Genomic DNA, 72,089 nt, shown 5'->3' on the forward strand with positions numbered 1-72,089 from the left:
GACCTGGTGTATCTATCTCTGAGGATAGGACGTGGATTGGGAAGGAGTGGCTAAACAATATAGTGACACCTGCTTTCCCTGAAGAGTATGAAGATATGCAGGCTGTTGGAAAATAACGTTGAGCAAATTTAAAAGAGCCACCCTTGCGGAAATGAGTTTCTTGTATCATTATTATATTTGCTTGAGATTTTCTAAATTCTTTTAAAGCCAATCATTTCTTCCGTACAGAATTTAAACCCTTAACATCACATGATAAAATACGTAGAGCCATAATGTCACTAATAAACAATTTTGCATAGGTGTGCAGATCATGTACACAGTTACATTTTCCCAAACTGGGAGAAAGCTACACATATAATATAACAGATATAAGTGGTCTAGGAAAGACCTGTATATCCAACAGTAAAAAAAACCTCTTGTTAAGAGCACCTGAGAAGAATAAATCTCTCAGCCGTCCACAGTATAAACCGTGGACTTGATAAGGAGCATGTGGGTGACGAAAATATGGCAAAGGCCATTCTCCTCCTCTCAAAATAAAAGAGCAACCATAATATCACCAGAAAATCAGCAGCTTAAGGGCAATCTGAGTGATCTTTATGAGAAAATTAACAGTACCCAAAAAATGCTTTTGTGGATTAACAACACTTGGGCTCAAGTGTCTGTGCAATATCAGGAAAAGAAATTGAGGCACTGATAAATAAAAGAGAAAATAATCGCAGGTTTTTCATGTTCCCAAATCTGGGTGAGGGCAAGCACTGGGGAACAGATAGCCTGGTTTTCAACTTGGTCTTGGATTTGGCAGGGGTCCAGATCTTTTTTGGAGTTGTTCCTGGACAAGATTTAGGTATAGAAGCTGTTAATGCTTCATCCAGCAAAAGAGGCAGTCCCAGGTTTTGGAGAAATGCTTCACCTTCCTGCAGGTCACAGATGTTATGTTGGATGCCCTCCTTAGTCACTGTAAGCTTAAAGGGGAATCTCCAATGATAAGTAATGTAATGCTTCTGAAAATGTAGAGTGATGGGTCTTAGTGAGCATTGCTTGGCTAGTGCAATAGGTGAAAAATTACTAAAAATTTGGATTTTCTCCCCTTTACAGTTGATTGATGTCTTGCTACAGGAAGAATTCAGAACAGATTCTTTACTGTCATAGTAGCGAAAACGAACTATAACATCGCGGGGTCGAGAACCTACAGGAGGTTTAGAAGCAAGAGAACGATGAGCTGCCAATTGATATCAGGGATATTAGGGGCCAAAGTTATAAATAGACCCCACAAATAGTCCTGGAATACAGAATCACCAACCGACTCTGGAATCCCTCTAATGCGCAAGTTTTGATGGCGTTCCCTGTTCTCTAGATCTTCCTGTTGTGACTGCAGCTGGGATACTTGTTGCCTCAATGTCAAATTGTCTTCCTCTAAGACATGGATGTATTAGACCAGATCATCAAATTTAGTGTCCAGATGATCTGTACATTCTCCAATTAATTTAATCTCCCCCCTAAGCTCCTATGCTACCTTCTCCACTTCAGTTTATATAGTGTGAGAGATGTTTATTAAAAGCGCATGGAGCTTGTCATCTAGAATATCTGCCATTAGGTAGGGAGCCATAGGAGAGGAATGAAAATCAGGAGAGTCTCTTACCGCTTCTGCTTGATCTCCTAACGTGGCTGTGTGAGCCACTAGGAGGGCCGCGTCACTATAGGCTGGGGATGCAGGATGGGTAATGAATCGCTCCATGTTAGTGGGCTGCACGTCTGAAGCTGGTGTGGAAGACAGCTTTTGATGTCCTATTTTGCCCATATGGATCTCTAGTGTGCACTGAGATCGGTGCCTGGGCTCCTGTGTTGATAGGAGCTAGCGTTAGCTAGTTAGGAGCAGTAGAAGGAGGCGGCATGGTAGAGCTGGGATTTTACTCGTCCATCTTCGGCATCCACGCATGTGCCCCAAAAAAAACAGACTATTTTTTAACAACAAAGGTAACTTAGTTGTTTTAGCATACAAAAGTTAGTAAGATGGGTAATAGAAAATATATATTGTACATGTACCTGATCAATAGTATTACCATAGGGAAGAGCAGAAACATTAGAGGGGAGTGAGGTTAGATATATTTTTGTAAATATATATCTTTTGATCTGTTCCTGAATATTAAAGAGTACTGTCATTTGTACTCTAAAATGCTAGCGTGAATCAGTAGGCTATGCTGTATTACATAAAATGTGAAACTCTACTGGCTTGTTAGATCTCTGATTTTATAAGAAAATATACATTTGTTCCCTGATGTCAGTCCCAATGAAGCTGAATAGTTTCAGCTTCTCTGTCCTGGAACTAGAATGTAGCTCAAAAATGGAGAATGGCTGCTATTTTCAGAAGATGAGACATTACTTTTTGTGTACTGCTTTGTATTGGTTACACCAGCATTCAGCATCAAAATAATTATATTATACTGGTAAATTTTCTCATAACCAGTTGAAATTGTGAGTCATTCATCAATGTCCTCCTGCTTTGTACATGATTCTTAGAACAATAGCTCCCTAATTTTGTGCCAGAATAACTTGTACACAAGAACACATTATGAAACTGTATTCTGATCAATCTTCTAAATACTTCCCAACAAGAGGCCCTCTGGATTACATTTGATGTTAATGTATTTATGTTCCCTTGTGTAACGCCTTATCCTAGAACTGAAAATGATTTATAATCAAAAGTATTTTCTTTTAATTTGATAGATCATTGTCTTTTTTTTTTTGCAATGCTACATTAAATTAAATGTGATGAATTGTTTGAAATTTACAAAAAGATATTGTTCCATGAAAGAACAAGAATAGCATGATAAATGTATTATGATCTATGAGTCACAATCATTTTCTGCAGCAGATATTATTTAAAGGACATTACAGTATATTAAAAGGGAACCTGCCAAGATGGCTGCTGCCTTGCATCACTCGAGCCTGCTATGTAGTTTTTGTGGGGCAGTTGTTTTTTTTGCAGGCAGAACTATTTCCAGGGAAGGTCACACTTCTGCTACTGGATCATACACTGTACATACACTGTATATATATATATATATGGATGTTCAGCTCTAGTGGTAGATGTGTTTTCCAAGTTAGTTCATGTCAGACCGTACTTTATTTAAAGGAGAAGTACAGCCTAAGCTCTCTTGTGGATCAAAGGAGTGCAGTTTGTTCTGCACACCTCTGACCCATTTTCAGCTGATAGCGGGCTGAAGCCTGCTGTCGGCTGATATCACATCCAGGCTAGGGAAAGACTTTGAAGTCGGGATCCACCCCAGAATCTTGAAAGGCACCTGAATCAGCCGGTCAGTGATCTGCTGAAAGCCTAAACCAACCACTCCCTCCCCTTCCACAGCCAGCGCTCCGGAGAATGTGAGAGGGGGCAGAGCATACAGCAGTGACTGTCAGTCACCACTCTCTGCTCACAGCACCAGTGAGAACTCAGCAATCAGCAGTCATGTGATCACTGCGTTCTCACACCTAGAGCAAGCCGGGGATAGATGCAGCATCGGACCTAGGTAAGTATAATTTGGGGAAAAAAAAACAAACTTCTCTTTTAAGGGCCTGGTAGCCCACTTTTTCTAAAATGCAAGAGTAAAGCAAAACTCCAACATGGATTGCCCATGCAGCAGTACATCTGCAGCAAAATAATTACTGACAATACCATGTGCAATGTGTCAGATTTGGCTTTTTTTTTTTTTTTTCAAAAAAAATAATGTTTATTGTGAAATACAGATTGACATAATAAGCTAAGATAAACATGAAATGTGAGAAAGACAATTAGCAACACACACATCCAGTCAAGAGTGCATGAAAACAAGTACAATTACAAAAACAAAGCAGTATGGGGTAACTAAACCACGACACGGTAGTGCCTGAAATACATTAGGACGCTTGTAATGAAACGCGTTAGGCCAGGAGGCCCCAGACCTCCTCTGATAACGTCACAAAGTGTGGATCTGCAGCGGGGAGAAGAACGCAAACGACGTCTAAGCCAGAGTCAGTGCTATAAGTTGAAAGTGGTGGAGGCGTCTGAGCGCGGGTGTCAGATTTGGCCTTTTGTTTCTTCACTATTTTGTGGAGAGGTGCCAATATTTTTTGCCATGACTGTGTATATACAGTTTAAGTTTAAAAACATACAACATACTTTTTGAAGACTATCCCACATCCCTGAATTCCATGACACATATTCACTATGCCCTGTGAGTAGGCACTGCTGTGTCACAAATTTCACAGAGCCTGCCTACTGAACTTCAGAGGTGCTGAGAGGAGGAGTTTCAAGAGATGGAGTCAGTACAGGAATAACTGCTTGCAGGCATCAATGTAGCATGGGATGTAGTCCTTAAACTGAATCAAAATTATATTCTTATAACATCCTCCATGAGCTTCCTAACCTATCCTTTTCCCCTTCACTTCACTTTGTTTGGAACAAGCAGTACACTCTAACATAGTAAGAGGTGGACGCAACTCAAAACATTTTTCTCTTTTTCACTTTATTTTTTTCTTTTTCTTTTTTTGTATATATTTTTCCTTTCTCCCATTTTCTCCTTTTTTATTTTACAAAAGGATTTATTTAGGTTTTCCTATTTGTATTAGTTTTTTCCTATTCACTGCTATGCATCCACTTGTTGCTTTTATAGATATACACACACCTGTTTATGTTTCACACTTATCCTTATCACGACCAATGATGTAGATATTTTCTCTGGATCTCTGTGTCCCTCTTGCCTCTGTGACCAAGCCCCTGGTCGGCGGGGTAAAACACATCAGTGGGAGTGGTCCAAGCGGCAGCTGAGGCCATCCTAAACATCCCACACACTGGACTCTCTGGAATGGTTTGAGTGGTGTCTGTCTCTTACTATATTGAAGTCACTGGAATTATCCTGGGACGCTGCTCCAAGTGGGGTGATCCTCTTTTAATTTTCCAGCTTGGAGTGGTGCCACAAGCCTTCTCTCTATAGTCTGCCAAGCAGTTCATGACCATATGCACCATTCTATACACACTATGAATTTCAAGGTCCATAGTCCCAAGTCCTTAGTCCATCTTGGGAGTGAGCAAGAGAAAGTGGCTACTTTCTTACTGTTACAATGGGATCATGAAGAATAGAAGAAAAAAGGAATTTGGGGATTCAGAGAAGGCTAAGAGCAACAGAAGGTACTTTTTAAGTTAAGAATACATACTTGAATAAAATGTATATTTTTTTATTTTATTCTTTTCAAAGAGTTTGGTGTCACTTTGAAAATCAAAAGTAAATCAAAAGAATGAGCAGAGGAGAAGCTGCAAAGCATACAGGAAATCAAAGAAGTTGTTGAAAGAGATGGCCAGAAGACAGATGGAACTCACAACGTGGAAGTAAGCTTGTATTGGAATTTCATAAATAACTATTGTTTGTATTGCTATTACAATGCTGATGTTGTAAAATGAAAGTTCATCCTGTGACTTTACTGTAGAACACCTTTAATATTTAGCTCTTTGTCAATAGATACCTAAGCTTTCATTTCCTGACATTTTCAATTAGATACAGTAGTATTACAACTAGTGTATCCTTGATAGTATATTTTGCTGGTATAATTTTATATTTATAGGACAGCATATATTTTTTTTCTGAAATGTAGGGTTAGTGTTAGTGGTTAGGTTTAATTTAGGAAATAAAGTTGAACTACAAGTAAAATTCTCCATACACAGATAAAAGAAAAGTACTGTATAAGGGAGCTGCTTTTTCCTGAAAACAGATTTGTATTGCCCCATCCCACAGCACAACCAGAAGTTACAGCTAAAGAAAAACATGAGGAGATCACAAAAGCCTCAGCATACTTATTGGACAGTGAAGGAGCAGCAGCAAACTAATGAGTAATCTTTCTGCTCACTACACTTTTTCATCGAGACAGCTTGTATTTTGTCAGGACGTCCATTTGCAGCATGATTTGCAATTAGAATCGTCTCTCTTTAGCCAACTCTGAGAGCTACTGTAAAGAATATTACAAGATGCTGATTGCAAGTCAAACTGTGTAAACCAACTGCACTAAAGATAAATGTTATATTTTATTAATGAATACATAACTTAATTTTAATTTCATCCCCCCACAGTTATTACCTTTTGTATCACTCAACCCTTCCTCCTAGATTGTTAGCTCTAACGAGCAGGGCCCTCTGTTTCCTCTTGTACCAAATCGTATTGTAACTGTAATGTCTACCTTCACTTTGTAAAGCAATGTGCAAACTGTTGGCGCTATATAAATCCTGTATAATAATAATAATAATAATAATAATAATTTACATAATTTATTGTACTACATAAATAATTTGTGACTTTTATATGTATCTGAGGTTCAGCTTGAAGTTAGGGGGTTAGGTTAAAGGATCAGATCACCTTTTGGACCAAAATAATAAATGCATATTTATTTGCAGGTAAAAAAATGCAAATTTATTATTTTTGTCCAAAGGAGCCTTGAAAGTGTTGCACCAGCAATCAGTAGATTACTGATGCCATGCAGGTCTCCTGCAGACCTGTCAGAATGTTTGCTTTCCATACAGGGATGTACGGCCAAGCAGATATTCTGACAGGAAGCTTCAGAGAACGACCAAGGCTGTAGGGACTTGTAGTTCATTCATTCATGGAAATCCATGAATGAGTGACGCGGCCACATGGGCAATCCATGTTTGGATGGCTCTTCAGAGAGCATTTGACAGGCAGTAAAAAGAAGTTGTATCACCTCCTCGCCATCTGCTTTAACCCCCTGGACCCCACACAAGTGTCCTCATTCACTTGAATGGGTCAAGATCGGTGAGTGTACAGGAGATATAATTCCTGCCACAGCTGCAAAGCATCATAACTGCAACATATGTACATCCCCTCCCCTGCTATAGGGAATCCTACACTAAGCTAGAGTTCCTGCCAACTGGTACAGAGGCTACCATTGTAGTTCATTGTTTTCTATACAGTGTTTGGTTGATGTTTGTGGTACATAAGGTAAAAAGTCTGGTATATAATCAGTCCAATTATTGAAAAAGTCTCACACATATGGTATCCCCATGCTCAGGAGGAGTAGAAGAATGTGTTTCAGGGTGAAATTCCAAGTATTCCCATGTTGTGTGAGAAATATATCATTAAACTGACAACTTTGTGTAAAAAAATAATTTTTAATTTTCTTTATGCATTTTCAAACTTCAACTTATGGCAAAAAAATAAGTTTTCAAAACACTCCTCATACCTATTAAAAATACCTTGGGATGTTTACTTACCAAAATGTGGTAATGTTATGGGTGTTTCTATTGTTCTGGTGCTCCAGGGCCTCCAAAAATGTGATAGGTAGTCAGAAAAGTAGAAGCATAATTTATGCCCCTAGGAGACCCCGAAGGTGCTAGTTAGATTTTGGGCCTCTCTATGTGGTCAGGCTGTGAAAAAGTCTCACACATGTGGTATCACCACACACAGAAGTAGTAGAATATGTTTTGGGATGCAGGTCTAAGCATGTCTATGTATGTTAGAAATATCTTATCAATTGGCAACTTTGTGTAAAAAAAGTACACTCTCATTTTCCAAAAACTTGTGGCAAAAAATGAAGTATTCAAAAGACTCACCATGCCTCTCATAAAACCCTGGGGAGGTCGTTTTGTCATTCAAAGTATGACAGTGCTGAAAGCTGAAAATATCCCAGATTGGAAGGGGATGAAAGTGTCCGAACTTGAGATGGTTAACTAGGCCTCCTCGCAAAGTTGCTATATCCTGCTGTGGACGTATTGCCCTGCTCATCTTCGTATTATCAACAAAAATACCTATGGAGTCAGCAGAGGATTAATGTTCCTCTCAGCCTTTGCTTCATCTGTCCAGTGGCACAGCAACACAGTGCCACCTACAGGATGGAGGACAAACTGCACCTGACTACACACAGGTTAATAAAGTACTAATACTCAATAAATTCAACCTCTCAAAAAACTTTAACTGTATAACTGTGGGAGAAATTCATCTATAGACTGCATTCAGGATTATTCTATATTTTGCAACTAATTTTGCTATCTGTGCTTTAAGCATCACCTGGTTTACCATAAAGACTGTCATTTAAATTTTGATGGCAAAATCATCTTTGGTGAAATCATCACAAAAAAAAGTGCAAAACAGGTATTGGATACATTGAGGAAAAGAAGTCTCATTTACAGTCGTCATACACATCTTTAGGCACAAGTTTTCTTAACCCCTTGATGCCGACCTCATAGAAATATTCGGCCTCACTGCACTGAGCTTTATGCCGTTGGGACACATATTTGCGTATCTCCCTTTGTGCTGGGAGTGCCCCGCATGGTGCATTCCCAGCACAGAGATTGGGGTCTCACCATGAGCCCCGGGTCCTATACTAATGATCAGGACCCAGAACTCCCGATTCAGGGTCACCTGATTGCTGTGATAGCCTCTGATTGGATATCACAGTGATCAGTCACTGTGAAGCTCGCCCCTATGTTTTCTGTCTCTGAATGGAGAAGAGAGATACTGTGGCATTGTATCTCTCTCTCTCCTTTCAGAGAGAGAAAAAAAAACAACAGTGTATAAAATGAATTAAGATATAAAAGAAAAAAAATTTTTCTCGCTTTTCTTTCCTTTTGTCTCATATTTTTCTCTTAAACAACTATTTCTACATACAAGCAGAAACTTAACTTAACCGGGTGCGGAATTACACGAGGCGTCCGCCTCAGACATCAATGCTGTCTTTTGCTCCACTACCCGATTACTTAAGCGCTTTTTACCCCCGACACTTGCATCCTCTATACCTCTATTGCTTACCATCCATATTTGCGAACCTGTTATTCTACTTTGTTTACTGGGTAGCGTGATCTCCTGTTTATGTTTACTGCATACTTCAATTACATGTCTGACTACCCGTCTGCGTTACGGGAGATTGCTTCAGTTATACGTGTGCAGAATGTGTTCCGTACATGTCTTCAATCTCAAATGTCTTGTATTTCAATAAAAAAAATTTTTGGGAAAAAAAAAAAAAAAAGAAAAAAAATAAAGAAAAAATACCTAGATCAAGACCAGGGTTAGTTTGTGTCAGTTATCAGTGTCAGTTAGTATCAGTGTGTTTTAGATAGGACAAAAAAAATAGCAAAATGCACACTATTGTTTCTGGACTGTACTACGGGTACAAACAACAAATAACATACACATACAGTATGTAGCATCACTGCAATTTCCAGGAGCAAATGAATTTATTTGGGGTTGTTCTTTAGTGGTAGGTTATGGTTGTTTTTACTTATTTATATTTATTTTACTATTTTTGGCCAGTATTTGTTTGTTAATAAAAAGAAAAAATCAGGAGATATCCATTACCCTTCACTACCAAATGAAAGCCCAATTTGTCCTTAAAAAAAGGTATAATTCATCTGGATGTACAAAGTAGTTGTGATGATATGTACGAATTTACTAACAAATGTCAAAGTTGCAAAATTTTGCTTAGGCATTAGAATTTGTTTTACCCTTAGGCATGAAGTGGTTAAATAGAAGTCTGCAGATAGATACATCTCTCCATGTTTTTTTCTTTCCAGTTCCTTCTGGACATACCACAACCTTCATCATTTACTCATAACTTTCATCTAAGTTTTCCATATACCCACTAGATAAATGTCAATTTGCTCATTTTGTTATTAAAACTTGTTTCATTTGCTGCATTGTTGAAATTGTATTTATTTATTTATGTATTTATTTATTGCCACCATGTTAATGCCTCCAGTACTCATCCTTCCTTAATCTGCTTTTCCTGAAACCCTTGCTATACTCCAATAACTAAATGACAAAGCAGAATCAAAATGTGCATAGATTAAGTGAATTCACAAGGTCACACTTAGAACATCCACGTTGCTTATGATTTAATTGGTTAGGCGATTAGCATATGAAAACAAGCCAAAAAAAGAGATATGAAAAATAATTTCACTATGACAATTTAATTCTTTGACAATTTAATTCCCTGAATGGACCAGTAATAACCCTGTCAAACACATCTGCATTCTTCAAAAGATTGGATGAAATTTGAAGACAACATTCTTTCTGATCTTCTGCCAAGATTTGGGGCACCATCTTTGTGGAAATCTATCTCATTCCCAAATTCTCTGTTAGAATCTGATGCAATGTCTCCCTGTTCAATTCCTCTGCCATCATTCACACACTCATTCTTCAATCTGAGTGTAGGAGGGTTCACAGTCTGTCAACATTTGCATCTGTCCTTTGCATTTTGGCACTTCACTTCTTGCATCATCATGGACATCTTCCCACCCCTCCTTAAACCATCTATGCCATTCAAAAACACTAGATTTCTTCATGGAATGTTCACCATAAGCCTGCTGTAGCAGAGCTAAAGTTTAACTTTCACTTTTGATCATTTTCATGCAAACTTTGATATTAAACCTCTGTTCCAGATTCCTGTCACTTATTGCAACCTCCAACAGTGCGACACACATGCCTTATTTCTTCTACTACTCCATAAAGACTGAGTCAACTGGTCTGCGACCAAGCAGAGTGCTAGTTAGAACACGTCAGAACACACAATGCTCTGGGCATTCTGGGAATTAAATTGTCACACCTCGTATACTGAATTGTCTATCTGGGGATGATTTGCACTTGTGTAGTGGGGTCACATTGTCAGTAGTTACAGTAAATATTGCAATGTACTTTTAAAGACAAAAAAGTTTTTCTAGAGTTGTCTAGAGTTCTTAAATGTTAAAAAAATGAATGTTTTTTGACATACATGTTATGCTCTATTGATTTTTCTTTTCACAGTGATTGCATATTTTGGAATACTGATCAGTATAACTTTGCATGAAATACTTTTATAAATGTACTATGAAAAAGGCACTGAAAGTTTATGATTAAAACAACAGAAACTTTACAAGGTTATTCGTCTCCTTCTTGATTATACGCCTACTTTTTGCATGACATCTCTGTAGAGGTGATTAGTCAGTCTCGCTGGATAATCAACTTCTATTATGTTGCTGTTAGACTTCAATCAAAAGTGAAGCACTCCCACCCTTTGGCCACCGAAAATGTAATAATTATGTTGAGGCTGCATACTTTAAAAGACAGTGAACTTTTTCAATACCTGTTGTTCAGCATATGAAACAAATTCCCCTAAATACATAATTAATACATAGATTGGGTTACTTCCAAAAGCAATACACCTTCACAATACAACAATCATTTATTTGTGACATTTTTTTCCAGCTAATTAATTAAAGAAGCATATTTTTTACTTAGTCCCTGTCGCTTAAAACACACAGCATGATAAAATATTCACTCAGCTTTGTGAATACCATATATTCACTTTGATCATCCAATTGTTCAAGTCAAAATTCTGTTTTTATCATTCCCCTTGCACATGATTGGATATTCTAAGCAAACATAGTTTCACTTTATTCACAAAAGTACAGTGATTTAGCAATATCGACTGCCTTTTTAAACCAATCTCCATGCTTCCAGGGAAGTTACAAAATAAAGAAATTATTTCTCCTAACCCCACCAAAAGGGATCTTGAGTAAACTGCACCAATGTAAAAACTACTCTGCAGTAAATTGATGTTGAAATTTGTATTTTGTTTTGGTTTCTTTTTTTAGAAAATCAGACATTTCCAAAATTCATCAGTCCATTTTTTGACCTGGACACAGAAAATAAAATAAAAATAATAAACAGGGAAAAGTATTGTTTGTTGTGGGCTTTCTGTGAATCGTTGAATTACATTTAAATTTTTTTTGGCAGAATCAACCATTGACATCTTGGTCTAGACAGAGAGGCTGACAATGAAAAAGAATTATCTTCTACAAGAAAAATAACATTACATCATAGAAAAGCATCAACATTTTCTTGCTGTCGAAAAAAAGCTTTAGTCCACCTTGGTTATCCCGCGGAGTGCTGTCAGTCATAAACACTCATAGGAAGCAGTCCCATAGGCATTTACTACATGCTCAAAGATATCAACAATGTAAAAGAGAAGAAAATGAACAATCTAGTTATAAATTGTAAAGTATAACTAAAGGCAAACCTTATTTTGTGGAGTAAAGAGGGATTACAACATCTATAAGATGTTTTATTTACAGTATGTCTGTGTCCCTATTAGGAAGAAACACATTCTCTATTTGTCCTGGTGACCTTTATCACCAAAAGTGAAAGTGGAACTCTCAAAATGAGGGTTGACTCCAGAACAGGAATAAGAAGGAGAAAGTTTCCAGTGGGAACCCCAGTGACAGCCAGGGTTTCCCTCACTCTGCAGGGATTTTCTATTAATTCCTGTTTGGGCTATGGGACAGGAGTGAAGGAAAATCTCCCCAATGGCAGGGAAAAAAACTGACAGGGGCTATAGGCCTCCTTTACTAAAAAAAAAAGCTTTGCCTTTAGTTCTATTCTAACTAGCTTGCTAGGAATATATATATATATATATATATATATATATATATATATATATGCACAGCAATAAGGATCCTACGACAGATAAAAAGAGATTTTTGGTCAATTTACAATTATTTTTTAACTGATGATTTTGACTGATGTAGAGAAACAAATGTTTCTGTTCTGCTCTATTCTTCCTGGTTCCCAGGGCCTAGAGGCTTTGTACAGCTTTGGATGGGATGCCATCTACATTCCATTGTAAACTGCACAGTTTAGTGTTGCAAATGTAAGCATGCTCCCCCCTCCTGTCAGGGATCATGGCGGCAAGCGGTTCCGCGCATGCGCAGAACGCCGATTCATTCTAGCCGGCGGGCACTAGGACCTGGGCAGCGGCGGCCACGCATGCTCACTCGTGATTGCGGACGCTCGCCTGACACCAATGACAGGGCAGGGCGCACTATTTAAACATGCCCTGCACAGACTCTCATTGCCATATGGTCTATTATCCTGTGTTCCTGTTCCTGTGTATTGCTGTTTGACTTGCTGCCGACCCTGCCTGATCCTGACCTCTGCTGACTTCTCCTGCTCCGACCCCTGGCTTGTTTGACTACTCTTTTGGATTCACTTATTTGATCTGAACTTCTGTTACTGACCCGGCGAGTGACCCGACTACCCTGTTCCTGCTGCCTTGTACCGCGCTGTGCCCACGGTTACCGACCCGGCCTGTCTGACCACGCTTCTACTCTGCCATCCATCCATCCGTCCTGCACGGATCTATCCGCCTCTTCACGTCAGGCTCTTCTCCAGTATATACCTCTGGCGGATCCCTCTACCACGATTGGGTGTACTCAGGGGCCACGACCTGGTCACTGTCTGCTCCAAGTCCATCCCCACCATCAGGGGCCCTGGTGAACAAGCACACTGGGACTTAGACTCCGCGCTCTGGGGAATCCTATCCTGTGGGTTGCTAGAGGTACCGCCAGGCGGTGCATTACACCTCCCTTCTATTTATAAACTATATATAAAATATCTAAAATATGCATGACATAGGACAAATACAAATATTTATGACACAAGACGCAGTAGCACTATTGGATTTTCTAAAGACCGGGAGCATACAGTAACAGAAGCTATTTTGTTTTTCTGACTCTCTGAAATGTGACTCATTGATGTGAGCAACTGAGCTCTGTAAACAGAAGATTTTTTTACAGTGGGAGGTAAGGAGAAACAAAATAATAGCATGCAATATCTCCTGATTAAAAGCAAGTAACAAATAATATTTCTTGGTCCTGGCCATGATAAAGAAAACATGTGCCAAGCTACTATACACTGCATTTTCATTCAGTACTCCACAGTGAAACTCGTTTAATCCAGGGGTTGGAGTGATGCAAACATTAAAGCACCCTACATACTGGAATAAAAAAAATGCTTTTAAGGATTTTATTTTGATGGCCTGAACCATGGCAGCTCAGTGATAGTATCAGCATCCTGAACCCAGGAATCAAGAGGTTTGGACAAATATGTAAACTAAAGAATATCCATGTTTCATTGCTAAGTAATCACTAATGGATTTGGCCTATAGGTCAGGCACAGTATCAGAGAAATTCTAATATATGTGTATATATATATATATATATATATATATATATATATATATATATATATAGAGTGAAGGAAATATTCAATGGATATTTTTCAGACCATTCAGACCCTAAAGATGGTTGTGAGTGAAAATCCCAGTAAATCAGCAGTTTGTGAAATACTCAGACCAGCCCATCTGCAACCAACAACAATGCCACGTTCAAAGTCACCTAAATCCCCTTTCTTCCCCATTCTGATGCTCAATTTGAACTCAATTTGAACTTCAGCAAGTAGTCTTCACCACATCTCGATGCCTAAATGCATTGAGTTGCTTCCATGTGATTGGCTGATTAGCAATTTGTGTTACCAAGAAATGGAACAGGTGTACCTAATTAAGCAGCCAGTGAGTGTGCAAATATTTACATACTGACAGTGCTTTCTCTGGATTTTGTAATCCTGGATCAGGGTCCAGTGTCCGAAGGCTTTAAAGAGTCTTGGGTGGGACAAAGCCATCAATCCTGTGTCCAGTTCTTATTGAAGACCTGCAGGCTGTGTGAGTGTGCAAGTTTGCACACTTATGAGCAAAGACCTGACTATAGTGTATTGTTCTCATGTGGAAACAGGTGTGTGCTTCTGTTAGGAGACAGAGGTTCTCTTCTCCATGGTGAAAGAGATTCTCTGTCCATTAGGGTGGGAGAGTCAAGGTGACTAAGAGAGTCTGGGAGATTGAAAGAATCAGGTCAGCTAGGTGATTCGAGGGGACTGAGGGATTCTGTAGGTCTCAGGCGAGTGAGAGAGCCCAGGGTGACAGGAACACCCTATAAAAAAATTGAAACATCAAGAGTGGGCATGAGGATGCTGTAATTACAGGCTGAGTGAGCCTTAAGAGCCCAGACAGCCAGGAGAACTGGGTATGACAGTCTGATAGACCAGTGAAAAGAGCAGTGGTGCTGCTAAAGAGGGAGCCAGGTGGTTCTGCATTTTCCATTACCTGTTTTCTGTTGAAAATCCCCTGCATGGGCAACTGTTCTGTTTTGACCTTTTCTTTAAAGTGTTACTAAACCCACAACAGTAAAATCAGTCTGTATATGCAGTAAAGCATGCTTGTTATACTCACTGTGGAACCCAAGGGGTTAATCCTCTGCATTGTGTAAAAAGGATGTTTGATCCTTTCTTCTCTGCCTCTCCTCTTGTTGAAATGACCACCTGATACAGACTGAATCCGTAGTCACATGCACATGCTCAGTTTGGTGTGTATTGCTAGAAAAGTTATTTTTTTTCTTGGAAGAGTACATGTGATCAGCAAAGGGTCAATCAGCACTGTCCAGACAGAGGGTCAAAGGTTTTACATCCTCCTAGAGCAGAAAGAAAACTCCTTCTACAAGCTTTAACCAGTGCTCTGCTGAAGTCACAAGACTGCTCTAACTGCTGATGAGAAAAAGTACCGTATTTGCCGGCGTATAAGACGACTGGGCGTATAAGACGACCCCCCTACTTTTCCTGCTAAAATTTAGTGTTTGAGCTATACTCGCCGTATAAGACTACCCCTCTTCCAATGCACACCAGTGGCAGGAATAGTGCCCCATCATTGGTATCAGTGGCAGGAATAGTGCCCCATCATTGGTATCAGTGGGAGGAATAGTGCCCCATCATTGGCATTAGTGGCAGGAATAGTGCCCCATCATTAGTATCAGTGGCAGGAATAGTGCCCCATCATTGGTATCAGTGGCAGGAATAGTGCCCCATCATTGGTATCAGTGGCAGAAATAGTGCCCCATCATTGGCATTAGTGGCAGGAATAGTGCCCCATCATTAGTATCAGTGGGAGGAATAGTGCCCCATCATTGGTGTCAGTGGGAGGAATAGTGCCCCATCATTAGTATCAGTGGGGGGAATAGTGCCCCATCATTGGTATCAGTGGCAGGAATAGTGCCCCATCATTAGTATCAGTGGGGGGAATAGTGCCCCATCATTGGTATCAGTGGGGGGAATAGTGCCCCATCATTGGTGTCAGTGGGAGGAATGGTGTCCCAACATTGATGTCAGTGGGAGGAATGGTGTCCCATCATTGGTGTCAGTGGGGGGTGGAATAGTGCCCCATCATTGGTGTCAGTGGGGGGGGGAATAGTGCCCCATCGTTGATGTCAGTGGGGGGGAGGAATAGTGCCCCATCGTTGGTGTCACTGGGGGGGGAATAGTGCCCCATCGTTGGTGTCAGTGGGGGGGAGGAATAGTGCCCCATCGTTGGTGTCAGTGGGAGGAATAGTGCCCCATCGTTGGTGTCAGTGGGAGGAATAGTGCCCCATCATTGGTATCAGTGGGAGGAATAGTGCTCCATCATTGGTATCAGTGACACCAATGATGGGGCACTATTCCTCCCACTGACACTTGCTGACCCTGTTCTCATATGTTGCTGCTGCAGCCAGCATATGTGGTTGCAGCAGCACCTCTACACTGACCACTTACCTGCTGGTCCTGCACTCGATTTTTGCGGGGCCGCTCGGCTCCACCCCCTCGCCGGTGATTGGCCGCCTGTGTGCCTTTCCTGAGCTACAGTTCTGGCGGTCAATCACTGGTGAGGAGGCGGAGCCGAGCAGCCGCACGAACATCCAGTGGCCGAACTGAAGGCGCAGCCGCGCTTCCTGGACCGGATCGTCGTGGGACCGGAACCAGGTAAGAAACAGCCGCTGCCCACCCCTGTACTTAGTGTCCCTTCCATTGGGGGAATGGGGGGCGGCGGCGGCAACGCGCCGCCCCCCTAAAAAGTGTCAGTATGCCGTATACCGGCGTATAAGACGACCCCCGACTTTTGAGAAGATTTTCAAGGGGTAAAAAGTCATCTTATACGCCGGCAAATACGGTATTTAGCAATTTATATTTACTAAAGTAATTACATTTCTATGTTGTGTGTATTGTGGGAGACCAGATAAAGTGAATGCAGGGTCCAGATTTTAGTAACACTTTAAGTTTGTTTAATAATTGTGGGCTGGTAAGTCTGAAAAACACAATCTGAATTGCCGTGGACGTATTACAAAATGCTTCTACCAGTTAGCTGAATTCACACACACACACACACACACACTCACACACACACACACACACACACACACACAATATTGCTTCATTAAAGAATAAACCAGCAACTGTTAAGGTACCAGATCACAGCATGAATATTTTAAAATGAATGCAGATTAGAAATGTGTAGTGAATGCATTATGAGTCCTTTCTATGACCACTGCTAATAAGTAACATATGTAAAATAAATGCTTTAATATACAAAATATGCTGTGAGCAACTTTTTGTTCACATTTATTCTGTAATTTTGACGTCAATAAAATCCTTGTGATTTTAAAATATTTATGCTGTGATTTGTTAACTTAAAAGTCCACCTTTCCTCAATGGTATACAGTACTTTTAATTTTTCACTTTATGGATGTTGTGCCTTTAGCATGATAGCCCATTTCATTTTTATATCACATATTAACCCTTACATTTTCATGACAAACGCCTTCTTTAAAAAATATCACACGGGGCGCATGCGCGGCCAGCTCTGAAGGTGGACATGCAGTGAGGCAGCTCTGTCCACCCGCCAGACATACAGCGGCACAAACCGGCCCTGGGACACGATCGTGACACCGCACCGCTCTCATAAGGTGCCCGATCCTCCGTAGCTATGCCTAGAAGGAAAAAAACGGCGGATCAGCCAGGTAAACTGACTCAATTCTTCCCGGCCGTCGGGCCGGGAATTCAAGATGGCGCCAGCGGCTGCAAGCAGGGAGATCAGAGCAGAAACCAACAGGAGGACTACAGGTCCCAACAAAGGGATTCCAGGCTGCAGCACCCGCTCTATCCCGGGGACCCTGGTGAGTTGTCACCCCCACTATCCCCTACATCACGAAGCCCGGCTAAGTCCAGGCCACGGCTAGAGCAGGACCCCAGCGCACTATTCCAGGCTGCAGACCCTGCCTCACATGTATCCCACCCAGCCATGTCTGATATAGACGCATTCCCTGCGTCAGATACACCGCTGACAGAGATATGCATGAGAAACATGCTCACGTCTTTGCGCCAATCGCTACATAATGATATCCTCACGTCACTTAACCAACTGTCAAATATAGTACAACAACAGGAATACAGAATAAACCACATTGAGAACAACATGGGAGACATCATTACGGCGCACAACAACTTAATTGATGCTCACGTAGATCACTCAGCTGACATAGAACAAATTAATCAAAAATTGGCCGATTTGGAAGACAGATCACGTCGCAACAATATTAAGTTCAGAGGAATACCTGAATCTGTTGCAAACGATGACCTACTCCCATACATACAGCAATTCGTTAAAATCCTTCTACCATCAATATCCGACTTAGAACTCGCAATTGACCGTGCGCACCGCCTACCTAAACCCTCCTTTTTACCAACATCTATACCGAGGGATGTCTTAGCACGTATTCATTTCTACCACGTGAAAGACAGAATCATGTCGGCGGCCCGAAACCCGCCATCACATACTAATCTCCGCCTATATGCGGATTTATCTAAGGCTACCCTCCTTAACAGGAAACGCATGCTAACAATCACCAAGGCCCTCAGAAACCACGGCATAGCCTACCAATGGGGGTTCCCCACCAAGTTAATGGTGCGACAAAATGGTAGGATCTTTACCATCAAAACATTGGAGGCAGGCCTGGATCTGCTAAAATCCTGGAATATCATCCCTGCGGAAACACAAGAACCTACGCATAGTTCTATGGAAGCGACATAGCCCCTACAGGTCGTACTTTTCTTTACTATTAAGCATACTCACACGCTCTCCCAGGAGCCACTCATTCATTTAATTTGTCTGGCGTTTGGCCTAAACCCTTGAACTTCGCTCAAAGTTTTTTTACAATTGGCCTGACCACCACCCGGCGGTCAAGCCCTCCTGAACCCCCCAGTTTAGAGGTAGCAATGTTGGCTACACGTGATATTTGCATTTTTCGCAAATGGTTTTTTATTGTTTACCGTATCCTCACCCCTTCCTTACCCTGGCACCACTGGACATCCACTCAATACCCCAATATCATCTACGACGACACATATTGGAATACTCCCTTTATCGCTTCGATTGAGCCACAGATCCATCACCTACACTCGAACACTCTCCTCTTGGAAAAATACATACTCTTACGATTCTCCCAAATAACACTCCAGTTAACGGAAAATCTTGGAATTATAAATACCAATGATTAACCTTACGTCCTTAAACGTCCGAGGCCTAAATTCACCCTATAAACGGTCACTACTATCTAAAGAAGCACGGAAGTCACGAGTGGACATACTATTCATACAGGAAACACACTTCGCTACCGATAAGTCACCCACATTACACCTTCCTCACTTCTCTCAAATATTCATGGCAACCAACACCAAAAAGAAGAATGGAGTGATCACAGCCATCAGCGACTCTCTTTCATTCCGTATTCTATCACAGACAGCGGACCCGCAAGGACGCTTTCACATATTAGTGTGCCAGATAAATGACAAGACCCACACTTTAGTGAATGTTTATGGCCCAAACTGCAAACAGTTACGTTTCTACCGTACGCTTTTCAAAACCATCTCCCTACATAAACAAGGGAAACTCATAGTTGGTGGCGATTTCAACATTTTGGGAAATTCGGACATGGACTTATCCTCCACTTCCAAATACACTAAACCTACCTTTAACCAATTTCTCCATGACAATGACCTTTATGACATCTGGAGATGTCAACATGGTTCTGAACGGGACTATACTTACTACTCCCCTCCGCATCTTTCTCACTCACGAATAGACATGTTTATAACGGACAAATGGACGCTGCAACAGGTGACGTCATCTAAAATAGGGACCATAACATGGTCCGACCATGCTCCGATCCAAATATCCTTGGCCGACGATCCAAAAACAGCATTACCACCTATCTGGAGACTCAACTCCGCACTTTTAACAGCACCGGAAAACCTGAAGCATATCCAAGAAGCTCACAAACTCTTTTTTGATATCAATTCCACCCCTGATATATCCATTACCATGCTCTGGCCGGCTTACAAGGCCTACATGAGAGGTATCCTCATCCAATTAAACTCCCGCATTAAGAGACAATGGTCCCAACAAATTGACCAACTTATGACTTCTATCCGCTTAAACGAAAAACTGAATAAACAGCACCCAAATCCAGCCACAACAGCGACCCTAAACTCTGATAGAAATAAATTACGAACCATTTTTCTACAAGCATATGACGCTAATCTGCAAAAAACAAAAGCCAGATTTTATGCGCTAGGCAACAAAGCAAATTCGCTCCTTAGCAAGACTATTAAACAAAAACGACTTAAAACCAAGATATCCACAATCAGACATCCTACTTTACATGACACCCTGACAAACCCACAAGACATTGCTAATGCTTTTGCAGCCTACTACCAGACACTATATAACCTAAAAGATGACGCTGATACAATCCAGCCAACAGCACAATCAATCGAACAGTTTTTGCTTAGCACTAATCTCCCCCATAACTCAATCTCAACTTGCATCTATCTCTGTACTGATTGACCCTCCTGAGATAGAGAGAATCATACGCACCCTGCCTTTGAACAAATCACCAGGGAACGATGGCTTCACCAATGAATATTACAAAACACTTGCCCCCAACCTCACTCTACACCTATCTCTCCTATACAACCACGCTGCTACTTGTGGAGAATTTCCCCAAGAAATGCTGCAATCGATAATTACCACCATTCCGAAACCTGGCAAAGACCCTCAATTGGTACAAAATTACAGGCCAATATCACTTCTCAACACAGACATAAAGATATACGCTAAGATAATAGCCCTGAGACTACTTCCCTACCTACTGACTTTAATTCACCCGGACCAAGTAGGATTTATTCCTGGTAGACAGGCCCCTGACGCCACAAGACGACTCATATCCCTGATACACCACCTTGAACTAAATCCCCAATCTTCACTCCTACTATCGCTCGATGCAGAAAAAGCGTTCGACTGCATCCATTGGCAATTTATGATACATACATTGCAAAAATTTGGAATATCAGATTGGATGTTATCAGCCATATTGTCCCTTTACTCTAGACCTTCAGCCAGAGTACTAACCAACGGCACACTTTCTCAACCTTTCTACATTTCTAACGGAACTAGACAAGGTTGCCCATTATCCCCTATAATTTTTGCTCTTCTTATTGAACCACTAGCAACCAACCTCAGAAACAACCCTAAATTCACAGGATTTAAATTCCTAAAATCCGAACACAAGATCAGCCTCTTTGCGGATGACATTATCCTAATGGTCACCATCCCATACAAATCCCTCAACACAATACGAATGCACATCCAAAACTATACGTCCGTATCTTACTATAAACTTAATGAACCGAAATCTTCCATACTGAATCTTCACACACCTCAAAATACCCAAAATCTGATTTCTAAACACTTCCCCTTTACTTGGGAAAAATTTAGCGTTCCGTATCTAGGAATTAAACTCACTCCCAGGACTAGCCAACTATACAATGCTAACTTTAAACCAATGCTTGAATCTATCCCACAAGAGATTAAAGGCCTACGCACCAATACCCTCTCGACGTTAGGCAGAATGGCGACAGTTAAAATGTGTATTTTACCCAAGATACTCTACATCTTTAGAACACTCCCTATCCCAGTTCCTTATATCTTTTTTACAAAACTTCAGACAACTCTGAATCAGTTCCTATGGAACTGGAAAAAATCTAGATGTGTCATGAATCTTCTAATCCGCCCTCCCTCCAGAGGCAGAGCGGGCCTCCCACATGTGAAGTCATATTACCTTGCTGCTCTACTTGATCAGCTTTTCTTCTGGAGACAGCCCACTATTAGCAAGACCTGGACCCTTATGGAAACTTCCCTATTCCTACCACACGCCTTGTCCAACTTACTATTCATATCCCGCGGAGTACATCCCACAAATTTGCACTATAACCCTTGTATACAAGCTTCCCTAGCAGCTTGGGAGGATTTTCTTACTCATACCCAATTACGCAAAGACAACCTCCAAACTCCCACTCCACTTTCGTCTCTGCACTTCCTCTCTCCTCATCTAAACCTAAACCTATGGGTAGACCATGGAATACTTCATATACAAGATCTATACGCTAACAATAAACTACATACCTTTCAAGCTATTCGGGACAAATACAACATTCCGGCTACTGAATACTTCACCTATATACGCTTAACTCATACCCTCCACAAGACGAAGGTACCACTTAGCATAAAATTCCCAGCGACAGCACACCACTTCATACAAAAAACTACTTACCCAAAAAAAGGTATATCGACTTTTTTACTCAATGCTGGTTGACTCACAGTTCACTACATATACATCATCCCTAGAAAACTGGGAATACACAATTCAACAACTGATATCTCCTTGCACCTGGGAGAGAACTTTCACCACTACGTTTAAAGCCTCCAGGTGTAGCTCACACTGGGAATCATACTTGAAAATACTCCATCAATGGTACTTAACACCTGTCAAGCTGTCCTTATTTTATCCTCAACATCCCCAAACTTGCTGGAGACGTTGTGGGGAGAGAGGCTCCCTTCTCCACTTGATGTGGGCGTGCAAATCCCTTACTTCCTACTGGAATCAGGTTTTCCAACTAATCTCCTTGATAGTGAAAACCCCAATTTCCCCAAACCCTGCTCTAGCGCTCCTCCATATTGGCATAGACAAAATTCCACTGTCCTCACGCACTGTTACCATACATGTCTTGTCAGCTGCGAAACTGAACATCACCAGGCTCTGGCGTTCTATTACCACTCCTACTCTGTCCCGACTATTGTCCGACCTTAACTTCTCATGCGAGATGGAGCGAAGAACAGCACTCCGCAATTCCTCGTATTATAAATTTGAGACCCAATGGACTCGATGGTTACAAAACCCCAATTGTTCAATAAAATGATTCTATAATATCCCTCTGCACTACATGACTCCGACAACTTCGGTGCCTTTACTTCCCCCCCTCCCCCCTTTCCCTCCCTCTTCTTCTTCCACTCCCCCTTAAATATACCTACTAACGCTCCAACTGGTTCACAAAAGGAGCATACCTCTCATGTAGCTAAAACAAAACTTTGCATGGTACCTTGGCCAGATGGCGAGGTGCCGTCAGTTCATTCTCTTTATACATATTTTGCTTGTATTAATGTGAACCTCTTTATACCACTGTTTTCAATTGTTTTGTATGTTTCAAATTTTCTAATAAAAAATATTGGAATATAAAAAATATCACACATATTAATACAGATAATTGCAGAATTAAAAATGTATTAGTATTTTCAGATACTTCACTGGCAAGGCAGAATTATTTTGACCAAGAAACAATAGCCCTTTAAGACATCTGTGGTCTTAAAAATGTCTTATGAGCCCATATGTTCTAAACAGTCAATAAATATAAATATTTAATTACAATTGCCCTTTGTACAAACATACAAACATTAGACCACCAGTATGGTCAATGAAGGTGACTAGCTTAAACAACTTTATTAGACTCTGATATACTGTAAATGTATGCCTAGGTAATCAAATAATGAAAACTATTTCATAATTGATATTGTTTATACACTGCAAACATCTGCAGTATCCAGTATAGTCAAATATTGATTATGTTCCAAATATCTTATATAAGTGAATTTTAACATGTACCGCTAACCCTTACAGTAAATTCTTTGCATGGAACCAGCATAGACAGCATATTGATACTGATTGACACACATACAAGCACTTTGAACAACGAGGAACTGCTACTTGGACTGAATCAAAAAAGCCTATTTATTTTAACATAATATTGTTTTGTTACTCAACTTTACCATGAGAAGAAAAGCAAGATTTAGTCAATTAAATATTGCTATTACATGGAGTGAAACTGGCAGTGCATTTTGCCTGAAAGCTATGTCTTAGGCTGCGAATTAAACATCAATCTCCTGGCTGGCAGCAGCTATTGGGCAAACAGCCAGATCCGCTGAGAGTATGTATAACAAATAGTAGTCTGCCTGATTCATTTTCACTCACTGGAGATAGCATTACATCAAGACACCATATAAATACTTTTCCACTTACCAACTTCTACATGTAGCAACACCTGAAATGATGTTGAGCATTGTAAGATTAGATACTTTGTTGTTAAAAAAGTAACATTGCAAATGCATTCAAACAATGTTATAACATGGAAAACATGACTATATAATGCTATCAGGAACTAAAACCCAGATTGCAACCACTGTGCTTTTACCTCCTTATTTAAAAGCTGATAATGAAATACAACAAAACCTACATATAATAAACAGCCTAGCTCTTAAAAAATACACTTATGATATAGATATAAAGCTACTGCTGATCTTAATTCTGACACAGCAGTTAAGTTCCATGTGTTCATTTAAAGCACAAAGTATATGTCACCCTGTGATTTACCATGGCTGGATTTATCAATCATTTAGGCAAGTCTGAACTGCCACTCTGATCACTTTGTTGGCGCTTATATATTTCAGAACTGGTAGGTAAATGTTAAAATCTTTTTGAAGCACAATTCACAGCAGTGTTTAACTGTTTTGGCATTTTAGGCATTCTAATTTTGTTCATTCAGTCTCCAAAATTGTATTGAGTCTGCTGTGTCAAAATTTCATAACTGATTATACCTATTTTGCTCCTATAGAGAACATCTTATTATAGACACGATAGACACAGCCAGTGACAGATCTCGCCGCAGCATGGCCCCGAAGAAAGCTCCCTCCTATTGCCATTTTACTATAGACCAGGCGGAAAGGGGTTAAAACACATATCACCATTTCCAGTTTAATTCTAGACAAACTATTGAGAAACTGTACATATTAATTCTGTAGTGATCAAGGATAGATAATGTTGACCTTGGTGAAAAAGGTGAAGCTGTGTTTGGTGCTGGGGCAAGGTCCTTTAACAAGTGAAGGAAAAGTGCCAATGTGCAAACTGCACATCACCACAGTTGAAGATCATCAGGTAATTACCCCCAAACCATTTTAAAACACATATCACCATTTCCAATTAAATCCTAGACGAGCTATTGAAAAATTCTACAAGTTAATTCTATAGTGATCAATGACAGATCGATAAGCAACATTCAGTTTTGATATGTAATTTTTTTTAACTCTTTATTTTGAAGAAATTGTATAACAACTTTTTCAACAAGATGACATTCAAATGGAATGTAGATAGGCATGGTACAGCAATAGATACACAGTTGTGTTTCCATACAAAATATGAAGTCCTGAAGTAAGCAATACAATTAGTACACGTTAAGCTGATCTATTTTAGCTACATCCACGGAACATACCATTTCCTCCTTCATTTTGTATGTTTACAATTGAAAAGGGGAAACAACATTCAACCCCAGAGAGAATAGATCAAAGATGGGGATGTGAATAAACACAAGGTTTAAAGAATTAAGAGGGAATGTGTAAGGAAGGGAAAAGGAGTAACAGATGAGCGAATAGAGGTAGCAGCAGTCAGAAAGGTAAGGTGGGGGAGGGGGGAGAGAGAAAGAGAAAGAGAGAAAGAAAAAGAAAAACCCACCTATCCTCCTGACTCTATGCTCAGGTAATCCAGCTATCTTAACAGCCAATGTGAGGAATTTAGCACATCATGATTGGAAGGCCAGCATGGTTTTGCATGGTAAAAGAAATAGGGGGTCCAGATTTTCCAGTATATTTCCCCTTGTTCCTTGAGCATCATGCTCATGTTTTCCATTTCTTGAATCTCATTGATTTGGGTGAGCCAGTGTGTTTTGGTAGGAGGCAGAGGATTTTTCCACAGTGCTGGGATGCAGGCTTTCACCGCATTGCGATATTTTAAGAGAGTTCATGTAACGTTTGTTTGAAAGGGGTGTGCCATGAAGGAGAAAAGCTGCAGGATTTCCTCCAAGGGAGACTCCCATTAATGTTTGTATCGACTGTTCCACCATGGTCCAGAAGTCTTGCAGCTTGCAACACTCCCAAAAAATGTGGAGTAGAGACCCCACAGAATTCTAACACCACCACCAACAAGAATTTGAGACCTGGGGGAACATATGATGAAGTGCCTCTGGTGTCCTGTACCATCTAGTGAGAAGTTTGTAACCTCCCTCCTGGTATCTACTGGCCAAAGAGGCCTTGTGGGCAAAGAGTAAGATTCTGTCTTTCTGCATTTGAGAAAAAGTAACGTTTAGGTCCCTTTCCCAATGCTGTAAAAATGGGAGGTCATGCAGAGCCTTGGAAGCTATCAATGAGGCCTACAAAGGAGAATGCGAGTGTGGCAGGGGTTCACCAGCCAAACATATACAGTCATGGCCGAAATTGTTGGCACCCTTGATATTTTTCCTGAAAATCAAGTATTTCACACAAAAAAGGTATTGCATTAACACATGTTTTGCTATACACATGTTTATTCCCTTTGTATGTATTGGAACAAATATAAAACAGAGGCAGAAAAGCAAATATGACATAATGTCACACAAAACCCCAAAAATGGGCTGGACAAAAGTATTGGCACCCTTAACTTAATATTTGGTTGCACACCCTTTGGAAAACATAACTGAAATCAGTCGCTTCCTATAACCATCAATAAGCTTCTGACACCTCTCACCCGGAATTTTGGACCACTCTTCCTTTGCAAACAGCTCCAGGTCTCTCTTATTGGAAGGACACCTTTTCCCAACAGCAATTTTAAGATCTCTCCACAGGTGTTCAATGGGATTTAGATCTGGGCTCATTGCTGGCCACTTCAGAACTCTCCAGCGCTTCTTTGCCATCCATTTCTGAGTGCTTTTTGACGTATGTTTGGGGTCATTGTCCTGCTGGAAGACCCAGGATCTTGGACGCAAACCCAGCTTTCTGACACTGGGCCCTACAGTGCGACCCAAAATCCTTTGGTAATCCTCAGATTTCATGATGCCTTGCACACAGTCAAGGCACCCAGTGCCAGAGGCAGCAAAACAACCCCAAAACATCATTGAACCTCCACCATATTTTACCGTAGGTACTGTGTTTTGTTCTTTGTAGGCCTCATTCCGTTTTCGGTAAACAGTAGAATGATGTGCTTTACCGAAAAGCTCTATCTTGGTCTCATCTGTCCACAAGACGTTTTCCCAGAAGGCTTTTGGCTTACTCAAGTACATTTTGGCAAACTGTAGTCTTGCTTTTTTATGTCTCTGTGTCAGCAGTGGGGTCCTCCTGGGTCTCCTGCCATAGCGTTTCATTTCATTTAAATGTCGACGGATAGTTCGCGCTGACACTGATGCTCCCTGAGCCTGCAGGACAGCTTGAATGTCTTTGGAACATGTTTGGGGCTGCTTATCCACCATCCGGACTATTCTGCGTTGCAATCTTTCATCAATTTTCCTCATCCGTCCACGACCAGGGAGATTAGCTACAGTGCCATGGGTTGCAAACTTCTTGATAATGTTGCGCACTGTGGACAAAGGCAAATCTAGTTCTCTGGAGATGGACTTGTAACCTTGAGATTGTTGATATTTTGCCACAATTTTGGTTCTCAGGTCCTCAGACAGTTCTCGTCTCCTCTTTCTGTTGTCCATGCTTAGTGTGGCACAGACAGACACACAATGCAAAGGTTAAGTGAACGTCTCTCCTTTTTATCTGCTTTCAGGTGTGATTTCTATATTGCCCACACCTGTTACTTGCCCCAGGTGAGTTTACAGGAGCATCACATGCTTGTAACATTCTTATTTATCCGCAGTTGTGAAAGGGTGCCAATACTTTTGTCCAGCCCATTTTTGGAGGTTTGTGTGACATTATGTCGAATTTGCTTTCTTTCCTCCCTTTTTTTGTTTTGTCCCAATACACACAAAGGGAATAAACATGTGTATAGCAAAACATGTGTTAATGCAATACGTTTCGTGAGAAATACATGATTTCCTGGAGAAATATCAAGGGTGCCAACAATTTCGGCCATGACTGTACTCTCGAAAGAGGACAGTTCCCGCAAAATGATATAGTGGCTAAAGAGTATAAGTATGTCCCTAATTGTGCCCTCCTGAGAAAATTCAAGGAAAAGGCTTGTCCTATCTCCTGGGTTGTCATGAGATGACAATTCCAAGAGAAATTTAATATGCGAAAAAGGCCTCACTTGGAAAGTGATGTGAAATGTGGGTCCTGAAGCCCAGGTAGGAATCCAGCAGCCCCTATTGTGGGCATCATAGGGCTTGGGTGCAGGGAGATATTAGTGGCTTTTAAAATGGCCTTGGACACCTGGAGTGTTGCTCCTACTAATGGATGCAGTTTGATTGATATTGGCAACAAAGCCAACGAATGCCACGGAAGACCAGCCAAGGGGAGGTCGACAGTAGTTTGTTCCAGATGTACCCACAATTTTGCATTGTGCGTAACATACCAGTAAACCACTCTTGCAAGATGTGCCACTTCATGGTACTTTACGGGGTATGGGAATCTCACTCCTCCCCTGGCCTTGGGCAAGGAGAGGATATTCCTCTGGAGTTATGCCGGTTTGCCAGCCCAGATGAATTTCAGGAACTTAGACCTCAATACGGGTAAAAAACCAGATGAGAGTTTCACCGAGAGGGCCTGAAGAAGATAATTAAGCCTTGGCATGATATTCATCTCAAGATATTTATGCGCCCAAACCAGGTGAAGACCTCTCTGTCCCTGTGTAGCAGGTCTGATTCAATTGACCTAGGCAGGGGGGCAAAGTTGAGTTCAAATGTCCTTCATAGACCCACAGGAATATTCATTCCTAGATATATGATATGAGGAGAAGTCCAATTAACGTGGAACTGGGATGCAATCTGTTGCTGAAGGAAGTAGTCTATTGAAATGCCCAGGGCCTCTGATTTGGAATAGTTTATCTTGAGGTTTTAGAGAGTTTCATAGCCTGGAAGTTCTTGCAACATGGACAGCAGAGAGATGACTGGTGAAGTAACAAAGAAGATTAAGTCATCCGTGGCCAGTTTGTGTTCGATTCCCTTGACAGGGATGCCCCTAATATCTGGATGGTTCGTGATGATCCTCAAAAAGGGTTCCATCATAAGAACAAAAATCAAGGGTATAAAGGGCATCCCTGCCGGGTCCCGTTACGAATAGGGAACGCATCAGAGAGCACCTCATTGACCCTGACCCATGCTGATGGGGTGTAATAGAGTGCGGAAATCCATTGTAACATTCCCTTCCCCATTCCGATATTGATATGTAAAATTACATCAGAGATGTTAATGCAGTTTTGTGAATCCCCGATTTCAATAATACTGCCAACACTAGCAAAAAAGAATTGTGAAGTTTCAAAGTGTCAAGTGGTTGACAACCCAATACATTGGCATATACATTGTCAGATCTTGCCAGAAAGCTTTACATTGAAACCAAGCTCAGCATAAATTTCCACAAATTAGTAGTGAAATTTTTCATAGATAAAGCAGAACATCTGAAGAACTGCTATATTCCTTTCCCCACTGATGCACTCAGTTTCCCATGCCTACCCCTAGTCCTAGCCCTAGCTGTGCTAATTTCAATCAGCCAAGCAAAAATCCCTTTTTTTCTTTAAAATTTTTTTTGCACATGATTGGGTAACCAAAGTAAATATAGATTTGCATGTATGCTTTATGTATAAGTGTACATTCAGTATACATCAGTGTGGTCAATGTATGTGACTAGTGAACATGCAGTCCCGTTATGTGTCAGAGTTACTGGCTTGAGGAAAGGATATAGATGACAGCCAAGAACAGTGCATTTTTTAATAATTGTTTATTTTATTATACAGACAGTAACCCAGAGGAAGTTGCAGTGACATAACATGTAGAGTGGAGTCTGTGGAGCCACAGGAAACTGGAAGGTGGGGACCAGCAGTGGGATGAGCCACAATCTGAGTTAGATATAGTGTCACTCACATTTCTGCTAACATGTGCTGAGTGAATTTCACTTTGTGCACAATTATAGTACAATGATTTTGTGTTTTTCTGTGTGTGCGTGTGTTTGTGTGTATTACTTTTTTTAAATGGAAATCCTTATGGACTTGTCTCGCGTATTTGCCTTATAGATGTCAGGATGAATATGGAGTTTCAAATGCAATCTGGACCATATGGTAATACATTCCTCTAAGTAATATATCACATTTTGACCTTATATAATATATCAGGTCCAACCCAGAGGCTAAGTCTTTGTCCAAAAAGAGTAAGCGTGACCACTAGAGGGTAAACTTCACAGACCAGCAGCACATAGTTTGCTATTGTAGAGCAATCCCCGTTGAAGAAACACATTTTTGCTCTGTGGAGAGAGACTTTATTTCAACAATTGTATGAAGAAAAATGGCTTCCTATGTTTACTCCCTGAGCGAAAAGTGTGACCATCAGTTATAGTTAACCTTAAAAGAGAAAATGCCCAACCAGAAACATGGGCAAAGTTGTGTAGGGGAGATTCATTGTGTTAAGGGCCAGTGTACAGGACCAAAATATGGGTTACCACCTACTGTAAAGTAGGTAGAGCAGTGAATCTTTGTAGGAGGGATGGGAGCAGATTGGAGGAGGCAGTTATCTCCAAGTTGCCTGTCAAGCATGATGGGATTATGGTGTTATTCAAAGCAGATAGTGGGAGTACTATGAGAGGGAGAGTTACAATCCACTAAACAAGAACTGGCTCAACTTCAGAATGGCACATGCCCTCAAGCCATGATAATGCGCAGTCTTCAATGTAAACATCTGGACAATTGGCGAAGAAGAAATAATATTCAGATACAGTATGTAGTCTGCCTAAGATGCCTTGTGGAAAAGACCTGAACCTCTCTTTTCAAACTAGCTTTAATAACATACTTGACCAACACACTGTGCAATGCAAAAAATTGGACCAGACTCACAGAGCTTTGCGACCTTGAAGCATACCCTCCATACATAGAAAAGTTACATCTATGGTTCAGAACTTCACACCAAAAGAATAAATTATGCAAAATGCATTTCACGTGAGAAGCTTGGAATTTGATGGCGCTGCAATGAAAATCTTCCCAGATGTTTCCTGGTTTACCCTCTAGCAAAGGCATCTACTACAAACCACGTCTGACAATACTGCCAAACAATAACCTACAGTAATGCTGGTAATGCTCCTTCACTCCAGGAAGGATGGCAGATCCATAACCCTAAGATATCAACGCCACCCCCAGCATTCTGCAGGGATCTAGACTTGCTTATGCCAAAACACTGGAGCATAGTGTCTGCATAGAAACACCCTTGTGCTCAACATCTACCAGCAATTACCTCCTATATCTATTTGACTTCATGAATGCTGTCCGCATAACTGTTCTTTACCTACCCATTTAGTGCCAGATCATGTTCCTTCCTTCTAAAGACTAAAGTCCCTTTGAACATATTGGTTACTGATACACCTGTGACCTCATTTCTTTCCATCCTGAGTTTTACATCAGTTTTTTTTTTTGTTCCTATCTAGTGCTTCTTACACTGTTTACAGTATTTGTTATTTTATATACTGTGAGGCAGATGATGCTACTGTTTTTATACTTGGAATAATTGTTTCCTATATTCCCTCACCTCCCCATCCCTGTCTGGTGCCAGACTCCCATTTCGGGTCTCATTATGAAGTGTTAGTTAAATAGCTAAATCATTTTCTTTGTCATTGACCCAGAACAAGTACGCTGAATAGTAAATTTAAGAAACCATAGACATGCTTGTCTGGTTATCATGTTAGTGCTTAGTGTACTGAAGTCATAAAACTGTTGTGTCCTGTAATGACATGGAGGCCAACTGAAAAAAAACTGAGCACAGTGGGGGGACCAGGAGATTGACACTACTAAAAGTATTAATTTCTAAACAGTCAGCAGCAAACGATTTTCATAAGAGGTCAGCATGAGCAGAGGGAGTTGTAAGATTTTACTCTATTCAGGGACATTTGACTGGGATTTCCTACTTTTGAAAAAGGATAACGTTAAAGGGTTAACATTTCATATGTACACATATTTAAGTAGAAGAAGGATAATGACAATACACTATTTCAACGATTCTCTGAATAATTTTTTTCTGCAAACATGATTTAGCAGTTCCAATGCATACACTTTGTTTTCTAAGCATACCATTTGTAAACTTGATTTAAACTGGAGCTTATGACTTGGCTGTACATCTTTGTAAGTTTTGTGGTACTTGAAAATATATGGTTTTGTATTTGGTGCCTTGGAAAATGCTGATAAGTACTCTCTGTCTTTTTAAAGTTATTAGATTTTCAAAGGCACTAAAACAATTTTGTCACAATCGACTCTTTTACCTTGCCTTCCACAGACCATAATATATCTCAACATGTTTCCTATATATTACAACAGATACAACCAAAACTGATTTATTATTTTTCTGTCTGTATTTCAGGAAAGCAATTAAGGGTGATACATTTTTTTTCATACCCATAACATTGTTATGTATATAACAAAAGAACAACAACTTTTTAAAGCACCTTAAAATATATCAGACTCTAAGATTACACTTGACTGCTGAGAAGAATACTGTATGTATTCAATGCGATCATAACGGTGTCCTGCCTCAAAGAAGACATAATGTCACAGCTTTATTGAGGTAGTGCAGTTTTGCATACGTGTGAACCACCAACAAACATAAAATGTGGCTAGTCACATATAGACTGTGAGCTTAAACCATATGGAACAATATCTTCATGCCTGCTGTTACCTTGAGTGCTGGAAAAGAAGTCAGTAAGAATCCCATCTAAAAGTGTATAAAAGTAAGCTGTTGAAGAGGCCTTTAAACAATTTCTATTTCAAAGCATTAGTGTCTCATATTGATTGGTGTCAACATGATAGAGGTTACATGATGATTGCACTATTGCCATGGGGCTACTAAACTATATAACTATGGATGCCTGGTATGTCACAAAAAAATAAATAAGTGAGTTTTGAGTAAGAATACAACAAACAAAATAGAAATCCAAAACAGAATTGGTGTAAATTGAATATACTGTATGATCACAGAGATATAATCAGTGCCTTACTGACACAAACAGGTACATGTTTACAGTGACAGAATCTGTGCCTTACTTACACATCTGGATATGTGTTTAGAGTGATGGATTCAATGTCTTACCGACACAGTTGGATATATGTTCAAAGAGACAGAATTGGTTTTGCAATGGCACAACTACTGTAGATACACATTTACAGAGACAGAATCAGTACTGTGCTCACAAAACCAGAACAAAAACAGATTCATAATTTTTGAATCTTGTTATCTCTCTGTTTCAAAACCCTGCTGAGGCTATTCCTTAACTGTTATTAACCCATACTTGTACTCTGCCCTGAACGTTATCTATAGATAAAATGAGTGTCAAGGGCAAAAATGTTACTCAGCAGTAAAATGAGGGGGTACTGCAAATAATTACCAGGGATGCTATGGTGGTCAACGGTAAGGCACAGCTTTGCTTCAAAATGGACCCAAACTCAAAAACTGAAGATATGTTTTGTTAAAGGCAACATCTAGAAATGGTAATTGTTCCTATGTAGTTTCCTGAAAAACTGATCTTTTGCCTTTTCCTCCTGAAAAAATAGCAGTGCATTTCCAGGCATGTAAGGATTTCTGAACATTGTTGTGCCTACATCCTCATAGCTGCATGTCTACTGCGGGGAAGGCACTGCTATCTGTCAATGCTAGTCTCATGAGAGTTGGAGTGAAATTTGGTGATATTACTGTTGTGCTGCTCACTTTTCTCCTTGTCGGAGAGTAAGATCTATCTGAGGAACTCCGTTGCATGCATAGCCTCTCTTCTATATTATTCATTATGTGGATCTTTGCTTCCTCTATCTTTGCTTCTGTTTCTCAAAGTGTATGTCAAAACAAAGCAAAAAATATATAAATATGCAACATATCTCTATAATACACATGCATATAACAACACACATTTGTGTGACTTGAGTGGTGCCAGCCTTGTCCAATTTTCTTTTGCTAAACTATTCAGACCCACCTACCATAACATAAAGGCTAATTATTTTGGAGTCCACTAGGAGAAATAAGTACTCTTTAAGGGAAAACACAGGAGGCATTCATAAGGCACTGGACAGATTTTCTGACATGATCAACAAGTTTGAACTTAATAAACAGATACAGTAAAATGATAATTGCAATGGTGCATCCATGAGATCAAAAGGTTGCAAACAGAGTTCATTGATAAGATTTTCATAAGCATTCTCACTAGTTATCAGATCACCTGTTATTAGAAAGGTGACAATGACATGAGGAAGAAAAGCTCTACTCCTCCACTAAGATGGCTGCCTACACAGAAATACACAGTGTGGAACAATGCATAGGAAGATAATAATGTGAAAAAGATCTGAACTCTAACAAGACCACCGACAATACTGGTGAATAGTCCTTTGCCCTTTTTTTTCTCCTTTATTTGGCACAGCTTCAGTCCCCTTTAAGACCTAATAATATTTGACTTCACACTTATAAATAAAAAGATCACATTAAAAGCTGTTTAAAAGGTACATTACAGCTCAACTAGATTTAGACTGTTATCTCAAGTAAATATTTTGGTATACATTTTGAGTTGTATTTGCTTCCCAACATATTTATAGCTGTATAATGTATGCCTTTCAAGTTCTTCAAAATGGACAGTAAAAAGCATATGTCATCTGCAGTCTAGGATCAAGAATATTGTTCTAGACAGCTATACTGAAAAGAAAGTCATGGAACTGTTATTTTCTTCATGATAGACTCTTGATGATACACACTATTTAACACATTACTCTAGTTTTTTTCTCCTACCAAAACTTTTCATCTAGATGTTCAAAGATTTCTGAAAGACAAATCAGTCTCCGTTTAGGATAAAAAAGTTTTACACTAATACAACTGAGAATTTCATGGCTCAACTGTTTTTTTTATAGTGGACATAATACTTACCTTCAGCTTCATTGTCAATAGATAAGCCATCTATTATTTATTATCATATTATGTTGACCTAGCACATGATTTAATATTATGAAAAATTGCTATTTTTTTCTTCTGCAGCCAGCTAGGATTTTATAGATCTACTTAAAAATGCTTTTTTTACCTGTGTCTACTCAGTTTATACAAATGCTTACTGCTTTTCCCATAGGTTTGCACAGTTTGATGTTAGTTTACAGGTAGCCCTTGAAATGTCCTTAAATTAGCCTCACCCTTTAGGGATGCCAGTAGCACAGGGTTATCTATTATAATAAAAAAACTATACAGTATATATAGTCACAAGAGTATAGCAAAGTAAACTGAGCAAGAGAATAATAAAGTACATTGAGGGAGGCAACAAGTGTGAATGGTTGTCAAATCACCAGCGTAGAAATGTTAACCTTTTCCCACCGACCATACGCATATATGCAGCCTCATGGAAGTGGGTCTTTATCTATTGGGCCGCATATGTGTGTACTCTCTCATCAAGAGCTCAGGGTCTCATACTAAGGATCTGGACCCAGAACTCCTGGTTACCGGATCGCTGTAATAGCCTGTGACTGGTTAGAATTTTTTCATAAAGCATTTTTTAAATTAGTATCAGTAGCAGTGTGTTTTACGTAGGATAAAAAAAAATGCAAAATGTGCAATTGTCTCTGAGCTGTACTATGGGTACAAAGTAACGTACACATGTGTGGTATCATTGAGATTGTAAGGAGCATGAAAATTTATTTTAAAGTGGAGTTCCACTCACTCTGTAAAAAAATTAAAGTCAGCAGCTACAAAATCTGTAGCTGCTGACTTTTAAAAAACAGCCACTCAGCTGTTCGCAGTGCCCCCGACGCAGTCCTTTTCACCGGCCATTCTGTATTCCAGGTGTTGGCATCTACAGTGTGGGCACCCGGCTGTGACAGCTTGTGGCTTCACAGCCGGGTGCCCACTGCGCATTTGTGAGTAGCGCTGCTCTTCCTAAATGGCCCCATCATCTTCTGGGACCTACAACAAGAGATACCTGTGCTCAAATCCCAACAGCTAGTGCATGCATTTATCCATCAGGTGCTAAAGGGGTGTAACCACATATTAACACTAGAAATTCTCTCCCCCATTGTGTCTTTTCCCCTATGTTAGCATTGTGTCCACAGTAGCATTTGCGTAGGCAGGGCAGAGTAGGACTGGCCATAGAGGGATTACTTTGATGCAGTTGGCCAGCTTAAGCATGTATTGCAATATGTGTGAACTAAATATCCCTATTTATTGCATAGTCTGCTTGAAAGGGTATATACCAGTGTGCAGAGGGTCCTTCAGAATCTTCTGGGACCTGTCACGTGTCCCACAAGACTACAGGGAGGGAGAGTAGTAGGACAGCTTAAGCTTCCAATCACCTAGGCGATCGCAGCAGAAGTGGGAGCGGGTACCTGTCAGTTTTGGGTACCACCTCCCCCCCACTCCCCAAAGGTGCCAATCCTTAATGGGGAGTGGGGGACCAATCTTTAAAGCAGAACTTCCCCTTTTGGGTGAAACTCCCCTTTAAGTTGTTCTTTGGTGGTTAATTATGGTAATAGCAAGGAACATACAGCTAAATGAAACAAAAACAATTTTTTTTTACTATTTGGCCCAGTTTATCTTTGATAATAAAGAAAAATCAGGAGCTATCCATTACCATTTACCACCAACAGATATCCCAACTTGTCCTGAAATACAATAATCTACCTGGATACACAAAGTGGTTGTGATAATATGTGCACATAATAAAATGCAGCGCTACAATAATTACAAAACATACACACAAATCACTCTGTGCTCTCTCAAATAAGTAAAAAACAAATAAAGTGCTTCCAGTGTCTGCTGTTCATTATGTCAACCAATTATGATGATAAGAAAAACAGTCCCAGTGTTCAAACACTGTTCAAAATAATGTCCACTATGTGATATACACTGTAAACACTTGATTATGTAGCTTCCACCTTTAGATAGAATGCAGACTAACCAGAACAATTTGCTTCTAGTTATAAAACAGCGATAAGTGCTTGGAACATAGTAGCTCTCTCTCTCCTTCAGGATACAATCCTCTCTGAAGCCAGGAATGGGGCATCTGTTCAACACTCAAGCTTTCCTGGGATCAAACACACTCACACCTCTTTAGATGCACCTCTTAAGTTATAGGAGGTCTTCACATGCATTTAAAATGCTTTTATGCAGAGGTTAATACTCCTTGGATATCTTGTCACTAAGCAGTTAATATTGCATTATATGTGCAAGAGAGATGGTGTTGAAGTTCCCCACCCCTGTTCGGTGATGGTAAATTGAGAAATTAAAGGATACGTTCACCTTTTGTAACATGTTACATCAATATTCAGGGTGTACCAGATAACATGTTGCTATTCCCTCCATCCTGATTCCCCATTGTGACAGCTAGAAGGGGATCTTCTCCCCCCTGCTAACTGTTACAGTTTAAAAAAATGTCAGCTGCCCATCCGGCTGCATCATTCATTCACAGAGTTCTTTGAACGGGAAACTGCAAATCCTGACAGCCTTTGCAGCTGTCAGCTTGTAGTTCTCAATGAACTACCATGGCACTGTAGTTCATTGATTTTACCTGTCAATGTAAAACTGCATACTCGTACGAGGTATGGGCAGACAGATTATACTAACAATCTAGTGATCGCTGGTACAATGCTTTCCTGGCTTCTAAAACAAAAAAATAGTAAATGCACATTTTTTACTTGCAAAAAAAATACGAATGTATTATTTCTTATTAAAAGGTGATCTTACCCTTTAACACCTATGCAACCTTCCTAACACCAAGTGTGGGATTAATTTACTAGACCCAAGTGTTTCCACAAATTTCACACCTCCCATCCTATATCTGGATAATCAACATCTACAAATTCTATGATGATTTGATTAAGGTTTCTATGCTACCAGAATGGATACAAATGCTAATTAATTTACAGACAGGGATTGTAACTGAAGAAATCACTTAGAGAAGCTATGAAATGTCTTCAACATTACAGAACAGGTTCAGTTGAATGCAATTAACTAATACTAGCTATATATGAAGCGGTTTGGGGGATGACCACAAAACCCAAAGATGATATATGATTAGGGATAAGCTAAAGGTTCATTCTGAATTCTGGGCTTTTAGCCTGTTCAGTGGCAGCTGAACATCATATATAGTAGTTGTATTTTTTCCACTACTACACTGTATATGACTTCTTTCTATCTGCCAATAGTTGCTAAGGATGCTGTGGGGCCTTGATGAGGCAGTGTGGCTTTCACATATATTTGTCAATGTGTGCAACTAAAACCTCTGTTTTTAATGCAAATTGTTAGTGCCTTTTTTTTTGCAGACTGGTGGGTGTGTTAGAAAAACTTTTGTTTGGTTGTGCTTTGCAAAGCTCTTCTATGTACAGCTTGATTTAATGGCTAGTTATAAATAGGGGTTATGAAATATTTTATAGCTTGCTTGCTGGAGTCGGTGCGATGACCCATTTGTTGCCTTCAGCCACAATCAAGCTCTTTCTGGGCTTCTAATGTGTCCCTGTGCCTATAAAGAGGAATTGTCTGCCTCTAAGCATATCTGCTCTTTATTTATACGTTTATTCTATATGCCCCAGTGTGAAGACTCTCAAATATAAGAGTTAGGAGGTCTCCTATTACCATCTGTACAGGACCCTTATCTAGGATCAGAGTTGAACTGAACTCATTATCTAGGATAAGGGTCTGGAATAGATGAAGGGAATCCAGTAAAATATGCCATCAATTTAAACTGCATTTTTTTTGTAAATGTCAGTTTTGCTGGAGTAGGCTGTATACATAATAACGATGTGCCACTTCACAGGTAAGTTAGAAAACTCTCCAGGTACATTATTTAAAGGAAATTTGCATTTAACATTTAGATTCTGTGGACTTTATTGGGGTCCAGATTTGGCACCCAAACTTTTGTTATGTTCGCCAAACCCACCTTGAACTGAACCCAAGTACGTTTGGCTCATCCCTACATACTCTATAATATGAATAATTGTGATATGCACACATTTTATGGGTCCACCATAAGATGAGAGTGGAATTTTTGTAACATGTTCATTTGGAGATCATCATGGACATAACAATCTGATCAGATTTAAAAAACAGTTACAGAAAGACACTGTTTAAATATGTTTGTCCTTTCCCAATGGATATGACACAACAGTGTTCCTTGTATTTCACTAAATGACCATAAACTTCACACAGTGCATATTGTGCAAAAAGGACAGAATGGACCTAGCCCAAAGGTGGGACATTTTAGTTTTTAAAATGTCTGAAGGATTGGGGTCTCTGTTAACACCAAATCACCATTGAGGTGGTTCTTTTCACCTTTAGCAGGAACTTTTGAATGATGCTTCGGTGCACATACTGGTACATGGGAATCCAAAGGAATAATAGTACTAGATTATCTGATTTTAACAGGGAGATTATTCCCCAGTGAAAGTGGACTAAGGTCATAGAATGTCATGGTGAGTAGCCCAAGGCTGCAGCCAAGGATAACCAAAGCCAAGCATTAAAACCAGAGCATATAGTAAAGACACAATGAGAAACTTAACTAAACTCAGGGCAGATGGAATACTGGTGAAGATAGGTAAAGCAAGCATTCAAATCAGGTTCTAGGAGATAGGTGGGATAAGGAATACCAGGCATAGACAGGTAAAGGTGTCTAGACAGACTAAGAACATACATGAACCACAAGTTAGACCATCCAGAAGATAGGATACAGGAACATGAACTTGGCAATACAAAGGTAACTAGGAGCACTTCAAGCACAGAATAATGGAAGCAACAACAACCACAAAAAATGAGAACATGATCACACAAAAAGAACACCCTATCAATGGCAATCCGAATGTCTACAAAAGCAACTTAATATGGACTAGTCAGGAGGCGTGCACCTGGCCTCACCTATGCAAGTGGAGAGTCCACCTGTCCATATACATATTTCAGGTATGCATGCACAAGAACATAGAAGACCAGCAGTGCATAAAAGATGAGAAAGAACTGCAGGAGAAGGATAGACCAGAGTTGCAGAAACAGGTGGATATCAAGGCCCAGGCACCAGCCAAGAGCCCGAATATCAAACAAACACAGCTGGGCACCTAGCTTGGCAAACCCACTATAGGTAGGTTCCTGACAATGGCTTTTCTGAAAATTGTAAGTATTATGGTTAAATATAGATATTACTGCATAAATACCCATTATGAAAATTTTAAAATAAATGTAAAACATTTTTAGAGAAAAATAAATCACACTTTTCAAATCTGTGTAGCTGTTTGTAGTTAAATGTTCTTTTCATCATTACCTACACATTATGCAGCAACTTTCATTTTTTTTAATAATATGAAAACTAACATTTTAAATGAGCTTTTTCAACTACTGCCAATGTATTCTCTCATTAGGACTTCAAAATGTATATGATTTGAATCATGAACTAATTCATTTTGACTATTATGTACTTTGACATTACACATGCAGATACAATCTGCAATCAGAATGGAATTTTGCAATGAAAATGTCATTTTGCAAATGAAGTAAACCTTTGTGTTTTGCAATGCAGAAGACCAGATGCTGGTGAACTGAAGCAAGCTAACCTTTAAAATCTAACCGTGCATACCAATTATAAAATACATATTTTATATATATTCTCACAGACGTTTATTATCTCACCTAAATTTTACAATATATAATAGCCATGTTTTGCTATTGTATATGCCTAAGGAATTATTGTTTTTTTTGCATGATTTGCATAGAATAGTTATGCTTTAAAAAAATGGTTGCAAAGTAAAGAAATGTTAATACCCACTTCATTTTGAACTTCATATATTTATTGGACCTATCTGTAAGAATAGAGAAAACTGCAGTAGAAGAAATTGGTATGAAGGGAAACAAAGAAAAGAATAAACAAAAGTATATCATCAACAATTATATATATATATATATATATATATACTGACAGAACAATATGAAAACAAGGTGCAAGCATGAAGTGGCTGGTGTGGTTTGAATTGCTCCACACACTTTTATGGGAGGCAAACAGAAGATGTAATTGGCGCAAGATAGGTAGTGATGGGTATAGAGTTCACACAGAAAGTCTTAGGAGATATATGAATAGTTCAGTTATTGGGGGGAGCAAGGGTTTTTTTTTTTCGCGAAATAAGAGGGGAAGGAGACCAAGTGCTATGATAGAGCAACATTTTTAGTGGTACAATCAATCTTATGCGACCTGCAATCAACCCTTCATCCAGCAGTAGTTGATAGAGACCATTGATGTAGATGATATGCGAGACACAGCTCACAAACTTACACGGCAGTTTCAAAATAAAGCCCCATTTGTCCCCAAAAAAGCACTAATGGAAATTTATGAAGAGTGTCTAAGAAACTTTTTAGAATTCCAATGGGCCTCCACATGGCAAATGCTGGTGCAGGTGAGAGATTCATGTACCTATTGTAGGCAGGTACATGAATCTGGGGTATGCACCATGTGTGGAGGTGCACTGGTGCCAGAATGTCCATACAGACACTCTGACCTCAGCTCAACTGTGGTTCCTCTAAGCTGCTGCAGCTGTCACACAGTCAGCACAGTGGTGGGGAGTTTTGCATCTAGGGGGCTGAGACTGAAAGGAATTCACAGACCCTAATTTCCCATAAGGTTAGCTTCCCTTGTGATTCACAGCAAGCAGTGGGTGTATCCTTATCAACAGATACCTTACTATTGGCTTTAAAATCTGCCCATTGCCTGGGAAAGAGGGGACCCAATTAGGAAGTAATATCTCAGCTTCCCAATCAGGCTCCACCCACTGCAGCATCATTGGTTTCTAGGAGGGTGTCAGCTGTGAAGCTGAAAGTTTGAGAGGGCAAGAAAACTGGACAAATCTGGCCATTACAGTGATACTAAAGCTAAAAAGTTTTTTTACCTTAATGGATTCCTTGCATTAAGGCAAAAAACATTTTCTATTTGTCTGTACTCCCCTTCCCTGTGTGAAGAGGAGGAGAGGGGAGAATAGATCTAGCACTGTGCATGGCTGCATCTATTCTCCCCTCTCTTCCTCTTCACACACCACTCAAGCAGCAGCAGGAGCAATTGTCTCTTGCTGAAGTCAATAAAATGCAGTGAGGAGGAAATGGGGGACTGAGATACGCCCCGTGTGTAAGTCTATGGAGCGTGGCTCCATAGACACAGCTCGGGAGCGAGCAGACACGGTGTGCCTCCATAGCATGCGGCTTGCTATGGGGACACACGAAGAAGAAGAGGAGCCAGGATTGCTACCTGAGAAGAGGAGCAGATGAGTATAATATGTTTGTTATTTTAACCACTTCAGTACTGGACACTTTCACCCCCTTCCTGTCCAGGCCAATTTTCAACTTTCAGTGCTGTCACACTTTGAATGACAATTGTATGCACTGTACAAAAATGAAAATTTTATCATCTTTTTGAGACAAATAGAGCTTTATTTTGGTGGCATGTAATCTCCACTGGGTTTTTTATTTTTTGCAATATAAGTTAAAAAATACAGAACATTTTGAAAAAAAACACTTCTCAGTTTCTGTTATAAAATTTGCCAATAAATAATCTTTCTTCCTAAATTTGGGCCAAAATGTATTCTGCTACATTTCTTTGGTTAAAAATAACCCAAATAAGTGTATATTGTTTAGTCTGTGTGAAAGGAGGGAAGTGATTGGTTTTTTTTTTGCATTATAATTGCTTATACAGCCATAATGGCTGTGTAATCAATAATTTCTGACAGTTCTCAGCTGCATTGCTGCAGCCAATGAGAACACTGTGATTAGCTGTGACTGGCTACAGCTGTCACATGGTACAGGGAAGTGGTGCCTGGCCCTGTACCATGTGATCTCTGTGACTAATCACAGAGCTCACTGAGGTTCTGAATGGCTGCACCAATAGCAGCCATCTTTACCACTGGACATGTGATCGCTTTGATTGGCCCCGCTGATCAGTACTGAGATTGGTGATCCTCTGTGTACACTGGACACAGCGGTCAAGTGATCATGACGATGTGTGCCCCCGGGGGCGTGCAAAAGGCATAGTTCTGAGGGACGTATAGGTAATGGCGCATGTCCCACCCAGCCACTCCACATACATGGTTAATTTAAAAAAATGTTTGCCTTCAGTAACACTTTAAGCTTGCCTATTGGGGGAACTGCTGATTTACTAAAGCAGTTTTGAATTCTAACACAATAATGTATGTGAATAATCACTTCAATTATCCACTCATGAGCAAATCAAATCCGTAAACAGGAATTTGATGTTCACATAGTTAGATTATCGAAGAGAATATTCACACAATTTATTGTGTGAGAATCTTCCACCTCTTTAGTAAATCAGCCTCACGATATCCACCACGGGGGGGGGGGGTGTTAATTGTTTACAGCTTGGCAACAGACCAGTGGAGGTTGATTTACCAAAGGAGTAGAGAATGCTTACTAATTATGGTAACATAGAATAGGTAGAATATGGTTTTCTCCAAAAAAAGTTACATTTTTAATGTGAATTTAATAAGTCTGTGTGAATGAAGCATGGAATATTATGGCAGTATTGCAATTAATTTACTGCAATTAGTAATTATTTTGTTCCATTTGTGTATGTGTACATGCTGTATTAAGATCTGTACCTAGTCCACAAACTTTCTCTGAGCACATTAAAATTGATTATACTGAGTACATTACTGTGGAGATTAATTTGTCAGTGGGTTACTGAAAATGTCAACAACAATTATGTTATACAGTATATTGAAAATGCCAACATAGAGCACAATTCCAACCCACAGTAAAATAATGGCAAACATACCTAATGTGTTCAGTTTCTTGCACATCTCTCAAGTCATCAACAAGGACAGGTTTTCATTATAATTTGTGAAAAGATCTTGATGGATTTCTCTAGCACTGGTTTTTATCATGTTTTTGGACAACTGTATACATTGTTTGCTGAAAAATTCATAAAGTTCAGAACAATAAATTACAAGACATCTATACAGATCTGTACCGACATCCATATACAGATACAATAGAGAATCAAGGGTTAAAACATCTGCCAAGAATACAGATGTGTGCAGGCACAAGGGAAAATGTAGACAGGGTTAAGCCAAGGGTCAATATTGTGAGCTCTGGAACTAACCAAATAAATATGATACAGAGGGACTGAAGATGTAGGGCAAAATAGAGCATGATGTTGTGTTGTCAGCTCGACTAATGAAGAAACATTCAATAGTTACATAGTTAGCCTGGCTTAAAAAAAGGCAAAAGTCCATCCAGTTCAACCAAAAAATGCAAGGAAAGACCTGGAAGTGACTCGTCTCTACAAGTGAATTTTCTGATGAGGATAGGCTTAAGATCCAATTTACAACAGAATTTAAATTATATTAAGGTCTATGTTTTTATTAAAATAAAAATGATATTTTATTTACCTGCTCTGTGCAATGATATTACAAAAAGTGGTCCCTTACTTCCACTTTGGAGGTCCCCCACTACCGCTGACTGCTCCCTCTTCTCCTGAGTGCCCTGGGGGGGCACCCGTGCATGTGAGATCCCAAGCCAGGCTTTTTGTGTTCATAAACACACACTGTGCTGGAAAGCCATGTCCCCGCTCCCTCCTCACAGAAGTATGACTGACAACAGCAGGTGCCAAGTTCTATCTACCTTCTCCATGCTTTAGGACAATCCCTGACTTCCTCCTCAGTCCACTGCCAATCTATTTGGGTTAGGATGACAACCACCCCCAGGGGTGCATCATCATACAGTCTTGGGTTGCAGAACTTCAGAACTTAGTGCCTACACTTTCTTCTGAGTGCCCTGAGGGGGCACTTATGCTGTGAGCTCCCAAGCTGGGCTGTGTGTGCCCATAGATGCACATAGCAGTGGAAAGCCATGCCCCACTCCCTCCTTACAAGAATTTGACTGACAGCAGCAGGCACCAAGCTCTATTTACCCTCTACATGCTTTAGCATTATCTTTGACTTCCACCTCAGTCCTTTGTCAGTCTATATGGGTTGGAATGACAGCCACTCCCCAGGGGTGCATCATTATCTTGGGCTGCAGAACTTCAGAACTGAGTGTCTGATCTTTCTTCCAAGTGCCCTGAGGGGGCACCATTTCTGCAAACTCACAATTTGGGCTGTGTGCAATACCCCACTCCTTACTTACCCTATCTATGCTTTAGCACTATCCCTGACTAACTCCTTGTCCAGTGCCAGTCTTTTTAGGTTTGAATGACAGCCATCCCCCAGGGGTGCACCATCATGCAGTCTTTGGTTACAAAGACTTCAGAACTGAGCAGCGGTCACATGTTATTACATACATCCACTCAGTCCAGAAGGAAGACAAGTTCCCACTATCAAGGAAGAAGAAGAGGAAGGGCTTGTGATATCACTAGAGTGGCCTGAAAATGACAGTAAAAAAAAAAATATTTTCTTACAGGTCAGGAGAGCAAAGAGAAGTTATCAGGACTGCTGATGTCTTTTAAGGGTCCCTCAGTTTGTGGAATGATTTCTGCAGTAGTATTGGCCAGTGTCGGAATTAAAAAATAGGGAGCACTATATATAAGATACACAGAAGCCCTGCCACAGACACATAGGAGGGACAAAAAAGTACAGACCCGCAGAGGGGGCAGCACAGAAGGGACCTGCAGTGGGGCAGAGCTGAAGACACACAGCATGGCAGTACATGCAAGAGAAATAGAAGGGCAGTTTAGAAGAAACATAGATCAAGGGCTGTGCTCAAAGATCAAAGGGGCACTGGAAGAGCATTCCTACAGCAACCTATTCTAAAGTCTTATGTGTAAGGGCATAAGACCAATCAGTTATTGCTCTACCTGCTTCCTCTACAAGTCTCTATAAGGACATTTGTTCTAAGGGTGGCAGCTGTTGTTCGGCTGTATCAGCATAGATCACTAGGGTGTAAGATCATAAGTTCATTGTGATGCTTCTCTCTGACTCTGATGCTAATGCAAAGTCAAATCCAAGTACTCACAATTCAAGTACTCAAATACCATTTACTGAAGTGTAAATTTGAAACTGTATCAATGTATGTTTTTTGCTGTCTGCTTTAACTCCATCTTTAATAGAAAAAAGTGTTAAGCTAGCCATAGATAAATAAAAATTCAGTGGGTTCAGAAGGGACCAGCTGAATTTTGATACATTTATGCAAATTCCTGTTCATGAGAAGTCAATCTAATGACTGTCTTTTAACAAATCGGCTTGTTGGAAGAATTGGCTGCAGGTCTGATTGCTGTATTCTCACAGTGAAGGAATCCCACTGTCAGAATACAATGGCACAACAAGGAGAATTCCTCTATCCACCTCACCTGTGTGGATGGGGAATCTATGCAGTTTTTTTCTCTGATGAGCCCCCTGGCTGAAACAAATTACCCATGTATGGCCAGTTTAAGAATTCAGTTAGGTTTTAAGCTACCAGATCATCCAATACTGTTGGCTTTATCCTCACTCATGAATTTTCCAACATTAAAAGATTTTAGAATCATCACAGTTGTATAGTGAGTTACACAGTGAACGGTAGTCCCCCTGGGACTGGTATCAGATTTGGAGACCAGTAGCTATAGTAGATAAGTACATAAGCAGGTCACTCTGGTGGATGACATGGGCTCACTTGAGGGGTGGATTCTTAGTAATGACTGGGTTTCACCAGAGCTCAGAGCTCCTGATGGTGGAGATGGGTTTTGCTGCGTGTTAGTACCAGGTCACGGTCCTCAGGATCGCCCCACCAGGAGGTGAGAAAGTCAGGGTCCAGTAGCAGATATAGCAATTAGGGATAAGCAGAATCAAAGTCAGTAAACAAGCAAAAGGTCAGTAACAAGTGATTGCAGGTTGGGATCAAGCAGAAGCTTAGTCAAGGAACAAGCAAACAAATGGCAATGAATGGTAGCAAAGGTGCGGATGGCAGCAGGAGTGACAAGAGAGAGATATTGGCTGAAGGGAGCACAATAATCTGGCAAACAGGAAGTGCAAAGGCATAGATTTAATAGAAAGTTCATGGGAGGATTTCAAGGTTTAAAACAAACAAGGTTCAAGGCAGAATCATTAAAGGAATTGTTCAGGGAGCTGTCCAGCATTGCAGGTGGCTCAACAAGATGAAACATTCACAGACACAACAGAGTTTGCAGGTTCAGATCCAAACCCTGGCACACCCTTCTTCTCTTTGACTTTGCATCATGTAACAGGTCATACCTGACATTACTGAGCATCTTTGCAGGCACTCCAATTTAATGTTGAAAGGAGAATGAACAGGGACACCAAGTAAGAAACCCAAGGCATGTGCAACAGGATTCAAGATCCTAATGATGACCCTGTATGTTCAAGGTCCTACCACAACCTTTAATTTAATTTGTTTCCAATTAAGTAGGTCATCAGATTGTACACTTACTGTATATTTTAACATGTGTGTTCATCTAAAGCTGGTCATAGATGGATATAAAGGTTGAATTCTGAACCATATGTGGCTTTCCCCCTTTGACAGAAGTCAATCATTAGACAGACTTCTGTCAAACTGGAAGGCTGAAAAACGTTTGTTGATCTGACAACAGGAGGAGTTCCACTGTCAGAATACAGTGTCATAGTGAGGAGGATTCTTCTATACACCTCACTTGCATGGATGGAGAAATCTGTTTTTTTTTTTCTTAGATTGAAAAAAAAACAAAAAAAAAACACAAACAAAAAAGTCAACTATGGTCAACATTAGGCACCAAAGCCATTTCATTATCTAGGATAGTGGAAGTGGTAATGGGAACTAACAGCACATACAGTAGATTGGTATTATACATTTACTAACATCACAAGTTTACTTCTGTCTGCAGTGGAGATTTGCAAGTTACATTCAGCAGTGCACAATGGCTGTTGTGCAACGTGAGACTGTGGGGGTTATTTACTAACATTGGAGCGTGCAAAATCTGGTGCAGCTTTGCATAGAAACCAATCAGCTTCCAGGTTTTATTGTCAAAGCTTAACTGAACAAGCTAAAGTTAGAAGCTGATTGGCTACCATGCACAGCTGCACCAGATTTTCCACTTTTAGTAAATATTTCTCACAGTACTGATGCACTGATCCCAGTGATTCACTCTGTTTACTTTTTTCACAGAACTTTATTGGCTATGTGGTTATCCATAGGTGTATGAGGACTATTGATAAGTGGGTCAGATTTTCAATGCTCAATTGGAGATACATATAGACAGCTTTTGCAAGGGCATTAGAGCATCCACATATGTACTTTGGCTCATTAATACAACACATCCCAGGACATGGTGGCTTTTCCTTTGTTCATCGCACTTTTTCCAACTCCAGAACTTGGCTGGCTGTTACAGAAGCACAAGCATAGGATGGTTCCTAGATACGCGCATTGTTGCCACAATACTGTATAATTACTGACACCATTTTAACTAAAACCACAGACTGCTACTATGGTTTGAAAAGTTGATATGTTAACTTTATTACTCTGCATGTTTAGAAACTTATACTGAACAAACTTTTTGATTCATCTTAACTTTCATAACTATACAAGCACATCAAATAATCACTGCATACTTTCTTTCTTGTTTAAAGGGTACAACTTTATTACATTTTAGTGTGTTCTATTTCTGATAGGAAATCTTATTAACTACATAAATGTGGACATTAAATTTAGATGAATAAAAAGCACTCTCTGAAAAACCTATATTATTAATACATTTTAATATTCCATAAAAATATAAACATTTGCAATCTTAGAGAAAATATTTTAAAAAATCTTTGTCTAATTTTTCTAAGGTGAAAAATGTAGCAGTTATTCTGGGAAATTAAATGGCTTTAACTGAAAATCAAAAGCAATTTACTGTAAAACATATAATACATAGCATAAATCCCAATTTTACATTCTGACAGTTCTTGTGCTGTACAGATCTTTGATGATTGTAAAAGTCAGCAAGTGAAATATTACTAAAGAAATGATTACAGTAATTTATGAGAAAATCTTACAAAATGGAATTACCTTCCTTTCAAAGCATGGGAATTCTGTGCTATTAAAAGAAAGCCAATGAAGATTTTTTTAGGATACCAGTTTTGCCATGTTATATTATGCCAAAATTAATGTTTTGAAACTTGTTATTCTAAGATAATAATAATTAATGTTATTATTGATATTATTATTATTATCATTATAATCAATAATAATTAATAAGAAACGGAATGCAATACTGTTCCCTACATTAAACAAAGATTTAAGTTTAATGTGCAGATTGCTAACAAGCAGATAAGAAATTTTACTCTACTGTGTGTGCAAATGTCTTGCAGGAAAACCTGTATTCTGCTGTACAGGGAAAATTACAGAAGGCTAATATCAAGACAAATGTAAACATACTAGTTGTATTAAGTGCATTTATGTATTTTATGAATATAAAACTGTATTTTTTTCTGCCTTGAATTCAGTTTTATAGATCTCTTTGTTTAGCATCCTGCCCTCCATTGGTTTCCCTGCTTCCCCCTTTCCTGTGATGCACAGTACAGCCCTGCTATGATTACATCAGTGCCGCTATCTGCATCATTATACTGTGAATGAAGAGTGCATAAGTACATGATCTCTTGCACTCAGAAGATCACCATTTAACCAAGAAGACTGAGAAAATATTTTCACAGCAATTCTGCCTGAGATCCCAAAATGCCAGATGTGAATGGAGCCTAAAGAGTAACTCCACTTTTGTTGAGACAAAACATTCCCATCTGGGTGACCAATGTACATTGCAAGCATTTCAACAAAATCATTCTGAAGAAAAAGCTGTCCAACTATGCTTTTTGGTTACTGGATCTGAATGTGAAAAACAAATTACTTTTAATCAGCTAGTGCATTGGGAGTGCTCTGATGAGAAAAGCTGCAATGTCTTTTTCCCTTCTTGTAACTACTCGAAGGTGAGTTAGCTTTAGTTAGTTGCTTCCACCTAAGACTACACTATCCATGGGATTGTGATGCTGCTGTGCAATGTCAGTGCGGGAGGAAGAAAAATAACATATCTACTGACAGGATTAACAGGAAAGGTAGGTAGGTAGAAAATATGTTACTGGAGTACTCTGAAAAGCTAAAACTGTGATATTAATGCTAGTTACAGACTGCATCACATATATAATTTTTTTTTATTTTGCCCATTTTTACACTTTAATTGCATTATTCACAATATCCATGGGATGGTAACGCTGCTGTGCAGTTTCAGTGCGGAAGGAAGAAAACTAACATATCTACTGACAGGATTAACAGGTAAGGTAGGTAGGTGGAAAATATGTTACCGGGGCACTCTAAAATGCTAAAACTGGGATGTTAATGCTAGTTACAGAGTGCAGTATATATATATATAAATATATATATATATATATATATATATATATATATATATGTGTATAAATATATATAAATATATATGTATAATTGTTTTTACTTTGTTCATATTTACACTTTAATTGCATTATTCACAGCAACCAGCCAAAGTCCATTTTGCACTGGTTTGACTTCAGAGTTCATTTTGATTGGCTGTTTTAATAGCTCATCAGAATAAGGTGTCCTTATACAAAATGACCGTTATCAATTCAAAATGCAAGCATTGAATAAGCATGTTTATGGTCTGAAAACATCCTAACATATTTCAGGTCCATGGGAAGAATTACATCCTGATGAGCAAATTCATCATCAGGTGCATCCAATCACAAGTGGCTGGTCTGTAGTTACTGGCACAGCATTGCAAGGAAAGTACTGTATTTTACTGGTTAGTATTAATGATGATGATTGGCTCAGCAAATATACAAATGGTTGCAAGTGGATGCGTGTGAAGTGTGTTGAGGCATAATGTGAAAACCAATTGCTTCACTGACATGATTGCTAGAGATGAGCGAATCGAACCAGGCGAACCGGAATTCGATACGAATTTCAGGAAATATTCGATTCGCGTCGAATCCGAAATTTTGCCTACTTCGGGTGCGCGAATCGAATATTTCCCGATCAGCCGGCAAAAGTGTCCCTGCAGTGAGCTCCGCTATTTCTGACAGTTCTCTGACAGAAGGAACACATGTAAAGCGGTTGAAACATTGTATCTATTAGTTTCCATTTAGGATACAGATGTTTCAACCGCTGTACATGTGAAGAAGCTGTCAGAGAACTGTCAGAAATAAAGGAACTCTGCACATACACTTTTTGCCGGTTTGGAATTCTTATTTTCATCCTACTTCTTCTTCTTCTTCTACTTCTTCATCCTCATCCTCATCCTCAGAAGAAGAAGAAGAGGATGAGGATGAAGAAGAAGAAGAAGAAGAAGTAGGATGAAAATAAGAATAATTCCAAGCCGGCAAAAAGTGTATGTGCAGAGTTCCTCTATTCTGCAGATACACTTAGAGGAGCTCTGCAGATACACTTAGAGGAGCTCTGCACATACACTTTTTGCCGGCTTGGAATTAATCTTATTTTCATCCTACTTCTTCTTCTTCTTCTTCTTCATCCTCATCCTCATCCTCAGAAGAAGAAGAAGAGGACGAGGATGAGGATGAAGAAGAAGAAGAAGAAGTAGGATGAAAATAAGAATAATTCCAAGCCGGCAAAAAGTGTATATGCAGAGTTCCTCTATTCTGCAGATACACTTAGAGGAGCTCTGCAGATACACTTAGAGGAGCTCTGCACATACACTTTTTGCCGGCTTGGAATTAATCTTATTTTCATCCTACTTCTTCTTCTTCTTCTTCTTCTTCATCCTCATCCTCATCCTCAGAAGAAGAAGAAGAGGACGAGGATGAGGATGAAGAAGAAGAAGAAGTAGGATGAAAATAAGAATAATTCCAAGCCGGCAAAAAGTGTATGTGCAGAGCTCCTCTAAGTGTATCTGCAGAGCTCCTCTAAGTGTATCTGCAGAATAGAGGAACTCTGCACATACACTTTTTGCCGGCTTGGAATTATTCTTATTTTCATCCTACTTCTTCTTCATCCTCATCCTCATCCTCTTCTTCTTCTTCTGAGGATGAGGATGAGGATGAAGAAGAAGAAGAAGTAGGATGAAAATAAGATTAATTCCAAGCCGGCAAAAAGTGTATGTGCAGAGCTCCTCTAAGTGTATCTGCAGAGCTCCTCTAAGTGTATCTGCAGAATAGAGGAACTCTGCACATACACTTTTTGCCGGAAACCGCTGTATGGAGGGAATGTCCCAGAACTGTCAGAAATAGTCTATTTCTGACAATTCTGGGACATTCCCTCCATACAGCGGTTGAAACATTGTATCTATTTGTTTCCATAAATGGATCCATTTATGGAAACAAATAGATACAATGTTTCAACCGCTGTATGGAGGAAATGTCCCAGAACTGTCAGAAATAGACTATTTCTGACAGTTCTGGGACATTCCCTCCATACAGCGGTTGAAACCGTTGTATGGAGTGAATGTCCCAGAACTGTCAGAAATAGACTATTTCTGACAGTTCTGGGACATTCACTCCATACAGCGGTTGAAACATTGTATCTATTTGTTTCCATAAATGGATCCATTTATGGAAACAAATAGATACAATGTTTCAACCGCTGTATGGAGTGAATGTCCCAGAACTGTCAGAAATAGACTATTTCTGACAGTTCTGGGACATTCCCTCCATACAGCGGTTGAAACCGCTGTATGGAGTGAATGTCCCAGAACTGTCAGAAATAGACTATTTCTGACAGTTCTGGGACATTCCCTCCATACAGCGGTTGAAACATTGTATCTATTTGTTTCCATAAATGGATCCATTTATGTAAACAAATAGATACAATGTTTCAACCGCTGTATGGAGTGAATGTCCCAGAACTGTCAGAAATAGACTATTTCTGACAGTTCTGGGACATTCCCTCCATACAGCGGTTGAAACCGCTGTATGGAGTGAATGTCCCAGAACTGTCAGAAATAGACTATTTCTGACAGTTCTGGGACATTCCCTTCATACAGCGGTTGAAACCGCTGTATGGAGTGAATGTCCCAGAACTGTCAGAAATAGTCTATTTCTGACAGTTCTGGGACATTCCCTCCATACAGCGGTTGAAACATTGTATCTATTTGTTTCCATAAATGGATCCATTTATGGAAACAAATAGATACAATGTTTCAACCGCTGTATGGAGTGAATGTCCCAGAACTGTCAGAAATAGACTATTTCTGACAGTTCTGGGACATTCACTCCATACAGCGGTTTCAACCGCTGTATGGAGGGAATGTCATAGAACTGTCAGAAATAGACTATTTCTGACAGTTCTGGGACACTCACTCCATACAGCGGTTGAAACATTGTATCTATTTGTTTCCATAAATGGATCCATTTATGGAAACAAATAGATACAATGTTTCAACCGCTGTATGGTGTGAGTGTCCCAGAACTGTCAAAAATAGTCTATTTCTGACAGTTCTATGACATTCCCTCCATACAGCGGTTGAAACCGCTGTATGGAGTGAATGTCCCAGAACTGTCAGAAATAGTCTATTTCTGACAGTTCTGGGACATTCACTCCATACAGCGGTTGAAACATTGTATCTATTTGTTTCCATAAATGGATCCATTTATGGAAACAAATAGATACAATGTTTCAACCGCTGTATGGAGTGAATGTCCCAGAACTGTCAGAAATCATCAATTTCTGACAGTTCTATGACATTCCCTCCATACAGCGGTTTCAACCGCTGTATGGAGTGAATGTCCCAGAACTGTCAGAAATAGACTATTTATGACAGTTCTGGGACATTCCCTCTATACAGCGGTTGAAACATTGTATCTATTTGTTTCCATAAATGGATCCATTTATGGAAACAAATAGATACAATGTTTCAACCGCTGTATGGAGTGAATGTCCCAGAACTGTCAGAAATCGTCTATTTCTGACAGTTCTATGACATTCCCTCCATACAGCGGTTGAAACCGCTGTATGGAGTGAATGTCCCAGAACTGTCAGAAATAGACAGAAACTGTCACAGAACTGTCCTTCTTCTCATCCTTCTCCTTCTTCTCATCCTTCTTCTCATCCTTCTTCTCATCCTTCTCCTTCTTCTCATCCTTCTCCTTCTTCTCATCCTTCTCCTTCTCCTTCTTCTCATCCTTCTCCTTCTTCTCATCCTTCTCCTTCTCCTTCTTCTCATCCTTCTCCTTCTCCTTCTTCTCATCCTTCTTCTCATCCTTCTCCTTCTCCATCTTCTCATCCTTCTCCTTCTCCTTCTTCTCATCCTTCTCCTTCTGCTTCTCCTTCTTCTCATCCTTCTCCTTCTTCTCATCCTTCTCCTTCTTCTCATCCTTCTCCTTCTTTTCATCCTTCTCCTTCTTCTCATCCTTCTCCTTCTGCTTCTCCTTCTCCTTCTTCTCATCCTTCTCCTTCTTCTCATCCTTCTCCTTCTTCTCATCCTTCTCCTTCTCCTTCTTCTCATCCTTCTCCTTCTTCTCATCCTTCTTCTCATCCTTCTCCTTCTTCTCATCCTTCTTCTCATCCTTCTTCTCATCCTTCTCCTTCTTCTCATCCTTCTCCTTCTTCTCATCCTTCTCCTTCTTCTCATCCTTCTCCTTCTTCTCATCCTTCTCCTTCTCCTTCTTCTCATCCTTCTCCTTCTTCTCATCCTTCTCCTTCTCCTTCTTCTCATCCTTCTCCTTCTCCATCTTCTCATCCTTCTCCTTCTCCTTCTTCTCATCCTTCTCCTTCTCCTTCTTCTCATCCTTCTCCTTCTCCTTCTTCTCATCCTTCTCCTTCTCCTTCTTCTCATCCTTCTCCTTCTTCTCATCCTTCTTCTCATCCTTCTCCTTCTTCTCATCCTTCTCATCCTTCTCCTTCTTCTCATCCTTCTCCTTCTTCTCATCCTTCTCCTTCTCCTTCTTCTCATCCTTCTCCTTCTTCTCATCCTTCTCCTTCTCCTTCTTCTCATCCTTCTCCTTCTCCTTCTTCTCATCCTTCTCCTTCTCCATCTTCTCATCCTTCTCCATCTTCTCATCCTTCTCCTTCTTCTCATCCTTCTCCTTCTCCTTCTTCTCATCCTTCTCCTTCTCCTTCTTCTCATCCTTCTCCTTCTACTTCTTCTCATCCTTCTCCTTCTTCTCATCCTTCTCCTTCTCCTTTCTCTCATCCTTCTCCTTCTACTTCTTCTCATCCTTCTCCTTCTTCTCATCCTTCTCCTTCTCCTTCTTCTCATCCTTCTTCTCATCCTTCTCCTTCTTCTCATCCTTCTTCTCATCCTTCTCCTTCTTCTCATCCTTCTCCTTCTTCTCATCCTTCTCCTTCTCCTTCTTCTCATCCTTCTCCTTCTTCTCATCCTTCTCCTTCTTCTCATCCTTCTCCTTCTCCTTCTTCTCATCCTTCTCCTTCTCCATCTTCTCATCCTTCTCCATCTTCTCATCCTTCTCCTTCTCCTTCTTCTCATCCTTCTCCTTCTCCTTCTCCTTCTTCTCATCCTTCTCCTTCTTCTCATCCTTCTTCTCATCCTTCTCCTTCTTCTCATCCTTCTCCTTCTCCTTCTTCTCATCCTTCTCCTTCTTCTCATCCTTCTTCTCATCCTTCTCCTTCTTCTCATCCTTCTTCTCATCCTTCTCCTTCTTCTCACCCTTCTCCTTCTTCTCATCCTTCTCCTTCTTCTCATCCTTCTCCTTCTCCTTCTTCTCATCCTTCTCCTTCTCCTTCTTCTCATCCTTCTCCTTCTCCATCTTCTCATCCTTCTCCTTCTCCTTCTTCTCATCCTTCTCCTTCTCCTTCTTCTCATCCTTCTCCTTCTCCTTCTTCTCATCCTTCTCCTTCTCCTTCTTCTCATCCTTCTCCTTCTTCTCATCCTTCTCCTTCTCCTTCCTCATCTCCAAGGGCATTTAAATTAAAGGTACAGTGTTCTGCACTAATTTAAAGGCTCTCTGAAGCCTAGAAACCTTTTTTATAAGTCATCTTCGTAGCAAATAAATTCGCATCGAATCGAATTTCTTCCTGAAATTCGCCGAATCAGCCGAATCAAATTTTTGAATACTTCGCTCATCTCTAATGATTGCACCTGGCCAAAAGCCACCCTCACCTTCCAAAAGCTTAAAAACCATTAAACCAAAAAACATGATTTCATTAATGGTACCTCTACCAATTGCTACTATTATTAATATAATTTATCATTGCAGGTAGGTTTACTCTTTAGACTTTTAAAAACATTTCCTTTTAACATGTTAATGTCTATACATAAATAAGCATTTTGCTGAAAATCAGCTGGGTTTTATATCTGCTTAAAGCAGGGGTCATCAAACTTTTTAAACAGGGGGCCACTTCATGGACCTTCACACTGTTAGGGGACTGGACTATAGTTTGAAAAAAATATGAACACGTTCCTATGCACACCGCACATATCTTATTTGTAGTGCAAAAAACAGGAAAAAACAATACAATATTTAAAATGCACTGTACACTGTAACACATTGGACAACGTAATGCACTGTACTCTGTAACACATTGGACAACGTAATGTACTGTACTCTGTAACATATTGGACAACGTAATGCACTGTACACTGTAACACATTGGACAACGTAATGCACTGTACTCTGTAACACATTGGACAACGTAATGTACTGCACACTGTAACACATTGGACAACGTAATGTACTGCACACTGTAACACATTGGACAACGTAATGCACTGTACTCTGTAACACATTGGACAACGTAGTGCACTGTACACTGTAACGCACTGGACACCACAATGAACTGTACTCTGTAACACACTGAACACCACAATGCACTGTAGTCTGTAACACATTGGACAATGTAATGCACTGTACTCTGTAACACACTGAACACCGCAATGCACTGTACTCTGTAACGCACTGAAAAGTGCAATGCACTGTACAGTATAACACATTGGACACCGTAGTGCACTGTACACTGTAATGCACTGGACAGTACAATGCACTGTACTCTGTAACGCACTGAAAAGTGCAATGCACTGTACAGTATAACACATTGGACACCGTAGTGCACTGTACTCTGTAACGCACTGAATACCACAATGCACTGTACTCTGTATCGCACTGGACACCACAATGCATTGTACACTGTAACACATTGGACACCGCAATGCACTGTACTCTGTAACACACTGGGCACTACAATGCACTGTGCTCTGTAACACACTGGATACCACAATGCACTGTACTCTGTATCGCACTGGACACCACAATGCATTGTACACTGTAACACATTGGACACCGCAATGCCCTGTACTCTGTAACACACTGGACACTACAATGCACTGTACTCTGTAACACACTGGGCACCACAATGCACTGTACTCTGTATCGCGCTGAACACCACAATGCACTGTACTTTGTATCGCACTGGACACCACAATGCACTGTACTCTGTAACGCACTGGACACCACAATGCATTGTACACTGTAACACACTGGACACCACAATGCACTGTACTCTGTAACGCACTGGACACCACAATGCACTGTACTCTGTAACGCACTGAACACCACAATGCACTGTACTCTGTATCGCACTGGACACCACAATGCATTGTACACTGTAACACACTGGACACCACAATGAACTGTACTCTGTAACGCACTGAACACCACAATGCACCGTACTCTGTATCGCACTGGACACCACAATGCATTGTGCACTGTAACGCACTGGACACCACAATACACTGTACTCTGTAACGCACTGGACACCGCAATGCACTGTACTCTGTAACGCACTAGACACCAAAATGCATTGTACACTGTAACGCAATGGACAGTTCAATGCACTGTACACTGTAACGCATTGGACAACGCAATGCACTGTACTCTGTAAATCACTGGACACTGCAATGTGCTGTACACTGTAGCGCACTGGACACCACAATGCACTGTACACTGTAACACACTGGACACCGCAATGCACTGTACACTAACACACTGGACGCCACAATGCACTCTACCTGGTGCCTGGTGTGCTCTCCTCCTCTCCTTCTTTGGATGCAGCAGGTGAAATCAGGAGCTTCCAGGCTGCCGCTCACTGGGTCCTCGCAGCCGAGGACCCAGCGGTAGCCTAGCTATTTGCCAGCCAGAGCCATATTGTTCTGATTTTTCTCTCGGTTTGCCCGGTGGGCCGGATATATGGCTTTGGCAGCCATATCCGGCCCATGGGCTGTAGATTAAAGACCCCTGGAATAAAAAAGGATTCTAAAGGATTTATTGCTGTCTGTGTCCTCACTGAGGAATAAAATAGGATTTGTTATAGTGACCATTATCACTGACACAAAAACAGCAAAAAAAGATTTGGCTTTAGATATATTTTAAAGTCAAGCTCCAATCTCCCCCTAAAAATTAAAAGTCAGCAGCTACAAATGCTGCTGACTTTTAATTTAAAGACACTTACCTGTCCAGGGATCCAGCAATGTTCATACTCGAGGAGATTCTTCAGCTGGCTTCAGGTGCAGGAGTCGGCATCTTGGGTAAGGGATACTTAATAAGGGATACCTTTTGGCTTCACAGTCAATTTCCTGATGCTCATGAGCAAGCCATGCTGTGCTGTGTGGTTTGTCCTGCAGTCATCTTGGACCTGTGTTCGTTCCAGAAGGCTACAAGGGAAGGAAGAGGGGTCAAAATATTGCAGTAGCAATCTTGCCCGTAAGTGGGTACCTATCAAAACCTCCCACTTCCCCCCAAAAAAGTGACAACTGTGGCAGTGGAGGGGGGGGGGATTCAAACAAGTGGAACTTCCCCTTTTGGGTGAAATTATGCTTTAAAATAAATATGTAATGATATAATTATAAAGTTGGCCATTGCTGAAAATGCAAGTTGCTAACTTTCTGAGACACTGGGTCAGATTTACTAAAGAAAACAAGCAAGAGTATTATAAATCACCATGGTATACTAGCATTGTGGACTAACATAAGTGTATCTATGCATGCACATTGAACACAATCCCTGAATCCAGTGCAGGGACAAGGTCATCCAGTGCCCAGGGCAAAAATACCAAACTGCCCCTCCCAGTGGACACAGTAATCCCAAGGGCTGGCAGAAGCTTCTGAAATAATGATCCCCAGTATTGGCAACAGTCTTCACAATAGTACCCCCTATATTGGCAAAGGTTCTTGCAGTATTAACCCCCAGTATTGATGCCAGTTTATGAAATAATAATCCTCAGCATTGGTGCAGGTTTATACAATAATAATCCTCAGCACTGGTGCCAGTTTAGGAAATAATAATTGTCAGCACTGATGCATTTATGCAATAAAAAATCCTCAGGATTGGTGTAAGTTTCCACAATAATAACCCCAGCATTGGTATTGGTTTCTGCAATAATAACCCCCAGCATTGGTATTGGTTTCTGCAATAATAACCCCCAGCATTGGAACCTGTTCCGCAATAATAACCTCCAGCATTGGTGCTAAGTTATGCACTAACGGCCTTCAGCATTAGTGCCAGATTATGCAATAACAACCCTCAGTGTTGGTGCTAGTTTAGGCAATAATAATCACTGGCATTAGCACCAGTTTTCACAGTAATAACCCCTAGTACTGGTGCCAGTTTACACAACAATTCCCACTATTGGTGCCTAGTAATAACACCTACATTGGTGATTAGTGATGTTGTTCTATTTAACTTCCCCTTCATTTGTAGCCCCTGAACCTTTCTGCATTGATTGTCAGTGATAGTGCTATTTAAAACATCCATCCCTCCCATTGGTGGTCAGTGGCAGCTTTATCTAACCCCTTCATCATGCAGCACAAATGAGTTAATTAACACTTTCATTGACCACTTATGCAGCATGAAGGGATTAATAAACACTTTCCTCTAATGAATCATTGGCCAGTAGCAGTGTTAATTAACCCTTTCATGCTCCATTGGTGGTTACAGCCAGTGTTTGTTAACCCCTTGCATTACCTGTTATTAGTAATGTTAATTAATCCCCTTACTCTTCCAAGGGGTTGCGTATTTCTCTGTGCAAGCTGCATATCAGTAAATGTGTCTGACTGTCAAGTCAGTATTTATACCCTAATTCCTTTCTTTCTGATCTCTTCTTGCTCTAGAAATGATGTCATGTCCGGGGAGAAGGCAAGCACTATCCTCCAACTACTGGGACATGATCATCACACTTGACAGAAGTGTGGGGTTTCTTCTAGTGCCAAGTTCAGGAGCGCAGAGAGCACCCTAGCAGTCGGCACCCCACTGATACTTTGGTGCTGTTTTTCTAAAATTTGCTCTGATGTATTTGATATTTTCAGAACAGACGGTAGCATCAGTTTGATAGTAGCACCATCAGGGGCGGACTGACCATTTGAAAACTCGGGCGCTGCCTGAGGGCCCGGGGTCAGTAGGGGGCCCCATGAGATGCCCCTGGTACCTTTTTCATAGGCTTTTTTGAGTTTGGGCAAGGACACAGGGGTCCCATGATCTCCTATTGCCCGGGGGCCCCATGAATTGTCAGTCCGCCCTTGATAGGATGCATTCAATGTCACCATTTGAGGAGGCCACAAGAATGGTGAGCCGCGACAGTGACACTATCCTTCTTGTCTTCCTGCTTGAGCACATGCTTCATGAAATCATGGACAGAGCACTTGAGGTAGAACAGCAAGAGGAAGATGAGGACTTCCTTTCTTCTCAAGGATCCCTTTATGCAGATACCATTTCTGCGCGGCTGCAGAACAGACAGGGAGAAGAGAAGGAGGAGGATTGTGGCAATGTGGAAGTAGAGGATAACATATGGCAGTCTTCAAGGGATGGTTTACAGTTCCCAGAAAACCCAGGAGTAGTACGTGTCTGGGAGTAGGTAGTTCCTGACAGTGTCATCCTCAGTGACCCAGAGGACTCAAAATCTCATGCCTCTTCAAACTTACACTGCATAGGCTCCCTTATTCTTCAAAGCCTGCGAAAGGACTCGAGGATTTTTGGTATAAATGAGAGGGATTGTTACTGGCTGGAAACCCTTCTTGATCCACGTTACAAGGGTAAAGTTGCAGCGCTCACCCTGCCTTTGTAGAAGATGGAACATCTTTAGGATGCCTTGAGAAAAAGACAAGGCATTTCCTGGACAACGTGTTTCTGAGGCTTTGTTCGGTCAAAGAAGAAGGCAGCTGGCTGACCGATGCCTTTAAACAATTCTTAGGTCCTCAGTTCCCAGGGCTGTTAGGTTTAAGCACCCATTGACAGTGTCTGCATCATATGGTGTGGGATTATCTTGTGTCAAGAGCAGACTTGGAGACCTTTCCAACTGAGGATCCACTGGTATACTGGGTCTTAAGGATGGATCACTGGCCAGAACTTGCTCAATATGCAATTGAGCTTCTGGCCTGTACTGCATCCAGTGTGCTTTCTGAATGGACATTCAGTGCTGCTGGAGGTTTTGTGATGGATAAAAGAGCACATCTGTTCACAGACTCCATTGACCAGCTGACATTTATGAAAATGAATCAGTTCTAGATCAACAGCAGCTATCATGCTGATGTAACTAATTAAATTTTTTAGGGATCTGGGGTCCCTTGAAGACTGCAAATGCTGCGTATCCTATTCCTGAATCCTGATTATGCTATCATCCAATAATGTTTTTGGTTCAGGGCACCACCAATACCCAAGGCCCAATTTTCCTGCACCTGTTTGACAGGTACATGTAATTTAAATTTTTTAATTTTTTTCTAATGTTTAAAATTTTGTAACAGCAGGGCCCATTCCTGCTCCCAGCAAGAGTAACTGTAAGGGGTTATATATTAAATTCCCTGTGCTTAACCCAACCAAACCATATACAATGTGAACTGCTGCAATTAAAATTTCTGAATACTCAATTTTTAGCAATATCAATAAATGTGCTGTCCCTTTAAATAGATAAAATACAAACCAATCAATATTGCGTGTCCCTATAAAAATGTGCCCATGGCCAATGTATAACTTCAATATAAACATGAGGATTTGCATCAATACATAAATAAATAAAGAATTCATATAAGAATGAAAAATAAATAAATAAATATAGTCTCAAAATCAATTGTGGAAAGAAAGTGCTCTGTGCTGTAAAACTTTATACAAAGTGCTTCTGTACTCAAATTGTGCTCCTCAAAAAACAAGCAAGCTTTTACCAAAAGAAAATGATCTCAAGCTATAGAGATCAAATAAGCTTTTGCAGTATGACCCAAGACTAGCAGTCCCTCCGAGAAACCACTGAAGGAATGGCTGCATACACTGAATGGCTGCATACACTGAAAAGGTTTATAGTCCCACCTGGATTCTACTCTCATTTCCAGTGCCGCTCATCATGATAGTGTCAAAGGATTAAGCAAGGAGAACCTTCATAGTGCAATATGATTTAAAACCAGCTATTTATTAAATAAATAAGCACTTACAATTAACCACTTGCCCTCTAGATGATTTACCCCCCTTTTCTGACACTTTTTGTTCACATGAAAAAAATCTGTATTTTTTGCTAGGAAATTAATTTAAACCCCAAATATTATATATTTTTTTAAAGCAAACACCCTAGTGAATAAAATGGTGGGTTCTGCAATTTTATATGGCACATAGTACTCACGCAGCGATTTTTAAAACGCAATTTTGTTTTTAAAAATACACTTTTTTTACTTTTAATGCACAAAAACACAATATATTGGCCAATTATTTGATAAAATATAAAATATGATGGTATGCCGAGTAAATAGATACCAAACATGACATGCTTTAAAACTGTGCATGCCCCGTGCAATGGCGACAAACTGCATACGTTTTTAATATCCATAGGCAACGTTTTAAAAGCCTTTACAAGCTACCATTTTAGATTTACAGAGGAAGTGTAGTGTTAGAGTTACTGCCCTTGATCTGATGTTCATGGTGATACCTCACATGTATGGTGCAACCGCTGTTTACATACTGGCGCAGGGTCAGGGATCACAAACGCAGGTGCATTTGATTTTTTAAATTATTTTTACACTGTCCCTTTAATTTTTTTTTTTGATCACTTTTATTGTTATCACAGGGAATGCAAATATCTCCTATAACTTCAATGGGCATTGTCATACATTCTTTTTTCAGAAATCTGGGCTCTATCAGACTAGATATCTCCTCTGCCCTTACATTATCTAATCAAAGCAAGATCGGTGTGATCAGATGCTTTCCCAATTTACAAATGGCGCTGTTTATATCCTGCGAAACTGAAGTGATGAAATGCTCGTAGCTTCTGATGTCTTAGGCTATGATACCAGGATGATGCCTGCAGCTGTAGGTATCATCCTGGTATAACCATTCAAAGTCCAGTGATGTACCAGTACGTCGCTGGTCCTTGTTGGGCATATATGCTATGTTCTTTTTTTTTCTATGCAGCCTGTGGGCTGAATGAAAAAAAGAGAAGAAATCTCTGCCAAAAAAAAAAATGTGTGGTATGCCCACCATTAAAATATACCGCCCTGCATCCACCCACTTCTAATGATGGGCGCACATTAGGCTACATGCGCCAGTTCCAAGATTGTACAAATGTCTAAATAGTGTCACGCTTGAATAAAAATTGTTCACGTATAAGTGGTACCCCATATGGAAAAAGGATGACACCAAGTCCAAAACTATCTTGCCACTACTCCCCATGTAGTCTGGGCATCCGGGGGGCTCCACGTGACTATCTTTTCCCTCGTAAATCCGAAACTTATAAGTATAGCCTTTTGTCCTCTCACAGGTCTTCTACATCTTGACCCCATATCTGGCACGCTTGCTGGTGAGAAATTGTTTGAATGCAAGGCGGCCAGAAAAAGTAATGAGGGACTCATCAACGCAGATTTTTTGCTGGGGAGTATAGACATCTGCAAATTTTTGGTTAGGGTGATTTATGAGAGGCTGAGTTTTGTGGAGCCGGTCAAATTCAGGGTCACCTCAAGGACAACAGAGTGTATTGTCATAAAACACATTATACTCTCATATCTATGCCTGGCTATGGCAGCAGAGAACTCAGTCATTTGATGAATCGGGTCTGTACAACCGGAATTCAACCGGAATTCATTCTTTTAGCAATGCCCATGTTGAGAGTTAGGTCCCCAAAAAATATAAATTTGAAAATCGTAATGGGTTTCCATGCAAATGGTCCGGCAAGGTTTGAATTTGGGTTGGTGGCGATAAATTGTTGCGCATATAAAATTCTTTGATCCACAATCAATGCATACAGATCTTCCATAAACAATAGCTCCAAAAAAATCAAGGGGAGGAGTTAAATTTGCTATTTCCATCTGAATTCTGGGTTGGGCAGTGAATGGGGGAAGTACTGGTGCTGCAGAATTTGTGGGCTGCCAATCAGGATTTGCAAGCACATCCAGAAGGATAATAGGGGCTCTACGGGCCTGTGTGCGAATTCTTGGTGGTTGTGGGACAATACTTGTGCTCACCACCGCACCAGCTTGTACTGCACTTATGGGACTCGCCACATCACCACGTCATACTGCAGTGCTGGTATTATTATTATTATAATTCAGGATTTATATAGCGCCAACAGTTTGCTCAGCGCTGTACAATATAATGGGAGACAATACAGCAACAATACATTTCAATACAAGAGGATTAGGAGGGCCCTGCTCCTTGGAGCTTACAATCTTAGAGGTATGTGAAAGACCAGGATGTACTAGGCCGTTGGTGCTCACCAGTTTACCAAAAGGTAGCGCTGCACTAGTACTGGCACTCTTCTGCATATGAGAGTCATCAAAATTTACCGGCAAGTGCTAACAGAGATCTGGCCTGATTCTGCAAACACTGTGGTTTTGGGTGCAATGTATGAAGTGACAGCGACCTACTGACACTGCACTTGCTGGAAGAGAAGGGGGGGTAAGCGTAGGGGCTAAATGCAGGTGCTGGCAGGTGCGGGGGCTGATCCTGCTAAAACTGCATTTTTGGGGACACTATACTAATGTAATCGCTGGTATGGTGCTGATCTGATCAAAGATATTGATCCGTTCAGACACTATACTAGCAGTGGAGGTTTATTGTGTGTGAGCGTCTTCCTGGCAATCAAGGGGTTAAATGTGATTACTGGTGTACTAGCGGGCAATCTGACGCCATCTGGCAGGGGCATGAAAACCACGGGAGTGCGAATCACGTATATATATATATATATATATATATATATATATATATATATATATATTTATATGTGATTTTGTGCACCTGTGTTGCCCTGTAGCAGTATTTCTGCTATAGGGTGGTCAGGAAGCGGTTACTTAAGTGGTTTGTGTTACAGAGCTGCATTGCTTTAACTGACAATTGCGCGATCATGCAATGCTGAACCAAAATTAAATTAACATATTTTTTTCCCCATGAATTGGGCTTTCTTTTAGTGGTATTTGATCGCCTGTGCGTTTTTTATTCTTTGTGCTATAAAAAAAAGACAGACAATTTTGAGTAACAAAACAACATTTTGGACTTTTTGCTATAAAACATGCCCAGTAAAAAAATTTAAAAATAAAATTTCATCATAAATTTCTGCCAAAATGTATTCTGCGACATGTCTTTGCTAAAATAAATCCCAATACGTGTAAATTAATTGGTTTCCGTGAAAGTTATAGCGTTTACAATTGAGGGTATAGATACTGGATTTTTTTTTTATACTAATAATAGTGGCAATCGGCGACTTATGGCAGCAATCAGCAACTTATGGTGGCGATCAGAAACTTATGGCGGAACTGCGGCAGACATTCTGACACTGGGGGGGAACTGACTTGGGGTCACTGACATCCCCAGTGATACCAATACAGTGATCAGTGCAAAAAAAACCACTGACACTGCACTAATGGCACTGGGGAGAAGGGGTTAACTTTTGGAGACAATCAAAGGGTTAACTGTGTGACGGGAGTGTTTAACTATGGTGCGGGGGGTGTGTACCTCACTGTTGCACACTGTCCCGGAAGGCTGTGTCCGGCGATCCCAGAACAGTGTGCTGAAAGCTGACAGGGAGGAAAGCTCCATTGAAAATAATGCTGCCTTCTCTCTCTCTGTCAGTGATTTCCGGCTATCGCTGGGCTCCGGTGGGTAATCACCGGTCAGGACCCGGTGATTGACACCCGCAGCCGCTATCGGTGCTGCAGGTAGGGCGGACGCGCGCCTCGCGAGCGCCCCCTACCCCGGAATGCAGGATCACATTTATATATGTGATCCTTGCCACAAGGGCTGCCTTGTAGCAGTATATGTAATGCGGGCGGTCCCCTAGTGGTTAAGATGAATAAACCAGGCAATGTTCAGTGATATACAAGCGTCCAGCCATAATCTCAGTGTGCATGCCGGTATCTGATAACATCACACGAAGACTCCTCCTAATTTTTCTGCACCTGTTTGAAAGGTACATCTAATTTCAATATTTTACCATTTTCTTTCTAATTTTTGACAATTTTTAACACCAGGGCTTATTCCTGTACTGACCAAGGGTAAATGTGAGGGGTTACAGTATCCAAGCACCACTAACACCCAAGGCCCAATTTTTCTGCACCTGTGTGACAGGTGCATATAATTTCAGTTTTTTAGAGCAGTGCCAATTCTTGTGCTCATCAAGAGTAACTATAAGGGGTTACAGTGCAGAAGCACCAATGCCTAAGGCCCATTTTGTTAGCACAATGTGTGACAGGTGGATATAATTTTATTTTTTAGAGCAGGGTCCAATCCTGCACTCATCAATAACAGTTCTGAAGGGTTACGGTATGAAGGCACCATCAACTGTTTGCCCGCCAAACACCCCACCATGCACTGCACTGTCACAGTGCACAGTCCCCACCCCACACTATATAAGACAGAGAGCAGAATACTCTCCCCCCAAAAAATAATAATAATAATTTAAAATATCTGGAAAACAAATTAAAAAAACAAAAAATACATAGAAAAAACAACAACAACATGGGTTCCTCCCCAATACTTACCAGGACCTTTAGGTCTGGTAGGAAGGTTGGGAGGGGCTCCAGCTACCTATTGGTGCTCTGAGTAACTGGTCTACTTAGTGCTATCCACTAGTTCTGCAGGGCCCACTTACATGACATAGAGTGGCATAATGAATCCTTCTCCATCCCTGCCTTGCTAAAAGAAGAGGATCTCCAAACTAAGTGATAAAGTTACAGGCATACCTCGAATTTATGAATTTAATGCGTTCTGTGTGACTTTTCGTATTGCGAAAAATTTGTAAACCGAAGCGCGGTTTCCCATAGGAATGCATTGAAAACCAATTAATCCGTTCCGGAGGTCATAAAAAAGTTTAAACATAAAAAAAATGTTATCTGTTCAAAACTCTTTATAATGTGCACTTTATGTTCAAATAATTTTTATTGAAATTTAAACATACATAAGTAATATTAGATAGTCGAACATTTTGGTTCACATCGAGAATAACATTATATGAAAAATAATGACAAAAGAAAAGCGAAGAATCCCCACCAAGTGGCCGGGGAACTTGTATTTCTGTAGTTTAGTTACATGAGAGGTATGCTCTGTATGTTGTGAACCATTCTAGGAGACTAGTGGGGCATAAAAGTGGGGAGAACATGAGGGTAGTGGAAGAACAGGGAAGGAAGTGGGGGGAAGGGAGGGTAAGCACCAATTCAGTATGGGTAGAGAATAATGTATTCCTTTTGAATAGTAATCATTTAATTGAGCAACTGGGATTATTTAACCATCGTGATTAATGGGTTTTAAATTTATGGTAGGAGGAATTATAGAGTGCGGTTCTTCTTTCCATCTCGCATTGGAGATTGAGATCGGAAATGAGGCGGGATAATAAAGGGGTTGTAGTGGATCTCCATAGTTTGGTGATGTTAATTTTTGCAGCTGCTAGAATGTGGATGATAATAGTGCGTACCTTTACAGGAAATATGTCTATTCCGATGTGGAGAAGAGCTAGGGTGGGATTTGGAGTAATTGGAGTTCCTGTGAGTGATGAGATGATCTGGAAAACCTTGTTCCAATAAGATTTAAGAGATTTACAGTCCCAAAGTATGTGAAGGAGAGATCCCTTTTCTCCACAATGTCTCCAGCAGAGTTGTGAATGTTGAGGGTAAAATTGGGATAATTTAGTTGGTGTCAGATACCAATGGTGTAGGATTTTCAGATAATTCTCCCAATGGGAGCTACATTTAGAAGCTTTAAATGTGATAGTGAATGTTTTTTCCCAAGTGTTTAGAGTGATTGGTTGGGAGAGATTCTTTTCCCAATTGAGTAAGGAAGAGTTGTTTGTAGTGAACTGTATTTCAGTTATGAGTGAATAGAAAGTCGAAATTCCTTTCTTGGGGTATTGTGTATTTGGAAGAAGTGTCGTGCAGTTGCAGGAATTTCTATCTCAAGTGGTATTTGTGTTTTGTGAAGAGAGTGGACTATTCGTAAATAAGTATATTGTTCTTTGTTTGGAAGACGAAATTTCTTTTGGAGGACGGAGAATGAGTCTAGTTTGTGTTTTGTGTAGAGATCTTGGATGTGGGTTATACCAAGGCTGCTCCATGTTGATATGTTTAAGTGGGGGGTGAGGGAGTGTAGGGATGAAAAGGGGGTGGGAATTTTCACATTGCTCTTGTTTGCTTGATTGAGGGCTGAAAAGTCAAACCAAGCATTTAAAGAAGCCTGGATGCATGGGTGTGTTTGCAGATTTTTAGGTAGGGCTGTCCTGGGTATGTATAGTATGTCTGTTATCGTGTGCGGTGAGCATAATGAGTTTTCTAGTTTGGTCCAGATCTTCTCGTCGGTTGGGTGCCACCAGAAGAAGAGTTGGTCTAAGAGGACTGCTTGGTAATATGATTTTAGGTGGGGGAGACCTGTCCCACCTCTGGAGGGTGGGCGTAATAATAAGTTCATGGAACATCTGGGTCTTTTAGAATTCCATAAAAATGTATTTAGCGTAGCTTGAATTTTAGAGAAGAAGGTATGAGGAACTGGTATAGAGAGCGTCCGAAAAATATATAGTATTTTAGGTAATATACACATTTTTAAAGTTGCTACTCTACCTAAAGTTGATAGTGTGGTTGTGCGTAGAATTTTTATTTCTTGGGGGATGGTTTCCAATAATGGTTTGTAATTAGTTGCGTAAAGTTGGCTAGTGGTTGCGGTAAGTTTTATCCCTAGATAGGGTATGCTATGTGATTCCCAGGTAAAGGGGAAATGTTTGGAAATTAGATTTTTAGTATCAATAGGTGTATGTAGGTTGAGTATAGATGACTTGGGTTCATTGAGTTTGTAATACGAAACATCTGCATAACTACAGATATGTGTACGTATCGAATGAAGTGACTTATAGGGGTTTGTAATCATAAGAATAATATCGTCTGCGAAGAGACTAAGTTTGTGCTCATGTTGATACATGTTAATTCCCGTAAAGTTAGATTCATTTCTAAGATTAGTTGCTAATGGCTCGATAAGTAAGGCAAAAATTATGGGGGATAGGGGGCATCCTTGTCTGGTACCATTCGTTATACAGAAAGGTTGTGAAAGTGTGCCATTGGTCAGTACTCTGGCGGTAGGCTTGGAGTAGAGGGATAGTATCGCTGAAAGCATCCAGTCATTTATTCCAAATTTTTGTAATGTAAGGTTCATAAATTGCCAATGGATTCGGTCGAATGCTTTTTCCGCATCTAATGACAGGAGAAGGGAGGGTTGTTTTTTGTTCTCGAGGTGATGCAGTATGGATATAATTCGTCTTGTAGCATCTGGGGCCTGTCTACCGGGTATAAATCCCACTTGATCTGGGTGGACTAATGTAGGTAGATATGGGAGTAGTCTTAGGGCGATTATTTTAGCATATATTTTTATGTCTGTATTGAGTAATGAAATCGGTCTATAGTTTTGTACTAATTGGGGATCTTTGCCAGTTTTTGGGATGGTGGTGATTATGGACTGTAGCATGTCCTGGGGAAATTCCCCATAAGTGGCGACATGATTATATAAGGTCGCTAGGTGGGAAGTAAGATTGGGTGCTAGTGATTTGTAATATTCGTTAATAAAGCCATCGTTTCCTGGTGATTTGTTTAAGGGGAGAGTATTTATAGTTTTTTGAATCTCTAAGGGTGTTATCGGCGTAGAGAGAGATTCTAGTTGATGAGGAGTGATACAAGGAAGATTTGTGTTCTGTAGAAAATTTCTAATGGAAAGAGTTGTTGGTTGGATTGTGTTTGGGTCATCCTTTATATTATACAGATCTTGGTAGTATGTCGCAAACGCATTAGCTATGTCTTGTGGGTTTGTTAAAATGGTGCGAGTGTTAGTGTGTTGAATTGTGGAGATTTTAGCTTTAAGTCGTTTCAGTGTAACAATTTTGGCGAGGAGTGAGTTTGCTTTATTTCCTAGTGCGTAAAATTTGGTTTTTGTTTATTGGAGATTGTTATCATAATTGTGGAGCAGGATGGTTCGTAGTTTGTTTCTGTCTAGGGCTAGGGCTGCAGACAAGGAAGGATTTGGGTTCTTTTTGTTTATCTCTTCATGTGCGCGGATAGAGGTTAGTAATTGGTCAATTTGTTGGGATCTGTGTCTATTTGTGCGGGAATTTAATTGTATAAGGATACCTCTCATGTAGGCTTTGTATGTTTGCCAAAGTGTAGTGATAGAGATATCAGGAGTAGAGTTCGTTTAAAAAAAAAGGTCGTGGGCTTCTAGGATATGTTTCAGGTTTTCTGGGTTTCTCAGTAGTGAAGCGTTCAATCTCCATATAGGTGGTATTGCTGAGCGTGGATTGTCATCTAAGGATATACTGATTGGAGCGTGATCTGACCAAGTTATGGTACCGATGATAGATGATCTCACATGTTGTAATGTCCATTTGTCAGTGATGAACTTGTCGATTCTTGAATAAGAAAGATGAGGAGGGGAGTAGTAGGTGTAAGCTCTCTTAGTGCCGTGTTGACATCTCCATATATCGTATAAGTCATGTTCATGTAAGAAGTGGTTAAAGCCCGGCTTGGTGGATTTTTTAGTAGAAGACGAATCTAAGAGTGGATTACCCATAATGTTAAGATCGCCTCCGATGATAAGTCTGCCTTGTTTGTGTTGTGATATGAGTTTGTGGAGTTTGCGGAAAAAGGACAGTTGTTTGCTGTTTGGGCCGTATACATTCACTAGCGTGTATATGATATCGTCTATTTGGCACACCAAGATATGATAACGACCATGCGGGTCGGCTATGTTTGAGATAGTTCGGAATGTGGTAGAGTCTTTAATGGCGGTGATAACTCCATTTTTCTTTTTAACATCAGTTGCCATAAATACTTGGGAGAATCGGGGTAGCTGTAGTTTGGGAATTTTTCCTGTGGCAAAGTGGGATTCTTGTATAAAGAACATGTCGGCTTGGGATTTCCGGATTTCTTTGGAGAGCATCGATCTCTTGAAGGGAGAGTTAAGACCTCGTACATTAAGGGATGTGATTTTAATCATTTAATGGTCTTTTCTTGAGGTGTATATTAAAATGGCGTGTTGTTTGAGAGAATCGTGGCTCAGTGTATGGCCATATGCGAGAAGAAAGGTTTCTGACAATGTTATGCGGAGTAGGTTCAATTGGTGGATTATAATTGGTCTTCCATATATATTCAAGATAAGTAGGTCTTGATTTCAAGTTGAATACTTGGTGGTGCCACATTAGGGGAAGGGAAGGGACACATAGAACAATAGTAAAAAAAAACTTGCTCAAAATACAAGTAAACCTAGTAGCTTCCTTAGCTACTGAAGCTAAGGTGGGGGGTTTGAACGGACTTTGACCATCAGAAGGGTCAAGCCAGATGTAACCTCGTAAAACAATTTTCATCGGTTCTAGGCCGATCGCCAGTAACTCGGTATTGAACTAAAGCCTCTGGGGAAGAACGTGAATATAAGTTTGCCTCAACTTATCTTGATCTGCGTTGTTAATCATGTTGTCTCCATATGTTGGAGGGAAGGTAGTGCAGCTCCCTGCGATTCTATGGGTATGATGTTCCATGCTTTGAGTAGGTCTAGGCCTGCTTCTAGAGATTTGATCGTGAATATTCTGCCTTGGTGGCGCACTGTTAGCTTCGTGGGGAAACCCCATTGGTAAGCTATGTTATGGTTTCTGAGGGCCTTGGTAATGGTTATCATTTTTTTCCTGTTGAGAAGTGTAGCTTTTGATAAATCAGCATATAATCTAATATTTGTATGCGTTGGTGGGAGTGGCGGTGGATTTCTGGCCGCCGTCATGATTCTCTCT

The sequence above is a fragment of the Staurois parvus genome, unplaced genomic scaffold (assembly GCF_062004578.1).
Source record: "Staurois parvus isolate SC_StPar_1 unplaced genomic scaffold, SC_StPar_1.0 ptg000204l, whole genome shotgun sequence".
NCBI lineage: Eukaryota > Metazoa > Chordata > Amphibia > Anura > Ranidae > Staurois > Staurois parvus.